Raw genomic sequence first — 72,089 nt, forward strand, 5'->3', positions numbered from 1 at the left:
GTTGGTTGTTGGTGATGCATTTATTGCTGATGTTGATCACATAGATTTGGTTTTCGCTGGCTACCATTTGTAATTTTATGCTTGTTTTTATTTATTGTGGTTTCAGAGATGGGGTTTGGAGCAGGAATTTCGAATGTTTGCCGTGGAAAACCTGCCAACCAGAGTGTGCTCTTAATAAAGTATAAGGCAACCCTTTCTGGATTGCAAGAAGCAGAAAGACTTCACAAGCACTTTGATGGTAGCAATCATGGAAGGCAGGAACTTTTGCGGATCACAGCCAACAAAAGCAGCAGCGAGATTGGAGAAGCCTTGGTTCGGAAGGTTGAGGACATCCTATATGGTTATATGGCAGTTTTAGAAGACTTGGATAAGCTTGACCCAGAAACAAAGAAAAGATGCGTAATTAAGAGTAAGAAAGATATTGAAGCCATTGCTGATGCCCCACTGAATGCAGATTGACAGAGTTATCACTGTCCCAGTAGAATCTTGACTGGTTACTGGTTATATGCCAACAGGTTTGCTTACTCTTTTTCCTTTATTTTCGTTCTCCCTCTGTGGGTCAGATACTGAAAGAGTGATGAAATGTTTTGTTTATGAATGATATGTGGAAATCCATGGTCAACCATGCCCGTAAGACACTTATTGTGTATTACACTTCTTCTTCCCCACCCCCACCCCCACCCCCGCCCCCGCCCCCGCCCCCGGCCCCCCGCTGATGAAAACTAGATAGTGTAGTGTTTAGCTTCATTTATCATCGCTCTTGGGAGCGAACTGGATTTTAAGAGTGAACAGTGATATACTGAGGGAACAGATGACCAGATAGAGGGTTGTCTTCTTCGTGTATGTTTCAAGTGACCTGGCTGTAAGATCTCCCGTTTCAATCTTGTTATCTGAAGAGGGTCATTGTTATCTGCGAGGTCGTATTTCTTGGGCCCAAATAACCTGTAGTTATACATTGAGTTCAAAGTCCCGAACCTGAGGGTTATGGTTTATTTTCTAGTTTTTTTTGAGTATGGCCCACCTACGAATGTGGATGTGTATCCTGCCCTTGCTACGTGGGAACTATCAGCAGCAGCTTGCACGGCACTGCTAGATAGGAGCAAAAATTGATTGGTCCTAAACTAATGCTGCACGGGCAAGAAAGGATTCTTTGTACACCGCATGCAGTGAAAACGTACTGTCTCATCTGATTTGGTCATGAAATCATTATTTTTAAATATATATTTAATATCTATAATTTTATTTTAAAAAATTATAATATTTTGTGATGATATTATAAATTTTTATGGTGAAATTATGATTTTCTATATAAAATATTATAATTTTTCATAAAATATCATAATTTTGTTAAAGATATTTTTGTTATTTAAAAATTTTATAATTTTTTAATAATAAAAATATCTTTTTTTCTTTATGATATTATGTGAAAAAATTATAACATCTTATGTAGGAAGTTATAATTTATAATTTGATCGTAGGATGTTATAATATCCTTACAGGATGTTATAATTTTTTAAAAATATTTTTATCATTCAAAATTTCAAACGAAAGAGTAAAACTATAGGTATTAAATATACGTTGGAAAGCAATGACTATGTGGTTCAATCAGGTAGAACGGTGTATTTTTTTTACATCACATGAGGTGTACAAGGAATTTTTGTGGGCAAGAAATAGCCCATGACCAGATTGGGCTAAACAGTTGGAACTGAGCCTGACCTCGGTACCCTGGCTTAGGTCAGATCTTACTCATCAACATTTTTTTTTTTTTGGTACAAACAGATGTTTACACCAATCTAGTATGAGTATATTTCGAAAGATCAAAAAATAAAATATCTTAGGTGGTTCAAAAAGCAAGTTTGATCTTGTCATTAAGTCTAGTTACAAGTATACTCAACCATATAGGAGATGATCTAATCAGTGGTGCGGTTCATCTTTCGAAAGATATGCTAAGCAGACATCGCAATAAAGTCATGAAGACAGATCCAAATGTCGTGAAAGAGCGGATGAGCCTTCAACCATGTCGTGTCGTCCTAAATCCAATCTATTATGATGGCAAAGTCTTTCTCAATGATGATCCCTTTGCTCGCAGCTCTTGTCGGGCATAGATAATACCAACCCAAGTCGGACATAACTCAGCTCCTCGGATGGAAGGCTCAAAGAGATGCGAGTTATCCATCATCGGTAATTTAACATCCAGTTTCCAAATGACAAAGCCAGCACTATCCCTGCCATCTTTGATGTTACCATCAAAATTTATCTTGACAAATCCCAAAGAAGGGGGCCCCTCAGAAATGAAGATAACCTTCTGGATCGTTGCAAGATCAATATGGGTGCCCCAAACATCATAGGCATCAAAGAGCGAACCAACAGTGTCGAGCAACTTCAATATGGGTGCCCCAAACATCATAGGCATCAAAGAGCGAACCAACAGTGTCGAGCAACTGTACTTCACGATCAAGCACAAGGTTCTCTCCAGCACTCGATGAGCAAATACCACCTCAGCTTTGAAGACCAAACTATTCTTGAAGAGCCAGATCTAATAGGTGACATGCGCCATCTTACCTCCCCAAGCATCGATCGACCTCTTAGCAGTATTCTGATAGATCGCATCCAAGAAAGAGTCCAGCCAAGGATCACTATTCGTCTTCCATGGCTGACCACCCATCCTCCTCCAAATCAGCTTCGCTTTCAGACATTGGAGAATGACATGCTTCCTTGACTCATTTTCCAGCCCGCAAACTGGATGGAAAACTGCAAACTCCATACTCCTATTTCTAAGTAAAGTATGCATCGAAAGTCAGTTCCAGACAACCTTTTAGAAAAATAGCCTCACCTTGGAATGAGCAGCCACTCTTCAAATCCTAGCTAACTCAATTCTGAAAGTTGCCATTGGCTTGCATATCTCGGATAGATCTCTCGTGGGAGATCAAGGATAGTAAGAATAGCTCCACACCCTCAAGTCCAGGCTATAATGGATAGAAATTGGGATATAAAAATCCGATCCGCAAGTGGGCTATCAAAAAGACAAGTGATGTCCTGTGCTCTCCAACCCCTACAGTGGGCAGTAAGCAGGTCATAGACTTGAAACTGATCATTCACCTTCGTGCTGACGTAGGTCAGCCATCGGACAAGAGGCAAACTAGAAATCCAGGCATCCTAGCTCAGATCCACCAACTTTTCATCCCCAATCAATCATCTAACCTGAGATAAAGCTGCAAGGGGCGAGCACAAATCTCCTTTGAGATGAAAGAGCAGCCTTGAGTAGTTTGTACCTTGAACCTTTGAATCCATGCCCCATATCGGGCCCTGATCACCTTGCTCCACAAATAATCCGATTGGATAAGGAATCCGATGGCATGCTTGGTGATCGAAGTCTTCCTCCCGATGAAAAGAGACTGAATTCCAAGTCCTCCATCCTTCATAGGCCGGCAAACCATGTCCCAAGATAACAAGTGGAGCCTATGACCATCACACCTTGAGCCCCACAAGAAATTTCAGAATAGCTACTCCAACCACCTAAGGCGAGAGCTCAATACAATCGTATTTGTCAAGAGATAAAGTGGTGTGGAACTCAGGACCGATCTCATGAGCATCGTCCATCCCATTATGGAGAGGGCATTGGTTTACTAGCACTTGAGGCGATCCCGAATCCACTGCTCTATGGGCCTAAAATCAGCCCTCCGAAGATGCCGACCAGTAATAGGAACCCCTAGATAGATCAGCACCTTGGTATGCTCCTAGATCCCTAGGCTGTCTCGAATTGTTTGCTTCATTTGGATCTTCGTCTTGGGGTTAAAGATGACCATGAACTTTTGCAAGTTCACCAGCTAGCCCAAAGCCCGATAGTAGGCCTCGATGATAGATACAAAGCCCCTTGCATTTCAGATCGAGGTCTAGCCAATCAGAAGGCAGTCATCTGCAAAAAGAAGATATAAGAGAGACTGGACTCCATAGGCAGGCAGGTAGAGCTCCAGCTTCAATTACTGAATTGCTATCCTCAACATCCGAGACAGAACATCAGCACATAAGATGAATAGGTAAGGAGAAAGAGGACAATTTTGGAATAGCCCAACCATCGAGTAAAAGAACTCTGTCGAAGCACCATTGATCAAAATGGCAAAACTTGAATTCTCCACACAATCCATGATCCAATCGATCCATTTATCCTAAAAATCAAACTCCTGAAGCGTCTGACGCAAGAAGCACCAGCTTATCCGATCATATGCACACTCCATGTCCAGCTTGATCGTCATAAGATTTTGTCAGATGGAGGCTCACCACAAATCGTACATAAACTCCTGGGCAAGCAAGATATTATTGATGATGCATCAGTTGCTAACAAAAACATCCTACTCCAGACTGATTAGATGAGGAACAATCGGCTTCAGCCATCCGATCAAAAAATCTTGGAACATATTTTGTAAAGAGTAGTGTAGAGGCTGATTGATCTGAAGTACCCTATAATAGATGCATCAAAATGCTTCGTGATGAGAGTGATCCAAGTCTTCTTCCACTCTTTTGGGATACCTTTGGATCGAAGACCATCGCACAGCCTCTACCACCTCCCTTTGGATAATAGATCAATATCGACAGAAGAAGTGGGGGAAACCCATTCAGCCCTAGGGCCTTATCCCTTCCAAGAGATCAGAGGACCCTCCACATCTCCTCAGCAGACACCGAATGAGTCAGAGTCTCATTTTCTTGATCAAAGATATGGTTCATATGCTGAGCCCCATAAAAGGGGGTATCCTTGCCTAAAGGCACCGTCTATCACAATCTAAAGAACTAGAAGATCCACCTCTTGATCTCCTAATTATCATCTATCACTCTACCATTGCTCTTCCTTAACTGTGTAATACGATTGGCAGACCTCTGGATCATAGTGGACTGGTGAAAGAATCTGATATTTCTATTACCCTTCCTAACCCACTACACCCTCGACTTTTGCCTCCACACTGTCTCCTACTATCTCAGTAAAGAATGGTGCATCGAGAGTTTACTATAAAGCTCCCTCAAGTCAGGCTCTTGAAGGCTCCCCTCATAATCCTCTCCTCTGAAGCTCTGCAATATCCACATCTACCCCCTCAATCTATCTAAAAATGTCACCAACCTTAAGCGTGTTCCACTGGAAGAGCATGTGTCTGGCAAGTTCCAATCTCTATAACATTTGGTACCATGCATCCTCACGGATCGACATTCTCCATACCTCCCTAATCAGATCCCACAACCTCGGGTAGAAGGTCCAGAACTTTTTAAACCTGAATGGGCCCCTAGGAATGAGCAGGCCATTAGTAGTGATAAGAATCGGACAATGATCTAACACAATCTTAAGGAGGTGCTGGACCTAGTGCACCAGAAAGCACTAGAGTCAATCGGCGGTGGTAAAAGCTTGATCAATTCTCTCCCAAATCCTAGTCGTCCCCTCATGATTGTTGTACTATATGAATCTGGATCCAGAGTAGCCAAGATCAATCAAGCCCGCATTACCGATGAACTTCCTGAACTCTTGAGTTAATGTCGTCCATTTGCTGCCTATCGCCCATCTTCTCGTGGGGTCCCATAATGTAGTCGAAGTCCTCAGTGACAAAGGAAGGCAAGTCCTGTGACATCAATTTGGAGATCTCGAACCACAGCTCCCTCCACTCTTTGTGCTCGGTGCTTACATACACCTTGAATAAAAGTCAAGATCCTCCGGTCTGCTCCGAGATGACTAAAGCCACCTACTACTCACATCTGTAGAAGGTATCCATCCTGACCAAATCATGCCTTTACATCATCAAGATCCCTCCTGATAGACTCATAGATTCTACCACATAAATGCTCCATGCCACTGGAATCCGCCGTTTGGCACAAGCAAGACTCACCCTTGAGAGCTGTGTCTCGAGCAAGACACATACTTTAGGGCCATACTGTTAGACCAATCTACCGAAGATCGATCGGGATGAGGGCTTTCCTACCCCTTGAGTGTTCTAAATCAGTATCTTTATTGGACAGCTAGTGGAGAAGGGGGTTCACACCAAACCCCTCTCAGCTTAAGCATCTACCTCCACCCCAGTTGTTGCTAAGTCCATCACAAACAAACTCTCTCCCTCTTCCTTGATGGTTTGTCTCAGCCGGACAACAACGTCCTCGTGGTCTCGGAGCAAGCTTCACCCACCACATCCATACCCACCAAAATCTCTCCTCTTTGAGGCATCAAGTCATGCTCCACCCCTTGAGTGTTCCAGATCAGTATCTTTATCGGACAGCTAGTGGGGAAGGGGGTTCACACTAGAACCCCTCTCAGCCTAAGCATCTACCTCCACCCCAGTTGTTGCTAAGTCCATCACAAACAAACTCTCTCCCTCTTCTTTGATGGCTTGTCTCAGTCGGACAACAGTGTCCTCGTGGTCTCGGAGCAAGCTTCACCCACCACATCCATACCCACCAAAATCTCTCCTCTTTGAGGCATCAAGTCATGCTCCATCAAAGGCTCTAGCCCTTGCTCCGAATGCCCCTCCTCAGCTAGGGCCCTCGGATCAGATGCCACCTCCTCCGATTGGACCACGGCCCTCCCCTCCTCCCCTAGGGTCATAGCTGAGAAAATGAAGACATCAGGATCTCCAACACCATCTATCGAAGCCTTATCTTTGGTCTTGTTGGAGTTGACAAACCCTCTTCTAGATCCATTGGGTCCTGAACTCCGCCCATTGGGCTTCACAAGCCCCCAGCCCACATCGAATTCAGGGGGCCACATCCTCTTGGACTGGAAAGAGCCCGCCCCAAAAACTCCCACAAGCCCGCCCCGAGACGGGCCCCTGCCCGTGCCACAGCCCAACACCAGCGAGCCAAAGCAGTTCACAGACCGACTTGCGTGAGGGCTAATGCCCGAGTAGCCCACACACATCTTGATGCCCATCCCGATCGATCCAACTATTGATCCAGGTCTGGTACAGTTGGGCGATCACCGCCATGCAATCTTGACCAGTTTGATCCAACCATCCATTCCCTTCCTCGAGTCAACCTAGTCCGAGTCTGCCCGATTCACCTTCAGAACAAGCTCAGCCCTTCGGTTCCGACTGCCACCGGTGAACGTCCACCAGCCACGACCACCGTCAATAGCCACTTTCAACCTCTCCCTTTTGATTGGAGCACCCGTCTCCGAGCTCAGACCAGCCATCGAGGCATCTCCACCCCCACTGGCCAGGCACACCTCTGGCAGATGCAGCCATCTGCATCAACAGCAGAGACCATCAAGGTTTTTGTAGATGAGCCTTTGCTAGAAGGGGCCCTTCAGGCCCATGATCTACGCTCCCGATCTCAACGATCGAAAGAAATCAACCTTCACATAGGTCTGGGCAAACTCGAGCCTCTGCCTCTCTGTCGTGCAACCATCCACCGAGAACTCCCTGGCCAGATGTAGGAGTCTTTGGATCGCCGCCTCTCTCTAGACCTCCAATAGGAGCCACAACAATCAAACTCATACCAGGGCCGATCTGATAGCCCCCTCCAATAGAAAAAATCCTGATCGCTAGGGCTCCATCGCCACTACATATCCGACAACCACCCACGATCGGTTAAGGACCAAATATTTCTTTCCGACCTCCTTAAACCTAAAGAAGAAACCCTTCTCCAGGCTATACCCCACCACTACTCTTAGCCCCACCCATAGCCGGAATTCCCTCACCACTGCTTTCGCTGCCACCCTCTAGCCAAAACTCCTTGCCGCCACCACTGAGGCCGCCCAGCATGTTGATTTCTCCCTTAACTCCTCTAAAAACTAGATCATCTTCAAAAACCACGTAATGAGATCCTCCACCTCCTTCGGTGACGGCTCCAGTAAAATCCACATGACGCATCCTTACACCGCCCATGTCCAACTCGAGTCCAGCCTAGCTCCCACCTTCAAGATCCCCGAGCGATTCCCAAGAATGCTCGCCATTCTCCTCCAACGACAACACTCACTGTGACCGATCAGAAAGCCGGCGAACAACAAAAAAAAAAAAAAAAAAAAACCATAGCAGTAATCTCAAAGCACAATAGGAAAAATAACGGTCACTATTCCTCCCTTGAACACCTACTTTTCATGGTAGACGCACAAACGCTGCATTGCCCCGCACCCATGAGATTTCTAGGTTCGGTTTTGTTAAACCTTCTAGCTTAATCTCTTCGGTGAATGTTGTCTAAGGAGTTTCAATGTTCCTCTTCTGGCAATCATGCCTATTTAGAAATTCAATCACAAACGCATGCCTCACAAAAAATTTACTGAAACCAACTTTTCTATGAAACAAACAATTACAATAATGTGTCTACCACAAGATCCAAACCCAGTACTTTTCAGTGTCTGACTAGCCAAATTTCAGTATTTAATCTGCCATGCATCATCTGCTTATCATCATGATTTTCTGACTCTCCTGGTTTGAATGGACATAATTTATTCATAACTAATATAACAAAGTGAGAGTTCTATGAATTTGAAGTAAAAATTTTGATAGGACACAATGACAATGCCAAGGCATTTGCAGTAGGGATCCAAAGCCGCTGGAAGCCATCTCTTGAATGAGCTGAAGGTTGCTGATGATACTACTTTCAGAGGAGACTAGAAAAGCATGCTTGCTCGTGGAATCTTAACTAAACTTTTACTCCATGAAGCTCTACAATGGACGAAGAAAAAGATCAGCAGCATCTGCTGCAATGCATGCTCTACTGCATTCATGATGCTTTGATATAGCATAAACCATATGCTTCTCATGCACCTTACAACACTCGGTGACTTTGCAATCTCAAATCAGTCTTCAAACAGAGCATACACGACAGCTGTTCTACTTGGGGCATATACCGAGAATGAACGGGGCCTATTACCATAAAAACCTTCCTGCAGGAGCACCATAGAACATGGTCAATCATAATCTAAAGGAAAGCACAACTGCTGAGTTCTAAAACCTATAGCAAATTCTTACATTGCTGAAGTATTCTGCAGTGTGATCGATTCGGTTGAATCCACCAAAAAGTTTGTCATCAGAATCTAAAACCACCTGAAACCAACAGGAGAATTAAACATTATAGGTTGCTGCATTCTCTCTGCCTCTCTCTCTCTCTCTCAACACACACACACACACACATTCTGTTGGGTGGTGTTGGGAGCAAAGCTTGCTCATTCAGTGGTCGTGTGTTCACTCCAACACCATCCCCAGTTTTGACAAAGGACAGAAGCTTCGAGAACAAATTAACAAATATTATTTATACTCTCAATATTTAACTTGGTCATGTGCTGCTTAATCACAGTGCTGCGGTTTCTTGAAGACAGACACACTGTGACTACTTAATAAAATTTAATTAACATTTACTAAGGTCACTCTCCATATAATATCATATGAAATTCATCATGACCGTATAACCATTTATAAGCATTTTCATTTAGATCCACCTATAGATCAGTGTAGCTTTAAATTAAATGATTGGCAAAGGATTCATGAAGCCAACAAAGAATAGCTCAAAAAAAGCTTGCTCTATTTGCAAACTGAATTTGAAGTTGAATGGGCTGATTACGGAGCTGAAGGTGTATAGCCATTAGAAAAGGGGTAGCATAGATGAGAAGAATATTTCAGATCAAATTTAGCCATCTCGTGTGGAAGGGGCACAGACCTTGTATTTTCCAGGCTTTAGGCAACCAACTCGGTAGTCAAAGTAGCTATTAGTCCAATGAAAATTGAAAACAAACAGCAAATCTCCTCTCTCAAATACAATCACCCTATCCCCTTCATCTTTTCGTGATATATATTGATGCTCTGATGTCATGAACTGAAAGAACAACAGACAATGGTTAACACCCATATTTACCAAAAGCATTATGTCAAACAAAATTTTCTTGCATCATTTACCAGAACAGAGCTAGGTAGTGAATAAAGATGAAATTTATATTTCTGCAATATAAATGGTTGAGCACAATTTTTTTGATGATGAACGTCAACCACAAAATGTCAAAGGAATTACACTGGAGAAATATAATATCCCAGAAATGAGAAAGATCAAAGGCAGCATAGTTTGAATATTTAAATGATGAAGCATAGTTCACAACATTCTAATATGTCAAAGGAATTGCAAACAGCAGAATATAATATCCTAGAAATAAGAAAGATCAAAGGCAGCACAATTTGAATATTTAATTGATGAAACATGGTTCACAACATTGCTTTCTAATAAAGAGAGTGCAATCAAAGGGTGATTTGCACGTCTGTTATCTTTAGACATGAAGCGTCTTTGTTTTTCTACAAAAATTGAAGTCCACTTGCTGTGCAAGTCTATTGATCATTCATGCTTAAATTTTTTCTCTGAACCAAAATGCACATCCAAGAAATTTTACTTCACGGAAAGTGCAGCTTGCAATTAGAACATGAAGTGGTTAGTAGACGCTTGGTAACTATAACTTTTGTTGTCCCATTTGAAGTTCTCATTGTCCTTGTTTTTGAAGTTTCCTCAAATTATTGTACCTTGATGATTGCATCCCTGTTATTCTCAAAATTCACTAATTTTGTACAAGAATATTCAATGCTGCCCTTAACCAATTTTAATTTAAGGCATCTAGTGAAATCAACCAGCATCTGGTCAAAGATCAAAAACTCAATTTTGGTTTCAGCTATTTGGCAATTTTAGTGGATCCAAGTCCAATTTAAGCAGTTTCAGTAGAAAATCATTAAAAAAAAAGGACCTCAAATCTGAAAATTATAAAGAAAGAAGAACTAAGACAGCAAAGTAAATTAGAAATTACTATAAAGTATAATATATTGCTTTAGACATTTTGATATTTGCTGGTTTTGCAATTAAATGGTACGAAATTACTTCTTAAAAAAATAATATTGGGTAAAGTCACAGTAAATGGAACTCCTCAGACAATTCTAGTTTTAAATGGGATTTTTGTAGAATAGAAATGTTCGAGATTTGGTTTCAGAGACGAAGCAAAACTTCAAACCATAAATCTGATCAAAACCAATATTACCTAATGGAAAATGAAAAAAAAAAAAAAAACCCATTTTGTAATATTTAACAATAAGTCAACAATCACAAAGAATCATTGAATGGTTCTTTTCCTTAAACTACCTAAAAGCAGCTTAGTTTTCCTTTTTTTTTTTTTTTTAAATTTCATTACTCAGATTATTCTATTAAACATTTCAAATATTTCCATATTAACTTTAATTTAATTTCGTTTTGCAATGAAGTGATAAGAAGCTACTTAAAAATAATATTGAACAAAGCCACACCAAATGAAACTCTTAAGTCAATTCTCTTTTGGAATGGGATTTTCATCGAAGCAAAATATTCCAGATTTGGTTTTGAAGTCCAAAGCAAAACTTCAAACCATAAATCTGATCAAAACCAGCATTACCTAATTGAAAATGAGAAAACTGAGTCTGAAACCCATGTTGTAATATTTAACCATAAGTCAATGATCACAAAGAATCATTGCATGGTTCTTTCCCTTAAACTACATAAAAGCAGCTTAGTTTTCCAATTTTCTTTTCATAACCCCGCTCAGATTATTCTACTAAAAATATTAAATATCTCCATATTAATTTTAGTGTAATTTCTTTCTAAAAAAGGTTTAAAATATGCTGGACTAGAAGATATGATTGTAACATTGATGGACTTTGAGAGAATCTGATTTGGTAGGAAACAAAGATCAAAAACTACTAAATAAGATATTTTAATATATTCTGGCTCGGAGGAGGAATAAAATACTTATAAACTAAGAGATGAAAGTGAGAGACAACCTATTAGAAAAAAATTTAATCTTTTAGATCTAATATTTTAGTTAAATTATCCCAAATCTAAAATTTTAAACATCACATGTATCTATATGTGCATTATAACTGGTACATTAAAAAGTATAAAGGTGTTAGGCAATGATTGCTAAGTAATACTCACACCATATTTCTCTTCAAGATGCTGCATTGCTTGATCAAATTCTTGCATTCCACGATATCTGAGATAATCTGCATCTCCCTAACATTAAAAAGCAATGGTTAAGAACTATGTTACACTATGAGATAGATATGGCAATATTGATCTGGATTTATATTATTAGTATGTATCTCACTGAAGAAAGGTGAAAACAATCAGTCAGTTACAAGAAAGTGCATACATAAATTCTCATGAATAACTAGAATGAGGGCTCAAAGCAAATTCATTGACAATGTTTGCAATGAATATTACAAAGAAATAGATGGTAAAACTGCTCAAACCTGAATCACAAACAGAATGCAAATCAAGGTCGGCAGTACCAGGCCATACTGGAGACAGACTGGGATGGTTCCAGCCTTCACATTGGGAAACCGACAAGGGTGGGGGAGGGGGAGAGGGAGGAGGAGGAGGAGGAGGAGGAGGAGAAGAAGAAGAGAAGAGAGAGAGGAGAGAGGGGAAGAAGGCCGACGGAGGGCCGCGAAGGGCTCGAAAGGGACACGAAGGGGCAGAGGAATGGCTGTCTTTCAGTTCCCTTATTTTGTTTGAAACAGGGTCCTGAAGGAGACCCTTTTCTATTTTGAAAAAATTATGTGAAGTCGGTATGGAGGTTCCCGACTTCACTTAAATTTCAGCCATTTTTTCTGAAAATTTTAAGTGAAGTCAGGAGGTTGCCGACTTCACTTGATTTTTTCAAAATAAAAAAGGATCCCCCTCCAAGACCACTGTTTCAAACAAAATAAGAGAACAAGAGGGCAAAGCCCTCTCTCCACCCCTCCCTGGTCCTCCATGGCCGTCCATCGGTCTCCCCCCTCTCTCTCCCTCCCCCCTCTCTCTCTTCCTATCTCCCGTTCTCCCTCTACCCCGCCCTCCCGTAGCTCTGTTGTATCAGTACAAGCCCGACACAGTACCATATCGAATCGTGCCACCGGGCAACCAGTATGGACGCTGGTACCAGTGCAACGATCTTTGATGCAAATCAAATGATTCCAAATAAACATCTTTATTCAACATAGAGAATCTAGACAACATTTAGACCAGTAACAGTTTATCTGTTTGTTATCATGTTTTGAGAGAAATCTCTGTTATAATTGGTTCCTCACAATTTACGCCTTAGAAACTGAGCAAAGAAATTAAAATGCACAGATGTATATAGAAATCTGCTTGCAACATATGCACCTTTAAAAGGACATCTTTGGATTGGTCCATGGGTTCACGATGTGCATGCATATAAAAGGTGTGAAATTTACATCAAAGGGATGTGATATATACATTAAATGGAGCTTGGAGCTTGTCAGTCCTATCTATGATAGCTTAATGTAATAAAAAATTGTCTTGTGGATAGTTTCAAAATACAAAGCAAATCAAAGCTAAACTTGCTTACCCATGTATCAAGTTTTTTCGGCCCATTTCCTTGCAAAGCTTATACCTATTGTTTGTCAATAAAATGCTTCTAAATGATTTGACCAAGACAAATAAACACTTTCACTTTGTCATAAATTATAGTGCTTTGTTACTTCCTTGCTCTTGACGCCCTCTGCTATTATCTGATCATTTGTAACTAAATAATCTACCACAAACCAAATGATACAATAATAAACAAGATCATCCTTCAAACTTACTATATCAAACATACGGCGGCATTTATCAAAACTATTATTATTCCCTGGTATCACAACTCCACCAGCAAGATGTTGGTCACCTCTAGGAAAATCTATCCATTCTGTAATATGAGAAAGAATGAAGAGAATCACTTGAGAAGCCTTCAAATATAGAATTTTAGAAAGGTAAAGTGACGTATCCTTACCTGGATGCCCAAATTCATTTCCCATAAAATTAAGATATCCTTCTCCACCTAATCCCATCGTGATCAGTCTAATCATCTTGTGTAGAGCTATTCCACGATCTATCCGGGGTGTTGATGGTCTATCCAGAGCCATAAAATCATACATATCCTGCACAAGTAAGATCTGGCCAATCAGTATCTGAAACATACCTGCTGCATCAATCAAAAAAGATAACATCAAACATGTAACCATTAACACATTAGGAAAAGAACCAATGCACCATTTTCCCTTAACATTACTTTAATACTGTATGTTCCATATAAAATTCTCCATGACAAATTTCTGATTTGACAGTAACCAGTAAGTACCTTAGTGCCACATCAGGGAATGAAGTTACATGGAGGGTGATCCATATGTTATTTGGATTCTTCTGCTTGGTTGAGGTATCAGAAACATTTCAGGAATTCTTTGATGAGTTTTGATTTCACAAGAAAGTTTCCAAGAATCTCCAAAAGCATATCTCAAGAATTCAGTATTTTTTTTCTATTCTATTTCAACCTCCAGCATTATTCAATTTAAAAACATATACAAGATTATTTTAATTAAATAATTAGACTGATAGACAAAGTTGGGACCCCATGTTTTTTATTGTAAGTTTAGTGAATCAATTAACTCTATGAATCATGCTTATATGGGTTAGCTATGACATTTTGCTTGATTCATTATGGGTGTTTCCCATTGATCATATGTTATGTCACAATTATTATTAATTCAAAAAAAAGCCAATGCTTCAATTAGTTGGGTTAATTCTCAGATGATCAGAAAAAGAAAAATATGCATGTTGTTCTGGTCATAATCCTACTACTTGGAATTTAAAAATTAAGACCGTGCAAAAGCATCTGACATGAACAACCAATGATGATCCAAGCAACATATTAAAAACTTACCTTTTCCTACAACAACTAAGACCATTCAGTTGGACGCTCTCCTGGATGCTTAGCAATTGATAAGACCAAAAATACAAAGGGTGAATGTGGATCCTCTCTGATTCATTCCCTCTAAAGCGAGGAAGACCCACCCAGAGAATTACCTAATTCAAATGGTTGGGGAAACACCCCCTAAGATTTAAACACAGAATCTCAAACTGAAGGAAGGTTGCAATTCCTGGGTTGTTGACAATTTGCATATGTCAATCTTTAACTAGTCATCTTTTGGTTAAGCTGTAGTAATTCAGTCCAGTAAATAACCATGCCATTTGTCACTAACACTCTTTTTAATCAAGAGGCAATAGGGCAGCAATTTGGACAGGTTCTTGTTGGTTGCATGCAACTGTATAGCTTCTATGTCCAGCTACTGCAACTGGGCACTGTTTTTGGTGTTTCTTATCCTGAAAGTGCAGATTCCAGTGCAACTAAAAATTCAAGAAACATCCTACACACTCAAATTCAAGCAACTCCAGTTGCATAGCATCTTTAGTAACTAGCAAATATAGATGCCAGAAATCAAAGAGCAAAATGAATGACATTCTTAAGGATTGATAAGTTTCACAATTTGACTGAAGCCAAGATACTGCTAAAATTAATATTATAAAAACCTTGTCCATTAGCCAGAATGCAATAGTCTTGTCACCAACAAGAGCTTGATCATGGCTTTCTGCATAAGCAACACATTTCTCTAACCATCTCCTATTTGTGAGAGTGTGAACAATGTCTCCCATTTTCCAATGCTCATCATTTAACCTGTGTCAAACATAAAGGAAAAGAAAATGTAGTTCTTTTAGCCCTCAATATGACAGTATAACTCATGGTACTCTTAGCCTTACAAGTCTATTTTGTGCACAGCTAGTCACCTCATATATGGTAGACTCTCTATGAATTAATTCTCAGATAATGGAAGTTGCTTGATTATTGGTCAGACATGGTAAGGTATTTTGAACAATAATAAAAAATCTTCAATTGTGAAGGCTTATGGAAATAAAACAAAAATCTGTACAGAGAAGATAGTGCTTTGTAACAAAGAACAAGAAGTGACCATACATGCTGAATGCATGTAGATGATATATCATTGGTAGCTAAATTTTATTTTTTGTTAGCTGTTGCTGCTACATCTTTTAGTATGCATGAAGATTTGTAAACATAGAATAATCCCAAATTGTGATATGCAAAAATATGGATTCAAATGAAGACAGTTTCAGACAAATCACAGCAAATTGAATGGAAACGCAAGGCTTCAGAAACCTTTACAATAATAATTAATAAGTAAAACACCAAGCATTGATTGTATAATACAACATCCCCTATACCTTCTTTCTAGTAGGTTAAGTTCTAAATGGCATTTTGTCATTATTCTTGCCTAATTATGGCCAGCCTTCTGATCAGTCATCAATGTAGAACAAAGAGGGACAGGCGAGTGGATATGTATCATCGACGCAAAAGTCTACAACTGTACAAGACAATAGCTACCATCAAATCATCCATACCATATATCACAATAAATGTCACACGAGGTGCACATAATTCCAAAATGATGCTTCCACAACTCGTTATACTCTTGGCATTTTCTCAGTGACTAACATGTGTACACCCATGGATTTTTTGTTATCAAGTGCATGTAATAAATGGCTTCAGTTGTGTGGATTGCCAGTTGTCCTCTTCTTAAAAAGGAAAATGGCTTCAATGATCTGAAAAACAATAAAAATTCCAGATAGAACTTACTTGAGTAGTTCAATCCATTTATCAGCAATAGCCATATGAAGGCGATAATCAAATCCTACACCACCATCTTGAACAGGGATGCAGAATGCTGGCATTCCACTGACCTGTATAAATAACAAGATATGAAATGTTAATATAAATTTATGCAATACTTAAATAAAACATTAAAAATACTTGGAAGGATTCAGTACAGACTATTAAAAATTAAACTATGATTGGCAATACTTGAATCACTAATATGACCTTGCAGAAATGCATTATATGAACAGCACATTTAATGTAGATATTACATTACATGTTGATTAGTGTGAAACAATTGCCCTTATACAGCTTATATAATCTGCTTTAGCATTTAGACCATGCATACCAACTACAAAGACTTTTCTTTAGAACATGTATAGAACTGGGTAGCAACCTAATGATAGCAACCTAAAGCAACTAGCTAGCTTGCACCGGAGATATCACATGACATTATTGTGCCTTATCTCAAACCATTTGCAGTAAAATTTCAAATAAGTCAAAAGTAATAATATCCCTAATATTAACTCTATGAAAATGAACAACAGCAGTGTATATGCAAAAATAAGTGCACATTCTTCTTCTTTTTAACAAAAATTGTAGATCACATTATATGTGGTCCCTTGATTCCTATTATTCCACGATGCATAGTTTAGTTTTGCTAATGTGCAGCATCATTTGATAAGCGCTCACATTGAGCATAGGCCATCACGAAATCAGATCAGGTATGAGCCCTTTGGTTTTATACTTGCTGTTTTAAGGCCTGAATATGTCATGTCTCAGGCTGCAAATGAGCTGGTCTTGACCCAAACCAAGCCCACCCTGAAGCCTGAAACCATTAAAAATAATGCATAATAACATTATCTCAGTTCCCAGCCCAAATCTGACCTTACCTATGATTTTTCAGAAAAAAGTGCACAGAGAAGCTAAAATGACAAGTCATTAATTTTTCCCGTGCACCATGTCTATCACCAACATATGGATTAAATATTATTCTTAAAATAGGACATATCATATCACATCCTAAAATGACTATCACTTTCAAACTAAAATAATATCATTGATTCAAGGTTTTTTCCCCTCAAGTATTCAGAATAAACAAAGAAAACTTTCAAAAAGTACTGCATCTCACCACCCCTTATTGTAGGCACATGTAATGAAACACATGATCCATCTATAAATAGAATAAGGAATATTACTACAAATTTTACTTAGCATATTTTAAGTTCTGTGAGTAATTCCTTCAAGAAATAGGATTTTAGATATTCGATCATTAAAACAAAAAAGTCCAATCTATTAATGAAAATTAATTAATTGTACTTTTGTGCAACGATAAAAATCAATTCCAATTCTTAGTAGAATCTAGAGTAGCCGCCTGACTGGCATTGTACACTTGAGATCCAAGAATACATAATAGCTAGAAAATGCAAGAGCTACGCCATTCAGAATAGCCCCATCCTTTAGCCATGAGTAGTGTAACACCCGGCCCATTGGGCCTTAAACCCAAAAGCTCAAAAAATAAAAAATAAAAACTAAAAGGAGAAAAAAAAATTGAAGAAGACTCCCTGCGGGAGTCTTCTTCCACCGACGACTCCTAATCGGAGTCGGAAAGGCCGTCGGGGAGGAGTCAAACTCCTCCCCTCTGACTCTATTTAAGGGGGGGACCTTTCCCCCTTCCTCCCACCGTGAAAACTCGGAGCGAAACAGCGAAGATCGTCAGAAATCGCCCGTGAAAATCATCACCGTGCTTGCCACGATTCCCCACCGGAGAGGTCGCCGGAGCTCGAGGTAAGCATATGGTTCTCTTCCTCTCCTCTCTCCCTTCCTTCCCGTGCCAACGTGCATGCTTGCCGGCGACCGGGGTCGCCGGATTTTGTCAAAATAAAGGTTTGATTTTTTTTCTAGTTTTTGGGATGCCGGTGGTCACCGCCAGCCACAGTTTCGGGTTCCTTTTGATGACGGTGCGCTCTCCTCCGACTGCCGACCATTCCCATGCCGACCGACCGTCGGTCAGCCAACCTTATGAGGGGACCTCACGGTCCCCTGTTTCACCCATGGGAGGCCACGGGAAGAAGGAAGAAAAAGAAAAAGAAAAAAGAAAAAGAAAAGAAAAAGAAAAAAAAGAAAAAAAAATAAAAAATAACAAAATAAAAAATGAGAGAGTTTCTCTCTCTTCCTTCAGTCTGAACCCTTACTTTCTCTCTCTAAAATTGAACTTTCTCTCTCTAAATTGTTTCTCTCTCTTGATAGATGTTTCTCTTTCGAAGTTATCTTTCTAAGATTAGCATAGTGAAAGACTTCCTTTTGATGATTCTGATCGAGTTTAGTGAAGAGTCCAATCCTAAGTAGGGTTTTGATTTGTGATTTGTTAGATTTAATTTTAAAATAAAATTAATACAAGAATATAATTCTGGATAATAGGCACTGAACAATCTCCTAAAGATTAATCGATCTATTCGTTCAGTGGTCTGTGAAAGGTAAGTAATGAATCATCTTCTCGAGATATTTCATATTTATTCTGAAGTTAAATAATTATTCTTTGAAATTATGCATAATTTATGAATTGTGTTTTGAACGAAAAATGATTCTGAAATACTATGATTTATTGATTATGCATATGTTCAGTGGAAATAATGATATGTTATGACACAAAAATGTTTTGATGCAGATCGGATTTATGCTCTCAGCCTAACTATGTTTCAGTGGGCTCCATCAATGGGGATTATACGTTGGTACTCAGTGGACCCTGCCAGTGGGAGTTGTGCACTGGTATTTAGTGATCCTGCCAGTGGGGGTTGTGCGCGGATATTCAGTGGACCCCGTCAATGGGGGTTAAACGTTGGTCATAGTCACGACTATTGAGTTATGAGTGTTTTGATTTGAATCGAATTTATGATTATCTTATATATAAATATTTGAAAAAATTGGATTTACATTAAATCAGCATGAAATATATTTTTATGTTTATTTGCAGCATTATTTTTGAAAATTATATAATATCTGAAATATCTAGTTGAGATATTTGTTACTTACTGGGCTGTCTAGCTCATTACCTTTCTTTCTATTTTTCAGATTCAGATAATTAATTGCGAGCGTGGAGAATAATGTTGGGACAGAACTTTTAGAGGCGAGATTTAGCATTGTCAACTTCATTGAACTTAGATCTATTGTTTTATTTTTAGTGAAACTTTATTGGATGTAAAATATTTGATTTAATTACTTGAATTAAAGTTGAATAATAATTATTTAAATTTATTCCGCTGTGATGCATTGATAGCGTGATGAGATGCCTTGCATGCTTATGGAGAGAATTCTTCATAAGTATACGGCGGTTGCCGCGACCTCCTGCTCGCGATTTTGGGTCGGGGGTGTGACAAGTAGTTTATTCAGGTCAAGCACATCTCTGAACCTCTGAGTATATTGAAAGTACAAGATGCTATCAGAGGTAAAGTATGCAAAACCACAGTAGCTATGTAAAACCAATGGTTAGCCTATAAATTTACCTAGCATGTTACTCAAGCTCTGATCTACCTGCCACTTTCTAAACTTCCACCACGTATAATTTAAGTATCTTTTATTGCTACAAGCCCATAAGGCTATAACCAAGGTTTGCAATACCGGTACTGCACCCCATACTATTTGTCGGCCGGTACGGTATGGTATCATACCATACTGTACCATATCGACCCGTACCGACAATAAAAAAATCAAAAAAAATCCACCTAACGGCCAAAAAAAAATAAAAAACCGACCCCTATCGACCCGTACCGGTGCTGTGCCGACCCATACCGGCCCATACCGCACCATACCATGCGGTTGGTGACCGAACCGTACTAAACCGACCGATACGGTCCGATTTACGTCATTTATCCAAAAATCGGCCTGAACCATGCCGGTTCCCTACCAGTACGGTATGGGATGTACCGGTCGATTCAGGCCGGTACGGAATACCATGGCTATAACTATCATTTTTATCAAAGATAACCTAAAATGGATCTTTCTTTCATCCTTAAATATGCAATTAACATTTGACTAAGTAAAAAATGCAATAAGCAAGTGGATCCCTATGAGTTTAACTAAATGTAATACTATTTTATACAGATGTTCCCACACCAGCCCCAGTTTAAATAAACAGAAGTCACACTTGCACCTCCACTGAGTATACAAGCAGGAACATACTAACAATACTACCATGCATGGGTTACAAAACTTATGCATATAATGCCTTGTGCCTCTAGAAATATTAAAATTAATGTGCTTGTTATATTGGGATAATTATACACAGACAATATTGATTGCAATAACACAAAATTCAAAAACTAAGAGACCAGCTCAAGGACAGAAATCATATTAAACCCAATGAAATATGTAAAGCACATCCACTTACATCTTCACCAATGGTAACAGCCTTAGGATAAAGTCCATGAATCATATCATTTACCAGCATCAGATAGATCATTGCATCCACATCAGTAGCATATCCAAAGTACTCATTGTAATTCCCAGTAAATGCTACCTAGAAGAAGACAAATAAATAAAATGAGAACAAAATAAGCAATACTGACATCCATCACTAATGCTCATTCAGGTAGTGTCAATAACTAAATTCGTATCACTTAGTTTTAAATTTGTTATGGAGAAAGAACATGCTCTTAGCCTAAGAGATTAAATAAAAGAAGAACTATTTTATGTTAAAAATACAAGGATGGAAAGCGCGCGCACAAACGCGCACGCGCACGCACATACGCACGCGGGCGCATGCCACGCACATATATATGCTCAAACTACCATATACTGTGAACTCCTGCGATATGTCCGTGTGTGTTTGGCATGTCTGACCATCTATGTTTTTCCATCACGCTTTTTCTCATTTGACACATTTCGCCCTCCCCTATTTTTTCATTTTAACCACAAGAGCAAAGATCCAAGTGCTTCTAGCATTTATTTATTATTTATTTACATAATTTTTGAATTAAAAAATAAAATGAAAGAAAAATGAGTCCCTTTCAGTATTTATTTATTATTTAATTATATAAATTTTATTTTTAAGTAAAATAAAATAACACATGCATTGCATATGCCACATTCGAGAGAGAGAGTGTGTGTGTGTAGAGAGAGAGAGAGGATAGAGAAGAATTTTAGTCAATAATGCAGCTGAGATTTGCTTACTTGTAACCCATGGTGAGTATACATCATTGATGTTACACCATCAAATCTGAACCCATCAAACTTGTACTCCTCTAGCCACCATCTTGCATTTGATAGTAGAAACCTTAGCACCTAAAGGGACAAAAGAAATTGATAATTATCTATGATTGAAACACCAAAACAAAAAATATAACTAGATATAATATATGACTAGAAATTGTAATTTCGCTCCTTACTTCCCAACTTCCATAGTTGAAAAGGCGAGAATCCCACATCCAATGATATCCCCGTGAACCAGAATGGAAGTAATGTGTGTCAGTTCCATCAAACTGATTTAACCCATCCAGGACGTTATTTGATGCATGGCTGGATATTAAACATGACAAAAATAAGACATATATATGAAAATAAAAGAGTCAGTTCTTTGAGAAAAATAGGTTATGTACAAGATAAATGAAGCAGGAAGATATGAACAAAGACCAACACTATACACCATAATGGTCTGTACCGGTGCGTACTAGGCTTACCATACCATATCAATATCGAATTGGTAAAACATGGTACGAGGGATGTACTAAGTATTGGTAATGCTAAAACGACCCCCTATACCAAGCATATTATCAATGTCTTAAGATGGTATCGGTATAGGGTCCGATACTAAGATTGTGAACCTTGATTCATGCTATGCACCAAGGTTTTAAATCCCATTGAAAAAAGGTGTCCCAGTTTCTCCAGGCCCCGTTATATGGTTCCATCCTTATAGCAATCTCGGTTATGCATTCCGGTGGATATCCTCCACCTTTCTCCCCTTCTTCTATACTTTCTTTCTTTCTTTTTTTTTTTTTTGCTTTCTTCTTTCTTTTCTTTCTTTTCCTCTATTTTCCTTTCTTTTTTCATTTTTTCTTCTCCCTTCCTTTTTTTTTTCATTTTTCTTCTTCTTTCCTTTCATTTTTTTTTCTTTTCTTCATATTTCCTTCCTTTCCTCCTTTTCTCTTCCTTCTTCTCTCCCTACATAGATGGATTTCGGAGTCTCGAGCCCGTCCCGGTCCCGTTTTCTCACAGAAACGAGATGGGACGGCCAAGACGCCCCCCGTTGCATTGGGATGTAAAACCTTACTATGTACCTTTCAACACATCCATATATAAAGTTAATCTTCTACCTAACGAGTTTGTCATCAAACTTTTGCACTACAAGATCTTTTTCATATTTAAGCAGATTCCTAGAGTACCAAGAACTGGCCCAAGCACTTGATGTAAAAAAGCAACCGCATACAAATATTATGGCTCTTCAAATAAAAGAGAAACTTTAAAGGATTTTAAAATAATGCATTTGAATAGACATGCACTATAGTAGCATCAAATATGTCATGTATGTTCTTATCTTTATGGCATTTATATATCCTTTACTATGCATGTCTTCAATCCTTTAAACTGGCAGCATTATAAATCTTTTGTGCAACCACCAATTATTTCATTATGTTTTTTAATATTAGTAATAGTACCTTTTTGTTGCCTAACCAAGCCACCACTTTCTGAACTTTATCTCCTTTTTTTTTTTTGAAGAGAGAGAGGGAAGAAGGGAGACCCACCCATACTATAATTACCAAGATCCAGATTTTTCAGGATGCACCATCCAAGAAATGAACCAAAATCTCTAACTGCCAAGCAGAGGGGTGTGACCATTAGGGCAAGCCCCAATTCACATTCCTTGAACCTTCGATTTACCTTGGTATTGTAAAATTTTTACCAAAAGAAATTTAGAATGCAAATAGCTGTCAAAACACTGTAACCTCCATGTATTCATCTCTATGCTATCTTTTTGAGATATAACCATTTTAAAAAATATATATACGGTAGATAATGTATCACTGGTTTCTGGAAATCCCAACACAAGAACTTAAAAAAGTGGCAAGGAAGAAAAATAAAAGAAAATGTGTATGCATGTGATATAAAAAATGAGGCAAATACATAAGTGGAAATGATAGCACGAGTCATTAATAAAATAACCCAAAACATCGATCAATCACATAATATCTTTTATCAAGAAAATGTTGATAGCAATTTTAATTGCAACACATACAGTACATATCACATCTAAGAAATTTCAAACGTCACCTGTGAACAATATCCATGAGAACAAGCAGACCAAGCTCATGAGCTCTATCGATCAAAGACTTGAGTTCATCTGGCGTTCCAAAACGGCTACTAGGTGCAAAAAAATTAGTAACATGATACCTACATCATGTGGTACAATTGTAAGTTTGAATGTACTAAGGAAGAAAAAACGGAATTGCCTGCAAGAATTCATGTTGCCACATCAAGATGTTACAATCTTCAATAATAAGCACCTGGAAATTAACATGTAATATCCGAGAGGCATTTGAACCTTGTGACAAGAACAAACATATATGCATGTTTGCACATGCGCATGTAATGGATGCACGTCTGTGTTACACGTCTGTTATGTGCAATTTACATGAAGGCAAGAGTGAAGTTTTAGAGGAGCAAAGAGTTGAACGAAAAGTAATAAAGTGATCGGGATTTTTTAGTTTCTTCCTTTTCCTTATGCATGCATCTGTTTCTGTACGCATGGGCAGGTTGGTTTTCCAGAAAAGTTTATAAACTTATGATCTTTAAATATGACTATGCTTTTCCTCCCTGATGTAAAAGATGGGAGATCTAACTAACCATCAATGTAAATATGGTTCAGCTTAATAAAACATTCACGATCTACATATGGTACCGTAAAAAAAATCATAATAAGATAAAACTGCATCTAGAAGTACTAAATTAACAAAATAATTGTCTCTTAGCTCAACAGCAAATACGTGCAAAGACTGGCTAAAGGGCCAATTAGTGCTGCTCCTCAAAGCCCAAGTTTACAATATCCCAAAAAGTAAACCTAGCATACACATGAAACCAGAAATACGTAGAAGGCCCGCAAGTTCTTGAAAATTTCATCAATAACTCACAGGATCAGCTAGTTTGAAAAGGCTGTGAAGTATAACTCAAACAAAGGAAAATGCTTGTTACTATTTTCATCACCATCATTCGTGCATATTTAGTTCATCCAAGAAACAGTACAATTAAAAGAATCAAGAGTGTACCCAAAGCTCGCATAATATGAATGCTCCTGAATGGCCATTATCTGAACAGCATTGTATCCAAGCCTTTTGATTCGAGGCAGCACATCATCCCTAAAGCTAACATATGTGTTAATCTTGGGCTCCTGCTTATGAGAACCCCTGAATTAGTGAAGGAGAAGGTATTGCATTTGAATATCACCATAGACTAAAACATGAGGAAACCACAATAGCTGTTAAACAAAACAACCCATCACGATGGGCATAATATAAACACATGACAAATATGACTTCAGGAAAGTGAATGCCTTTAAACCTTGGGAGTGAAGGTTCCTTTCAGCAAATTCAGATGAGAGAATTTTAACATTCAAAGAACACACCACGTTTACCATTCAATAAAGATATTAGGAATAAATGGAAAGAGAAGCATTAGAAACATTGAGATTGAATCTTATATGGGATTCCGCAACCCTTTAGAATGTGAAGGTATAAAATAAAGTCAAGTTCTTGAGTGCCAACACATACCAGGCAGTACAGGGTGTATATCATACTGGCTCAACTGGGTACTGGTATAGTACAAAGGTTCTTATGCCCCCATACTGACACATAGTACAGTTGCTGTGCCAACTCCAACAGTGTGCCATGTTTCATTTTGGGGGTGCGCCATCTGGTAAGGTACCAGCACGGGGCACAATTAGACTTAAAACACTGAAAGAAATCACAATTTTCAATAACTGCAACAATCGATGTTTTAAATTCAATAAATGTGATAATTTTTGTTTAGGCTCCCATCAAAATTGGCATCAATAGACAGCTAAGAGGCTTCCTTATCTTCACAATACAGAACAGGAGATAGATAAACACAGTTGGTTAGAATATATGCATGCATGTCCATGTGCATGTCCTTGAGTTTATGTATGTATACATAAACATGCATATGCACACATATGTTTATATGCCTGTATGCATGTATCGCATGGGCATAGGCTGGGACATGTGCATGTTATAGAGGAGAATGCCAAAATTGGAGAGATATAATCACAACAAAGGAAGCATAGTAGTTGCCCTGACATATCGTATTAGTGATGCCAAAAAATGAGTACACGGGATATGCAACAAAGATAACAGAAGCCACAGGGAAAAAAAAATCTATGTTGTTCTTAAGGGCTGCAGATAAAAGAAAAGACTAGAGAAAACACATGGAAAATTTCAACATGTTGACAAGAAGGATTGATCCTTCACATCACTGCAATGGCATAAAATAATTCCAAAAGTCAACCCCATATAAATGAGATAAGACTACCTTGTTGTGATTTTAGCTAATCAATTAATTCCTTTTGCATGGTCATTTGATATATATATATGTAAGAAAGGCAAGTGTTATTTGGTTCTCAACTAATTTAACTACGTGACACCAACGTCTAGCAGTGCTACAAATAACTTTCAATTTTAACATTTGTATCCCCAACAAACCAGAATATAATTAGCTTGAAAGTTGGAACTACAAATAGCTAAGAACATGTAAGCCAACTAGAAATTGCATGCACAGGACTTTAAGGATCACCTGAACCTGTAGCACAGAAGTTGAAAAAACAAACAGCGAAATTATAACTTCCATCATCCGAAAGAAAAAGCAAGTGCATCTTAATAAACCATATGCTATCATATGTTAATCTGTTCTTATTCAATCAGTAAACGGAACCAGATTAAGACCTGAAAATGTTACTTATCACTGCTATCATGCCAAAGTAACAAATAAAGAAGAAGGTAAAGAATCCACCACTAAGAATATGAAGAAAGTGAACATACTGGACTACTCATCCCAACATGTGATTCATAAATGCGCAATGACTTTGGAGCTTTTGGTTGAGGATGTTGAAAAACATATTTTTCCTGCAGATACATGTAAAGAGCTTTTAATGTAAAATTAAGATTGATGATTGGATGAGAAAGACCTATGTGATTAGAGCTCAAAGTGAATACATCAACCCCATGAGATTGATAAATAATAAATTAAGCTCGTAATCATATCAAAAATTTATAAATGTTATTCAAATGATTAGAAGGTAGAAGATAAAAACCATACCTCCTCAGGGGGATCATAATATATTCCATTGTATGGTATTTCACCTGGGGCCTGTACAGAAAACTTTATCCATGCAGGAATCGAATCTTTAATGCCGGATGGAGTATCCATGTGTATCTACCATTCCAACATCAGTACAGGGTTACCAAGGAGATTATTCTACTACTAATATGTTTCAACTATGCAGTGAAGCTTGGTAAATGCTCCAATACGTGTCTTCATATTAAGAAAACTCCAATCCTATCATTTATTAAACAATCCATGTTATAAATATGATGAACAAGCAAGAAGAAAACAAATTGATGGAAAATTTAATTAAGTGATGCAAATCTCTTGAACATCTGAGTGTTGAAATGAGCAGCACTGCTTCAAACCTCATGGAGGAAGCCACCTGGCGTCACTGTGGCAATTATTATTTAGCCCTCGTGTCTTTATGGAAGAGAGGAAAAAATGGAGGCAGGGGGGCGAGAGAGAGAGAGCAAGAGAGAGAGAGAGAGTTGTGTGGGCCCCTCTTAAGAAATAAGGATGTAGGACTGCTTTTTCTATCTTTGATGGTGCTCTTTGCGCAACCATTACTGGGGCTCGGCATCCAGCTTCATGTGCCCAACACGAAGCATTATCTTTATATATAGTAGATCATCAGCAGACGTATTTATGAAGCTGGAACAAGGCTTTCATTTATGAGAATAACATTGCCAATATGGACTCTAAGCTTGTACTGATTAAGCATCTACAAACCAGAGTTAAATGTGATAACAATTATGGTCCAGGCTATGTTTGTGGGTCATATCCAAGTTGAATCCATTTATGATTCAAGAGCAGAAATTAGTAATAAAACAGTGTAGGTCAACTGCAGTTGGATCAGATCAACTTGCTTTAGTTTCTCTACCTGGCTATTCTCCATATTTCTGATGGGAGTTTAGCATCTTCCTATTCCAAGGCCAAAAAAAAAAAAAAAGAGAAGGCAATGGGGTTTCTTTCTGTTTCGAGACAAAAGCAGTGGAGCAGAAGAGTATGTAATAAAAGGGGAATGGAGAAGAGGAAGGAAGAAAGAAAGGGTGAAAAGCTTCTCTTCTCAGGTCTAGAAGAGAGGACCTGATGAAGATGAGCTTCCCTCCAAAGGATCCAGCAACAATGGGCTCCTCCACCATAGATCCAGAAACATGGAGGACATCCACAACAGATCAGGCAACAACGAGATAATTTGATAGAGATCCAGTGACAAACAAGGTCATCCACAATCAGGGTGGGCAACAACAAGATCATCTGCTACAGACTTGGTGATGAACAAGGTTGTCCGCAACAGATTTGATGATTTGAGAGTCCTTCACACTGATCTGGTGATTAGGAAGCTGTTCAGCATGAATCTGGCATCAGCATGCTTCACCAACAACATGGATCTGGCAACATCTGGACCGCCTCTATAGATCTGGCAACGAATTCCCCTCCCTTTCTCTGGAGATCGTTAACTCAAAGATTTTTTTAATAAATATTTTAATCCAATTGGGCCGGTAGAAACTGGTTCGACCTTGCCAGGTTGAGCAATTCAATCGTATTCGAACAGATTTTTCAGAAACATGGGTCTCGGGATGGCATGACTGGACAGAGATCTTGGGTGACAGTTCGGGCGGGTTGCCCTAGTAGACCTGCCCAGGTCTCAGATCATTGGTCTAGATTAGCGAGGTTCAGATTCATCACTGCAAAGTCAAACATACTTGCACATTGAAGAATTTCTCTAAAAATGTGCACTGTAAATCAGTTGATGGGAGCAACCTACATCCTTCACAATCAAGCCAAACAATGCTTTGGACTTTTCTATCATTATCATCTAGCAAAAGGTGGTTAAGAACTACTTTGCCTTGCATTAGCATTAAAATCGCCAAGTTCAACTCTGAAGCAAATGTTCAGTCATACATTAAGTTGGCTGATCTTTTAGTAGATCTTCTACTTCAGAAACTGAAGTGTCCCTGAACGTATGAGATGCATCCACATTATTAACGGCAAGAGGAACTGACTTGCAGGCACAGAATATCAGTTTCCTTGGACTAATAATAGCATATCTTATTAGATACATTGTGTCCTTAGAATTGGAGAGCAGGAAATGCAAGCATGATGCATGACATAATTTTATATATCCCAAGAAAAGGAAACCACTGGGATATCTTTTGCAGTGATTACTGCAAACAAGTATAATAAAGATTCAGAACATGAAATCAGAAGGAATACCCAACCAACAGCTCAGTGAACATCCAAGAAGAAAAATACCTTGACACGAGAACCATGGGGTATAGGGGGTGAGCCATCAGCATTATTGGGCAGAAAAATCTCCCATACACCAAACTCATTCTGAAAATAATTAATCACCAACTTTCAGCATGTATATAAAATCAATTGGTGCAGGGATCTGTTAATAAAAATTGGAAGTTTTTATGCATTATAACAAATTTCCAGATTGTGCAAATGTGTTCTCAGGCACAAGAAAAATGTTAGTACATATACAAGATGTTAACAAGCAAAATATCATAAAAGATATCTATAAAGGACACTCTAAAACCTCCTTTAATGGAAGGAATCCATCAAGGAACCATTTCAGACCCACACCAGTGAAGCATGACAATCACTAGTACATCTATGGATAATGATCTATAATTACATAACTCCACAGCTGCCAGGTCATACTGTTTACCATTTTCAGGCTGATTTTTCATTCAACATGATAATGTCTTCCATCATGAAACATACAGTATATTTTAGTATATTTCAGGCTTTCTTCCGTAACATAGGATGAGTTTCTCAATAATGACAAAAACTAGCTTTTAAGCAAAAAAAATGACTCAGGAAAAGACTGAGTTCAACTTTGTGAATCACAAAAATTAATCTACAGAAAAATAGCAAATAAAGCACCTGCTAATATGAAGAGTTATTTGAGTTGCAAGGACATACATGATTCAAGAGACCCAGATTGAGAGAGTTTAAGTTTGAGATTCATAAATTAATCTACAGAAAATAGCAAACAATCGTGCATGCAAGGGTGAATAGTTACTAGAGATGCAAGGACATACCCGATTCATGACATCTGCATTGGGATTCCAATTGTTAAAGTCTCCAATGAGTGCTGCTGACTGAAAACCAAGATCAATAAGTTATTCTTTTTTAATCTAAGGTACACAGAAAATATATGACAAGCCAAAGTGTCGAGTAAAACTTCTTAGCTTGTAGGAAGCTATATTAATTGTTAGCAGCACACATTATATCCACATTAAAAATATAATGAATCTTGCAAGCACCATATATTAAATGTATCAGAAGTTGGAGTACACCAACAACTTCTCAACCAAGTGATCTTCATTTGTTCTGGTGTCACAGCTAAAAGTATAGTATTAAAAGGACAATTTAGAAAAGGATGGGGAGGAAGGTTAAAGGAGAGGTGATACTATAGATGGAAGATAAACTAAAGTGTAAAGAGAGCTAAAAATAAAGACAAAGAAAGCACAAACTTCATTAAAATCATAAGCAGCATTCCTATATAAAGCCCCCCTTAGTGTCCATATGTTCTTCCTGAGAATCTATTCTCAGGAGTGCATTAATGTTAGAAATAGAAGTATATGCCGATGCAACACATATATAAATAGGTTCAAGGTTCTATGAACCAGACTGAACCTCGGCATACCATACCATACCGGTAGACAACAGGTGTGTTGCAGGGGCATGATATACCGACACATGCTATAGGTGCTGTTCCAACTTAGCACCCTACCATGTATCAACATGGAAGCACACCATACCATGCCATGCTGCAACACACCAGTGAGACACCAATTCAGGACCTGATGTCAAGATGTAAAACTTTGAATAGATTGATTAAACCAGCAAAGCTACTTGTCACATTTATCCACGTGATTGTATCATAGACACAAGTAGCAAAACTCAGAAGTTAGATCCAGATGAAAATTACCAAAAGAACAAACCTTTGCTCCAGGGGCCCACTCCCGATAAGTAACACCATCAGCACTGGTGAAAAAGTGAGAAAACAAACAATTAGAGTCCTCAAATCAGTAAAAGCAATTATTTCTTAAATTTTAGTTAGATTACCATTGCTCAGACCCTGAAAAATATTACAAGCAGAATACAGAATAAGAATGATCATGCTTAATTAATAAACTGGTATCCTTCTCAAACAGTTAGAAAAAAAAACATTAAATTGTCATAAAGGTGTACATAAATATATGAATAAAAACTAGCATACAGCTATAAATATACTGCACTACAATGCAATGTTTTACGTCCCGATGGGACAAGGGGCAGCCCCAATCGTCCTATCCCATTTCTATAAGAAAACGAGACCAGGACGGGCTCAAAACTCCGAAACCCATCCTTGTAGGAAGAGAAGAAGAAAGAGGAGGAAATGAAGGAAAGATGAAAAAAGGGGAAAAAAGGAAGAAAAGAAGAAAAAGAAAAGAAAGGAGAAGAAAAAGGAAAGAAAAGAAAGGAAAGTAGAGATAAAGATTTAAAAGGAAGAAAGAAAAATAGGAAAAAGAAAAAAAAAAGAAAGGAAAGAATAAAGGGAGAGACAGAAGATATCCACTGGGATGCATAATTGGGACCGCAGTCGGGACAGAACAGGACAGCGGGACATCCCGTTCCATGGAGAAACCGAACACCTTTGTCCTACAGGATTTAAAACCTTGCTACAATGTAATGAGGGGAGCAAACGGGATATAGCCAACTCAAAAATCTCTCTCCTTTTAGAAGTTCTTCTCCAAAGATTCTATTTTGCAGGTTTTATACCATCATATTTCTGTTTCAGAATTAAAGCCAAGACAACAATGTAGCACTTATAATTATAAATGTGCAGGCGCACACATGCACATGCCTGAATTCACTTATGCACAAGCACAGTGATATTGACTTCTTTGTTTCTCTTACCTGCTTTTCACTATTGAAATTCCAGAATAGATACATAAAAATGAGGTGGAGATTGAATGCATGATTTTGTGACAGAAAGAAGGATATATGCATGTACAATATTATAGTTCTTGCACAACATATCTGGACATAAAGATTGATTTTCTTCAACCTGAATTAGAAATAAAAAGAATCAGCTGAAAGAAGATTTAAATCAAGTGAATGTGTCTTCATGATGATTTTCAGAATTTCGCAATGGAAGAAGAAATTGGCAACAAAAGGTTGTACAATTTGTATGTTCACATGTCTATCATGAAAATTGTAATAGCTGCTGAGGAGGTCTCCATGATGGCTCATATGCAACAAGAAAGAGATTATAGAAAGAAAATGGACGAACTTGTGATCTATTCATGTTCCTATATGTTTCAGCGGAATCTTAATTATATTCTCATAAATCAACTACCATTGTGGCACAAGTGATCTTTAACTAATTACATAGCACAACATTATTGAAAGAGATGAAGATTGGCACTGCTGAATGTAGTGAAATGCAACACGATTAAAGGCAAGAAGTATCGAATGCTTATGAGGAAAATATATATATATATAGGTTTTGAAAATTGATGGGGCTAAAGTGTATTTCAGAAGAAGGGAAAGAGATCCATGGTTGAACAGACAAAAGACAGAAAATTTACCTGCGGACAAAACCAAATTTCTCATAGCCACGGGAGAATGCATCCAAGCCACCTTCATACTGATCAATCAGCCCTCGCATATTCTTGTACTGGCTATATCTGTAGTTGAAGAATTAAACATAATGCAGTTCAAAATTCCAAATTCAATGTTAACAGCATTTTGGATAAGGAAGAAGATGAAGAATAAAAAGTTTTAAAAATAAATGAGTAATTCTTTAGGAGGGAAAAAGATAAGATGATGGATCACCACCTAACACATATTAGCTAGAGAAAACATAAACAAATCTTAAGTGATAATCTGACATATAATATGATGCATGTAATTCATCAGATTTAAACTTTCCATACACCATTTAGGTCACAAAAAAAAAAACAATAATATCATCCATAAATGTAAGACTCAAGATAGGTTAAACCGGTACTAGTACCCATACCAATAAGCCACCGGTTTAGTATGGTACTGACTCGGTACCGTACCACACTCTGCACAGCCCAGTATGCTGCTTCCAAACCAGCATTTTTTTGTTTTTTCAATTTTTTTGATATTTCATGATGTTTTATGAAGTTTTTTCATATTGAATAATGTTTGCTAAAGATTTTGAGTGATTTAAACATTAATTTGACATTTTTTGAGGTATTTTAACGTTCTTTCACGTGTCATTTCTTTTTTTCGTGCTTTTTGTTTATAAAATGCCTATAATTCAATGACAAATGTAATTAAAGAACATAAATCATTATATTCATAAAAAAGCAATAAGTTATAGAATATAAAGTTAATTTAAATATATAACGATGTCTAAAATCTTGTGGAGTGGTGATCTCTCCCATAAATATTAGGGTCTCTATCCACATGGCCCTTCAGTCATGTAAGCTCGTCGGGCTACTATAAAGCCTGGACAGTCCCTGTATGTGCTATGGCCTATGGGTGACGATGTCACTCTAGGAGTGATTTGCCCGATATCATGACCATGGAGCAATTCATCCGAATATGCCGATAGCAAATTCCGACCAGTTAGGTACTTCAGGCTCCATGAAATAGTAGCCGCTGGATGATGACATGTCTAAAGATCATGACCATAAGGAAAGCAATCGACCTATGAGTAAGAAGATCCCATATACGATTCTAAATCGGATACATCAAGGATCCTACCCCATGTGCTATGTCATTTGCAGCAGCTCATATCCACCATAACCTCAAGGATCCCATCTCATATATGCAATAATATCCTCGCAGTCTCTCAGTCATGCACCGTTTTCTTTATACTGCATGGCATGAGTGAACTAGAATTTTCCAGTAAATTGAAGACCATCCTAAGGCTATGAATGATGCGCCATTGTCTGACATCCTCCCTGGCCACCAGATGCATCATAGCAGCTACTCTCACATGACTCTAAGGGCTCCTTGGTGTCTACAATCTAACTCCACGCTCTCAACAAGGCCTTTCCTTTACCTTTCTTCCTAGCTGTTTTCTTTCCCGTCTTGCCCCGCTCTACCTAGCTCTACTGCAAGGATCAACCTTTTCCTCCTAACTAAATGAACCAGGTAGCATGCAAGCCTTGTTTGAGCATCTCTTGATCCAAGTGCAAGAAGGATGTCTCAGACATGGAATCATATCATGATCCACTCCTCACTGACCCCTCTCTGATCTACTAGATGTAAGCATAAGATGTTACGTTTTTCCCATCGCTCTGCATCTACCCTAGCCTCACCAGCTACAATATCAGCAGGTCATGGAGACAAGCCTAGCTCATTGAGCTCTAGCTCCCACTACCGGCCCTCAAGCCAACCAATCATCAGATCCTCATCATCCCAGACAAAATCTTTATGGAGTGGATCATTATACTTTAGCTCCACTTCCTCCTCAATGCTCCACATAGACGAGATCATTGAGGCATTTTTGCTTGAGATAGTCCCTCTATTTGAAGTGAATCATGATGGACCAGTCGTGCTCACAACCAATGGAGGACATGGTCTGTGAGAGGATCCAAATAGCAAGCCGCCTAAAGTTTCAAGCTAACCCCCTGAAATGAAACCACCACTTGATTGCAAAAGGCATTGAACAAAATTACATATAAGATGGTGGAAATCATAAAATGTCAACCTATCAACTAATAGCTATTGTTCATATGTAATATACCTAGATTGATCATGATGCTGCCCTCATTAAGCATAGCTTCTCATTCATCGAAGCTATGGAAGCCCTTCCTAAATAGTTTTGTCTATGCAAAAGAGACATGGCACACAACATTTGTAACAGCCCATGTTCTTGGGCCTGTAAACCCTTGACGGCCCATACAAAAAAAAACAAAACAAAACAAAAATAAAAGAAGAAAGCCGATGGGAGGAGGAAGACTCCTCATCGGAGTCTTCTTCCTCTCCTCTAGGAGTCCGAGTAAGGGTAGGAAATCTCCCTTATAAAACCCTCATTCCCTCCCTTAGGTATCTACAAAAGGTATTTTGAAGAGATTTTAAGAAATTTGAGGAATTTTTTTCAAGAGGATCCGTGAGTTCTTAGATGGGGAAAAAGGAGGTCGTCGGAGTTCTTCTCGACCGTCGGAGCAAGGTAAGCTCCTTTCCTACTCTTCTTCCTTCCTAAGCATCCTTCTTTTGCTGGCAACTGACGGCAAGCCGTTGAATTGGAGAAGAACAAGGCCATTCCTGTTTTTCTTATTTTTTCTCCCCTGTGTGCCACCGGCAACAGCCACCGTTGAGGCTATCACCGGGGCTGTGGATGCGTCGCCATCGGCTGCTGTCGGAGGGTGGCTGGAGTCGGCCCTCCTTGGCCGCATGAGGGTGAGAGGAGATGGAGGGGGACGATGCCCCTGTTTTGGACGAGGAAAAGGAAAAAGAAAGAAGAAGAAAGAAGAAAAAGAAAAGAAGAAAAAGAAAAAAAGAAAAAGAAAAGAAAAGAAAAAGAAAAAAAAGAAAAAAAAAGAGAAAGAAAAAAAAATAAAAAAAAAAGAGAAAATCTCCTCTCTCTCCTTTCTCTCTCTTTCCTCTCTCTATCTTCTCTCTATATTTTCTCTCTCTATATTCTCTCTCTATTTTCTCTCTCTAGACCTTTCTCTCTCTTTATGAATTTTGTCTCTCTAGAATCTTTCTCTTTCTCTCTCTAACTGCATCACAGACTCTAGGATAAACTTGAGATGAAAATAAGATGATTTGAGATTGCTCCAAAATTCGTGCAGTAGATCTTATCCCAGTCCGATCCTATTCGAAATTTATAACATTTGATTCATATTAAGTCATCCTGATAGGACCTCTGATAATCTCGACCATGATTGCCTCATCTGAAGGATACAAAAATTTTCTCTCTCTATTTTCTCTCTCCACTTTCTCTCTCTACTTTCTTTCTCTAAAATTTTCTCTCTCTTCATGAATTTTCTCTCTCTAGAAGTCTTATGGATCAGTGGAGGATCCAGATACTTGGATAAATCCTAAATTTGGTTAATCCTGAGAGAGGTCCTAGATTTGTGTTATTAGGATCGATTATCAGATAATTTTTTTTATATATGATTTTTATATTTGATCAGGATTATGAAGAGATGATTGTCTGCATATGATATCGAGTGGAATATTTTGTTAGAGACATTCATAAATCAAAGAAGAACATTGATTTTTGATGCTTGGATCAGTCACCGGTAAAGGTAAGAATCCATGTACATGATCATCATTATGTATGTTATTTTACTGTTGGTTTTATCTCATTGATTTTGCATCATTGGATTTGAGATCGATGAATTTTTTATACCTGAGAAACTGTTATCTATTTATGTGATTTTGAGCATGAATATGTTATATCAATACATATGTATCAGCGATTAATGGCATGATTATATGGGCATGACATATTTATTATACTGCAAAATTTGAATTGATTGATGAAGTCAAATATTATAATTTCATGAAAATGAAAAGAAAGAGAAATATGGTTTGGACTGGCCTTGTCATGTGAAATAGCCTGCCAGGAGCTTATACCTGGGACAGCCCCCACAGACTTATGTGTGGAAGAATCTGATCCGAGAAAGATCATGAATGATTTGATCCGAGAAAGATCATGGCCACTTTGATTCGAGAAAGATCATGAATATTTCGATCCGAGAAAGATCACAGAAATCGATCCGAATAAAAGATCGTCGCATGATCCTGGTAGTCCAAAGCCAAAGCCAAAAAGAAAAAGATTAAAGACGATGTGATAATAGAAGAAAAGAGAAAGATAAGACATAAAACAATCGTTGAATAAAATTGTTTCACTTATTAACATATGATAATGCATCTCTTTTGATAAAACAGATAATCTATAAATGTTTACAATATTATGGACAGTGAACATCGGCTTTTATGTATTATTGCTTATCTTTATTTTCAGATTATATTATTATATTGGTGTGATATGGGAATTCTTACTGGGCTGTAAAGCTCACACCCCTTCATCTTTCTTTTCTTTTCAGAGTTACAAGATGTCCATGGTTGGCTATGGTATGGATTTGTGAGTGAGCGGATGCATAGATAGGTACCGTTGATACCTGATCAGAGGATTGAAGGAATGTTAATTGTAATTATGCAAGTTTTATGAATTATTATTGAAATTAAATATTATGGTTGATAAGATTGTAATGATTTAATTTGGCCTTGCATATTCTTTAGGGCTTGCTCTAAGGAGTGTGCGGCCATCACGTATCCGATCCGGATATTGGGTTCGGGGCGTGACAACATTATAATACATTGAATAAATTGTTAATGATTGAAGACAAACCCCATCTAAATTAACTAACTTCCTCAAGATGCTACGCCATAACATCTAGATCAAGCTCCATCTTGTATATGATACCATACAGGGCAGACAAAAGTTTGTTGTCAATTGCAATACCAAGGATGTTATACTGGACTATGGGTTCAAGTAGCAAGCAACATAATGACAACTGTTTTAGTACAACATGATCAACTAGAAGACTAGACAATGAACAACCATTTTAATATATATTCTTACGTGCTAGATGCAACTCCCTATCCATTTGATAGTCTCACCTCTATTCGATGATGTCTATATACTCATAATCATAAGCATTCATTGGATCTGTCTACCTGATATATTCCTTGGCAACCATAATCATAAGCATTCATTGGATCTGTCTGCCTGATATATTCCTTGGCAACCATCATCATATGATAAAGGAAGCTCATCTACAAGTACCTCTCACGACCCACGTCCCGATGCACGGCATATAAAGGCTTGATAGCCTTCACAATCCTCTCAACCCACTTTCAAAACTGCTAGCTCATCACCAAGCCCTCCCTTGCATATCTACTCTCCTACCACTTGGTACTAACAAACATCGAACGCAGACTTATCTTCTACTCAAGAAGGCTATCAAGTGCAAATAATTAATGGCAAACCCTGTAACATCTGACCTCAATATTTCTCCCACAGTAAACTTCCTCGTCATAACCATGACCCATGTGTAATTGTAGATAGACCTAATGATGGACTGAGCCATCTCCACAATCTACCTGATCTTGTGAATCTTCTCGATGTCCATCAGTATGAGGTCGATGTAGTGTGCAGCACATGATATTTAGAAAATGTGGGTAGCATCTCCATCAATGTCACAGGCAGTATTATACTATGGCTTATTATCAGTACGTACATGACATTTTGCTCTTCCACTTGATCCATGACATCTTCCATTAGTTTAAGAATGCACCGTATATTGTGTACTTTATTTGAAGCATCAATTAACTTATGAAAAAAAGATTTTTATATCACAATAAGTCAGGAAGTTGATGATGCTTCGTCTGTTGGAACTCATCCACCCATCATACATCATCAATCCATAGGTACCCCACCTGCTCCAACATGGTGCCATCCAGTTCTAAAGATCCTCCTTGTTGTCAAAGAGCTCATCATAGATATCTTTTGGTCCTGCAAGATCCACACCTTATCCTGCTCTCTGCATCAAGGTGATCACAGATCAGTAGTATGTATTGCCTACCGCATCCGTTGGAATGTAGTAGAAATGGAACCAGGACGCAATAGCTCTCTGCATATCTTCTTCTTATCCTTACCAACATGGTACCAATATTTTGCTAAGTCACATCCCCACTAAAGAAGGCATGTGGATCAAAAGTGTGGATGGTGCTCCGTGGTGGTTATCTCCCTGGAGGATTTCTTGCGGCCCCTAATGCCAAACACTCCAAAGTCCCAATACCTCCCACATCTACTAACAATCTTCCTGATTAAGAAGGCCCTCCTAAACTTTGGCCCTACCAAGTCGGCCCTGGAACCAAAGCTTGACTTATACTGTAAGGGTCCGAATCAAGCCCTCTATCTAGCGACCTCATCCTGCTGCCACTAATCATCCAGACTCATCTAGATGGTAGCCTCGATCTGTACCTCATCATCTAGAATAAAGCCCTCCTGACATCCTAAAGTGATAGGAAAGTGGTCCTACTACTCGACGATCCACCTCCACTCTCTTCTAGGCAGCCCTCTCCTTCAATGCTTTAGAATCATTGAAGTACTTCATCAGTTGTCGGACCTCTTGAGGGCAGTTCCAGTATATTAATACATCAAGATAACCACCCGCAAGATGTTGCTTCGACCAAGCTATGCCATCCCCTCTGAACTCAATGCCGTACCACTTGCACCTTTAATGGTGCCGCTCTGAGAGCATGACATTATGATCCCAGCCAACGTCATGCTCCAACTTGTCCCTAGATGGATCCATTCCTAACAGAACTAAAAACATATCAAATATTTTTATTTTAGCTAATGTTTAGATAATTAACACATGTAGTACTAAATTCTTAAAATTTTTCACCTAATTAAATAATTTTAATTATTTTTTAAGTAATTCAATATTTAACTAAAAATATCTAGATATTCTATTTTAATTAAAAAAAAGCAAAACCATAATAGGATGCTACATTTATTATTATCTCAGTGTATCGTTATTTACTTATTTTTTCAAAAATAATGAAATTTCAATATGCAATGAAAAATATATTTTCTATTTCACAATTTATCTATAAAAAGTACTATTTTTATAATTTTTGTATTATTTTTATTTTTTATTAAATTTTTGATAAAAAATATAATTATTAAATATATATATAATTTAGAAATTTATTTTGAGCTTCCATATAGAATCCTGTCCTAGATGCTATATATATTTTTTTGGGCATGCATGGAAGGCCACTTAATTAAAATTTGGACCTATGTCACTACTCACGTGATTATGCCCAAACTTGAATAAATAACATAAAATTTTTATCGAGAGTAGAATTCATACCCCCGAAGATTTTGTAGTGATTTTTTAAATTTTTTATTCCAAAAATATTTTTGATTTAAAAAATTATAGATTCAATATAAAAAACTATGATCTTGGAGTCATAGTGTATATCTTCCCTAGATCCACAACATATTGTTAAATGAAACCAAAATACAAATATGTAATATGACCTCCCCCTATTTTTTCAATTTACAGATAATTCTTAAGCTCAAAATAAAGAAAAAAAAATATGTAAAACCAAGTGAGAAGAAGCTGCATTACCTGATTTCAGCAAGATCCCAGGCTGAAATCCACTAAGATGGCTTAGATTTGGGCTATTTCAATTTTCTTAGAAAAAGATTGTGTGCAAGGCAAGATGGGGGTGCTGCAGGGGGGTGTTGCTGAGAACCTCTCATTGGGGTTCTCGGTGGCCTCTATTATTGACCCCTTACTTCATTGGCAAGAGGGGGTTGTCATGCATGCGGCATGCGACGAGGATGCACACCAGACATGCGCAGGGTGCGAATGTGGGCGAATTGGTTCAATACCATGTCCGAACCAGTGCAAACCATCCTGTTATTGGTACCGCTCCGAACCAACCGATTCAAAGCGGTTCGAGTGACTTTCCGATTCGAGAGGCCAAATCAGAATCAAAGGCCAAATCGTCCCGGTTTGGCCCCAAAATGGTTTAGTATGCCCCATACCACCTGGTTGGGGACGGCACGACATATCTTACCATGAATACTTAAGGCTATGTGTGTCTAGTTTTATATCAAGTTTTGTTAATTGTTGCTATCACATGCATGCATGTTTACCTTGGTGCACTTGAATGTACACACGACAAATTGCAGCATTTTATGGCTTCCGACATATTAATTTAAACTTCCATCCATAAATGGGTAAAAGTATAGCCTTTTTGATTTTTTTTTTTAAATCTTGATGATTTAGATTACCTACTGTTGGGCATAAAATACCCTCAGCCGAAGTTCTTGGTGGGATCGACCCTCGCGAGTCTCTTCCATTTTTCGACAACTGTTGGTGAACCCCCGTCACTTCGCCCGGACTCCTACGGGAGCCGAGCTCCGTCTGCGAGTTCTACAGCAAGGAAGACTTCGCCCGGACTCCTACGGGAGCCGGGCTCCGTCCGCGATTTCGGCAGCAAGGAAGACCTCTCCCGGACTCCTACGGGGGCCGGGCTCCGTCCGCGATTTCGGCAGCAAGGAAGACCTCTCCCGGACTCCTACGGGAGCCGGGCTCCGTCCGCGATTTCGGCAGCAAGGAAGACTTCGCCCGGACTCCTACGGGAGCCGGGCTCCGTCCGCGATTTCGGCAGCAAGGAAGACTTCGTCCGGACTCCTACGGGGCCGAGCTCCGTCCGCGATTTCGGCAACAAGGAAGATTTTGCCCGAACTCCTACGGAAGCCGGGCTCCGTCCGCGATTTCTGCAGCAAGGAAGACCTCGTCCGGACTCCTACGGGAGCCGGACTCCGTCCGCAATTTTGGCAGCAAGGAAGACTTCGCCCGGACTCCTACAGGAGCGGGCTCCGTCCACGACTTCTGCCGCTGGTAAGCCTTGTCCAGACTCCTACGGGAGCCGGACTTCATTTTTGATTTCAATTGCAGGAAGTCTCCGCCCGGACTCCTACGGGAGCCGAACTCCGCCTACGACCCCCAACGGCAAGAAGACCTCGTCCAAACTCCTACGGGTGTCGGGCCTCGCTACTGACTCCAACCGAACTTCGGCCAACAAGTCTGGATCCCCTGACAAGCCACAATAACGGACACCACTGCTCCACTCTCTGCGGCGGACCCTGCGTAGCCCCATTACTCCCTGACAGGCTGTATTAACGGCCATGACCCTGCTCCACTCCCTGCGGCGGATTCTGTGCGAGTCCCCCACTCCCTGACGAGTCACGACAGCGGACGCCGCTCCAGTCTCCGTAACTGATTCCACGTGGCGAGCCACGGCGATAGCCACGACCCGACTCCACTACCCTCCGCAATAAATTCCTCCTAACTCTGGGCGGCCCACTACCAGACGGTTACAGGCGTCGCTATCAATCTGTTGCCCCCTCCGTCTATAAAAGGGAAACCCCAGATACGTTATTCTATAAGCTCTCATTTTTACCTCAAAACTCTGCTAAATTCTCCGTTCGAGCACTCCATTCTTGTTGAGGCAGAGAACTGATTTGAGCATCGGAGGATCTTGCCGGAGCAACCCCACCTTCGGTTTAGACTTCCTTTGCAGGTCCCGACGGCGACCGCGACTCCCTCGACACCAGCTTCTCCGGCGCAAGCGGATTTTTGCACCAACAGGATTGACGCTAGAGGAAGGGGTCCTGTCTTCGCAGTACCCTTGTTCTTAAAGGAGCGCTCAACGGAGCCGCCTCCGATCGTCTCCTCCGACACCCACTCCTTTCCCCCACGGGATCCTCGCCTGATGCCTTCTCGCGAAGCATCTGCACAGCTACCCACGGCCTCCGCAGCCATATCCCAGACCCCGATCTCGCCTTTGGTTTCCCAGGCCCCGCATTCTCCGGCTATGGTCGCCAGCATGGAGTGGCCGGACGATCGGCCTCCGACGGATTCCGCCAATACCATCTCGGGAGGATCCCGACAGGAAACGACCAATATACCGGCTGTATCCCCCAAGCGACAAAAGACTGAAGAGCCCATAACCTTTACCGAAGAAGACACTCAGGAAGTCCAATTCCCTCATAACGATGCGGTCGTAGTTTCCTTGAATATAGCAAATTATGACATCCGTCGCATTCTTGTCGACAATGGAAGTTCGGCCGACATCTTGTTCTACGACGCCTTTTCAAGAATGTCCACTCTTGACGGTCATCTGAGGCCGATCAGCTCCCCCTTGGTAGGGTTTACCGGCGACGCCGTTCCGACGGAAGGAATAATAACTTTGACTGTGGCCGCAGGTCAATATCCAAGGCAATCCAGGGCTCTAGTGAATTTCTTGGTGGTGAAGGCGCCATCCGCCTATAATGCGATCCTCGGCCGACCTGGCCTCAATGCTCTCCGAGCCGTCGTATCGACCTACCACTTGAAGTTGAAGTTCCCCACCAGCCAGGGGACCGGAGAGGTCGGGGAGACCAAGCCCTGGCCAGACACTGCTACAATATAACCTTGCAAAGAGGCGATCAATCTGACTCCTGCCCCGTCGATGGACTGGACGCTCGCGATGACCTCACCGAAGAGAGGGGTGCCCCAATCGAAGATCTGGTACCAATCCCTTTGAACGACGGGAACGCGGAGCATGTGGCAATGATCGGCTCCAACCTAGGGGAGGAGGTGCGGACGCGTCTCATTGATTTTCTACAAAAGAATGCGGACATTTTCGCTTGGGTTCCAGCAGACATGCCGGGGATCGACACAGAAGTCATGGAGCATCATCTGGCCATCGATCCAAAGCATCGACCGACGAAAGAGAAAATCCGAAGTCATGCTCCGGAGAGGCAGAAGGCGATAGCCGAGGAAGTGGATAAGCTCCTCAAGGCCGGATTCATTAAGGAAGTCAATTATCCTGATTGGATTTCTAACGTTGTCCTGGTCAAAAAGGCAAACGACAAGTGGAGGATGTGCATAGACTTCAAAAAGCTGAATAAGGCCTGTCCGAAGGACAGCTACCCCCTTCTCAGAATCGATCAACTGGTGGACGCGACCTCGGGCCATGAGCTCCTCACCTTCATGGACGCGTTCTCCGGCTATAATCAAATTAGAATGGCGCCGAAAGATGAAGAAAAGACAACTTTCATCACTAATCGTGGCCTTTACTGTTACAGGGTCATGCCTTTCGGCCTCAAGAATGCGGGCGCAACCTACCAGTGGTTGGTGAACAAAATCTTCAAGGAGCAGATCGGCCGTAACATGAAGGTCTACGTGGACGACATGCTCGTAAAAAGCAAATCTTTCAGAGATCATGTCGCCGACCTCGAGGAGACCTTCGACGCTCTCCGAAAATATAGAATGAAGCTGAACCCAACTAAATACACTTTCGGCGTAACCTCAGGAAAGTTCCTGGGTTTCATGGTATCAGGGCGCGGGATCGAGGCCAATCCAGAGAAAATTCGCGCCATCCAAGAGATGGCCGCCCCAAAGTCGATAAAAGAGGTTCAGCGCCTCACGGGGAGGATAGCGGCCCTTAATCGCTTCGTCGCAAGGTCAGTCGAACGGTGCTTGCCCTTCTTTCAAACCCTCAAGCAGCCAAAGAACTTCTGTTGGACCTCTGAGTGCCAACAGGCGTTCGAAGAATTAAGGAGCTACCTTGGATCACCCCCGCTGTTGGCAAAGCCTGAACCTGGGGAGGAACTAATTTTATACCTGGCGGTCTCTCCCATGGCCCTCGCGGCCGTCCTTGTCAAAGAAGAAACGAAAGTCCAGCGGCCGATCTACTATGTTAGCCGCGTGTTGAGGGACGCCGAGACCAGGTACACCAAACTAGAAAAATTGACTTACACCTTGTTGATTGCAGCCCGGAGACTCCGACCCTACTTTCAAGGACACACCGTGACACTACTCACCAACCAACCAATCAAGGCGGTTTTGCATCGGGCGGACACCTCCGGGAGGATGGCGAAATGGGCGATCGAGCTCACGGAATTCGACATCCACTATCAACCCAGGCTAGCAGTAAAGGCCCAAATACTGGCAGATTTCATAGTAGAGTGTATCATCCCAGAAGAGGCTGAACCTGAACAAAGCGAAGTTGACGACCTGAAGTCCCAACCGAACTCCCCCGAAGAAGAGGCCGATCCCGCTAATCGCTTTTGGGCCCTTTATGTGGACGGATCTTCCAACATGTCAGGCGCAGGTGCGGGCCTGATCTTGGTCAGTCCGGAGGGAGTCATCGCGGAATACACTCTACGTTTCGAGTTCCCCGCAACAAATAATGGAGCGGAATACGAAGCTCTGATCGCAGGACTAAGGATCGCCAGAGAACTGGAAATAAGTCAGCTCCGGGTGCACAGTGACTCTCAGCTGGTGGTGGGGCAGGTCAGCGGGAGTTACGAAGCGCGGGAGAACAGTATGGCCAAATACCTTGAGAAGGTAAAGGAGCTCACCCCCACCTTTAGCAGCTTCAACATTAGACAGATCCCAAGATTGGAAAATACCAGGGCTGACCTTCTCTCCAAGCTGGCGACATCGGCTCCAACCGAATTGCCCAAAGGCGTACTCTTTGAAGTTCTAAAACACCCGAGTACAGAAGAACCGCGGCCCGTGATGGAGATTGACCGCGAGCCCAGCTGGGTCGACCCGCTGATAATCTATCTCAGAGATGGAGTTCTCCCCCAGGATGCGAAGGAAGCTCGGAAGCTCCGAAATCAAGCCTCCCGGTACATCCTTTATGAGGGCAAATTGTACAAGAGATCATACTCCTTGCCCCTCTTGAAATGTCTCCGGCCCTCGGAAGCTGACTACGCCTTGTGGGAAGTACATGAAGGAATTTGCGGAAACCATTTGGGGGCTAGATCTTTATCCCACAAGTTGCTCCGCCAAGGATATTACTGGCCAACGATGCATCATGATTCGATTGAATATGTCAAAAAGTGTGATCGGTGCCAGAGATACGCCAACGTCCAGAGACAGCCCGCCACCGAGCTCACACCCTTGAGTGCCCCATGGCCTTTTGCGCAATGGGGGATGGACATACTTGGCCCCTTCCCCATGGCGTCTGGGCAAAGGAAGTTCCTCTTTGTAGCGATCGACTACTTCACCAAATGGGTTGAAGCCGAACCACTAACGAAAATCACAGAAGCAAAAGTGCAAGATTTCGTCTGGAAGTCGATCGTGTGTAGGTTCGGTCTGCCTAGAACCCTAATCACTGATAATGGACGGCAATTTGCGGGAGCAAAATTCGTCGAATTCTGTGAAGATCTAAACATCTCCCATAACTTCACATCAGTAGCCCATCCCCAGGCGAACGGCGAAGCTGAGGTGACCAACAGAACCCTTTTGCAGGGGATTAAAACAAGGCTTGAAAAAGCGAAGGGAACTTGAGCGGACGAACTTTATCATGTGTTGTGGGCGTATCGAACTACCCAGAGGCTACCTACGGGGAGACCCCTTTTGCTTTAGCCTTCGGTGCGGAAGCCGTCATCCCGATCGAGCTTAAACTCCCATCGGCACGAGTCGTGGCGTTCGACGAACATCAAAATTCGCAAAGTCTTAGAGCCAACCTCGACCTGCTGGAAGAAAGACGGGAGATAGCTCAGGTTCGAATGGCAGCCTACAGACAGAAAGTCGCTCGATATTACAACGCCCGGGTCAAGAACAAAGCCTTTAGAGCGGGAGATCTAGTGCTTCGACGAGCCGCTGTCTCGCAACCTCAGGACCGAGGGAAACTCGCCCCAAATTGGGAAGGACCGTATGAAGTCAAAGAAGTAGTCCGGCCCGGAACTTATGATCTTAAGGAACTCGGAGGAGCCGACCTCCCACGACCGTGGAGCTCGAAAAACTTACGGATGTACTACCAGTAACTTCGTTTTAATTGAAAATTGCATACCTATATGTCTTTGGACAATTCAAACAAACTGTATCAAAAACGAAAGGGAAACCTCGTCCCGACAAAGCGAAGGCCCGGTTCCATCTAGACCGGATGGGGGGAGAGACCCTGCAACACCCATATGTGCCCCCACAGCCCTGTTAGGGACAGGAGGAGAACCTCGCCCTAACTTGAGCAAAGTCGAAGGCCCGATTCCATCTAGACCGGATGGGGGAGAGGCCCTGCAACGCCCATATGTGCCCCCACAGCCCTGTTAGGGACAGGAGGAGAACCTCGCCCTAACTTGAGCAAAGTCGAAGGCTCGGTTCCATCTAGACCGGATGGGAGGAGAGGCCCTACAATGCCCATATGCGCCCCCACAGCCCTGTTAGGGACAGGAGGAGAACCTCGCCTAACTTGAGCAAAGTCGAAGGCCCGGTTCCATCTAGACCGGATGGGGGGAGAGGCCCTACAACGCCCATATGCGCCCCCACAGCCCTGTTAGGGACAGGAGGAGAACCTCGCCCTAACTTGAGCAAAGTCGAAGGCTCGATTCCATCTAGACCGGATGGGGGGAGAGACCCTGCAACGCCCATATGCGCCCCCACAGCCCTGTTAGGGACAGGAGGAGAACCTTGCCCTAACTTGAGCAAAATCGAAGGCCCGATTCCATCTAGACCGGATGGGGAGAGAGGCCCTGCAACGCCCATATGCACCTCCACAGCCCTGTTAGGGACAGGAGGAGAACCTCGTCCTAACTTGAGCAAAGTCGAAGCCCGGTTCCATCTAGACCGGATGGGGGGAGAGGCCCTGCAACGCCCATATGCGCCCCCACAGCCCCGTTAGGGACAGGAGGAGAACCTCGCCCTAACTTGAGCAAAGTCGAAGGTCCGGTTCCATTTAGATCGGATGGGGGAAGAGGCCCTGCAACGCCCATACATGCCCCCACAGCCTTGCTAAGGACAGGAGGAAAACCTCGCCCTAGATTGAGCGAAGTCGAAGGCCCGGACTCCTACGGGAGCCGAGCTCCGTCCGCAACTTCTACCGCAAGGAGGACTTCGTCCGGACTCCTACGAGAGCCGGACTTCGCACCTTACTTTAATTGCAGGAAGACTCCGCCCGGACTCCTACGGGAGCCGGGCTCTGTCCGCGACTCCAATCACAGGGAGGATTCCATCCGGACTCCTACGGGAGCCGGGCTTCGTCACCAACTTCAACTGCTGGTGATCTTCGTCCAGACTCCCATAAGAGCCGAACTTCGCCCTGACTTCGCCTACGGGAGCCGAACTCCCGTAGCCTCGCTGAGAGCGGAGAAAAATTCCAAGCGAAAAAAAAAAGGAAGGCGATGGACCACATCAGCGACGATTGGAAAACAAACAGCGTCCAAGGTGCAGAGAACCCTATCACAGCAAGGATTGGGACTCCCATCAGGAGTCCCAGCTTTCAAGAAAACTTTCGACGCAAAATAGGACAACTTCCTCAGGGTGACAGAAGCTCGGACCTCCGAGCTCAAGCCCTGAGGGGGACACCAAACCCGAATGGCCCCAGGCGAGCCTGCGGCCACCGACGGAAAAGATGGGTTGATACGATGGCAACCGGGTATCTTCGAATGACGTAAAAGTCGAAAAGGAGCTCGACAAACGACAATTCAACACGGATAAAAGGGCACCGGTGACCTTAGGACGATGTCAAAAAAAAAAAGGGGGGAAGAGAGAAGAAAGAAGAAGAAGGAAGTTCGACAGACAACAATTCGATGCAAGGTGCGGACGAGGTAACAAAATCTCTTTCTTATTTTTCAACTAACAAGATGTACGTTACAAAACCCGGAGGGCCAGAAAAGAATACATTATTACAAGGCTTGAGAACACGGCTTGGAAAGGACACACCGGAGGCCGCTTCAAGCTGCAAACTTCTCTTCCCGTTTCTGTCCTTCCCAGCCGCATTTTCCAGTGCGTGTAGCAGGCCTATCGGCTCTCGCCCCGCCTCGTTTCGCTCCATCTCCGAAGTCCCAACCCCAGGGGGAAAAGGATGGGATATATTCCAGGGGGCAGTAAGGGCAACGGCAGTGGCGACGAAGACCTGTTTCAAGAAGAACCGGAGTCACTCTAGAGGCAGCGGTGGTGCCAGAGATATGCGCCATCACCGAATGCTCCGCGACAGCCCCCGTCCAAAATGCTTCGGCAAGGTCGGCATGCGCTACTTCCACCGCCCCCGCAACGAGCTTTACTGCCCCACCGTCGATGCCGACCGCTTCTGGTCCCTCGGCCCCGACGGCATCAAGGATCCCGCCACAACTCGTGACGACAGCTCTGCCCTCCTGACCAGTTTCACCCCGCCTTGCTACTCCGAAATTCTCGAGCAGAATACCTTTACCGGCGGTCCCCGTTATTAAACCCCTGTTGTTGAAGGAATTCTTCCTCGAGCCCCCTTTGAAACGACGGGGAGCTTCAGCGGCCGCTCGATGACCGGAGAACTCACGGACCGCTGTTCTCCTCCTTGCCTTCCTCCAAGCCCTCGACATCCCCTTGAGGATGGCCTCCGGGGTGGAGGACATGGCGGGGAAACCCCTTAGAGAGGAATCGGGGGGCTGAAGACGGCAAAGACCGGCGCAGAGGACGCTCGGAGGTGGCAGGGACACCGAGGGAGTGGCTGAGTAGCTAGGCTCTCAGACAGAAGAAAGGTGCCGTCCTTTTGGCGGAATAAAGCCCGAGAGAGGGGTAGGAGGTTTAAATAGGCAGCGGATCTTAGCGCAATTATGATGGCGGGCATCTTTAGTCCAACCGGTGCTTGCCACGTGTCCCGCGTGTCCCACTCACCGCTATCGAGGATTGACTGTTCGCAAATTTTCATGGCGCGACGCTTGGGATCACATCTCGGTGGGAGTTCCGAAAAGACTCTTCGGATCGCCATAATCGGAAAAAGGGCTCTGGCATGCGCGCATTAAATGCCGACATATCCGAGGACGGTTGCGCCCGGACGTCAGGGGGAGAACTTCGGCTGCGACAACTTCTCCGTACTTCCTTCATTCGAAATTCAAACTCGAAAGTGGGGGGACTGGTGTTGGGCATAAAATATCCTCGGCCGAAGTTCTTGGTGGGGTCGACCCTCGCGAGTCTCTTCCGTTTTTCGACAACTGTTGGTGAACCCCCGTCACTTCGCCCGAACTCCTACGGGAGCCGGGCTCCGTCTGCGAGTTCTACAGCAAGGAAGACTTCGCCCGGACTCCTACGGGAGTCGGGCTCCGTCCGCGATTTCGGCAGCAAGGAAGACTTCGCCCGGACTCCTACGGGGGCCGGGCTCCGTCCGCGATTTCTGCAGCAAGGAAGACCTCGCCCGGACTCCTATGGGAGCCGGGCTCCGTCTGCGATTTCGGCAGCAAGGAAGACTTCGCCCGGACTCCTACGGGAGCCGGGCTCCGTCCGCGATTTCGGCAGCAAGGAAGACTTCGCCCGGACTCCTACGGGGGCCGGGCTCCGTCCGCGATTTCGGCAGCAAGGAAGACTTCGCCCGGACTCCTACGGAAGCCGGGCTCCGTCCGCGATTTCTGCAGCAAGGAAGACCTCGCCCGGACTCCTACAGGAGCCGGACTCCGTCCGCGATTTCGGCAGCAAAGAAGACTTCGCCCGGACTCCTACAGGAGCCGGGCTCCGTCCACGACTTCTGCCGCTGGTAAGCCTTGTCCAGACTCCTACGGGAGCCGGACTTCATTTTTTATTTCAATTGCAGGAAGTCTCCGCCCGGACTCCTACGGGAGCCGAACTCCGCATACGACCCCCAACGGCAAGAAGACCTCGTCCAAACTCCTACGGGTGTCGGGCCTCGCTACCGACTCCAACCAAACTTCGGCCAACAAGTCTGGATCCCCTGACAAGCCACAGTAACGGACACCACTGCTCCACTCTCTGCGGCGGACCCTGCGTAGCCCCATTACTCCCTGACAGGCTGTATTAACGGTCATGACCCTGCTCCACTCCCTGCGGCGGATTCTGTGCGAGTCCCCCACTCCCTGACGAGTCACGACAGCGGACGCCGCTCCAATCCCCGTAACTGATTCCACGTGGCGAGCCACGGCGATAGCCATGACCCCACTCCACTACCCTCCGCAATAAATTCCTCCTAACTCTGGACGGCCCACTACCAGACGGTTACAGGCGTCGCTATCAATCTGTTGCCCCCTCCGTCTATAAAAGGGAAACCCCAGATACGTTATTCTATAAGCTCTCATTTTTACCTCAAAACTTTGCTAAATTCTCCGTTCGAGTACTCCATTCTTGTTGAGGCAGAGAACTGACTTGAGCGTCGGAGGGTCTTGCCGGAGCAACCCCACCTCCGATTTAGACTTCCTTTGCAGGTCCCGGCGGCGACCGCGACTCCCTCGACTCCAGCTTCTCCGGCGCAAGCGGATTTTTGCACCAACACCTACCAAGCTCCATCTCTTCTATTATGAAGACTTCATTATGCAACATCAGGCTCATTCAGAAAGGTTTGCTGGAATCACAAAAGAATACCTTGATCTTTTTGTAGACCAACAAAACCTTAGTTTCTTTCAAGATATTGGCCCAATAAGCTCATTCCAAGTGGCCCAGTAACATATTGTATGGCCTGCTGTTTTAGTCAAAAGCATATGACTAAGTTTGTTTTTTGTACTCTGCAACAACCTTAGGAGCAGAGAAAACTTAAAGAGTGTTTTTGTACTCTTGCAACAAAATAGTGGGCATAAAGTGACATATTTAAGTGATGAACTGAAAAATGTACTGAATAAATGTTCTTTCTGCAGCATCAATATTGATGACTTAAGACTCATGATTTACCACATATATGCCAATGACCAATTCTTTCTTCCTTTTTTTTGGCCTACTTTACCAGAATATTTCCGCAAAATTATCAAACTCACATCACCATGATGGAACAAAACATCTTGTAAAACATGTCACAGCAAAAGAAGCTTACCGATAATCAAGATGTTCACGATGGCCTTCCAAATATGGGTCAACTTCATAAATTCTTTGTCCACCACCAGGTGGAGGAATAAATCTTGATTTCTCTTCAACTTTTTCAATAGTTTGATTGGCTTGAGAATGTACAGACTGTTTAGCAGCTTCATTCATGATTTCATCATCCATGACTTCTGAAGACATGGGTGTTTGCCCAGCTTCTACCTTACCATCATCTTTAATGGATAGACCTGTTGATTCTTGTAATACCTACCGAAAGAATCACATGTAGATCAGTCATAAAAAAGGACATAGTCAGGATGCAGACTTGCATGAAATCATAAATGGAAGTTTGACAGGCAAATATTTTCAAAGAGTTTTGAGGGGCAAGAAGAGTGACATCAAAACATTAAGAAGAAACAAAGTGATATCTGAATCAGCTTCCCTGAAAATACGGTGAGCAAAACCTGCTTTGGTGACCAAAGCATATGGAGGAGAAGTACATTTGCATGATTAAGAACTGGATGAAGAAAAACATATGTTATCTTTTTAATTCCTTGTCATCCTTTCAATAATCAATACCATACATCAAAAAAAGAGAGGAGGTCGGAGCTAGGTGGAGGTGGGATGGCAGGTTTTGGGGAGGAAGTGCTAAGATTTGAAGATAAAATACAATTCAGGGTTCGCAATAAAACCAAATGAGGCCTAAATAGGCTAAAGATCCACATGGAAGCAAAAATTTACAGGCAAAATTAATCAAGGAACTTATAAGAACTCAGTAGATTCTTTAAAAAAGATTGTAAACATCACTTTCTCTTCCATTTTTCCTTTATTGAGCTCGGACAATAATAGGAAATACACTAAATAACATTGCAAGACCATGTAAAAATAAAAGGAATTTTCCTATCCTATAAACACCTGCAGGTCATCAGGAGAAACTTCAGGGTTCCCAATTGAATCTGTAGAAGATGACAAGCCATCACTTTCGCCACCTGGAAGCAGCACCTTTCCAGATGCAGCAACAGTTGTGGATGCAGAATCAGGTTCATAAGAAGAATTTCCAGCAAGTAGTTTCCCTAAAAAAGAAATCTAGTAAGCATTACACTAACAGGAATACATATGTGTTAAAGGAAGAAGACGAAATAGAGAACACACCAAAGCAAATTACTTCTACTCTTCTACAACACTTCTATAGCTAATGTGTCGTCTTCAATCTTTACTAAAATGTTATCTTTCATCTGAAGTTGATTCCATAACCATGACCCAGTCTCATCCCTTACATCCACATGAGGCAAGTTCTTAAGTTTAAAGTGCATTCCTGAGCATTAGCATAAGATTGTTCATTCCCCCTATTTTCTCTTTTCCCAAAGCCTCTCTCTTATATACCTTTATCTCAGGGGTTTTCCCTCATAATGCCAACTGGAGCGTCAATGCTTCCCAAAACTTCTATGCTACAGGGTTCTACACAACTTGAGCACAAATAGTTTTACTTGATTTTGAGAGCTTGAACACATGATAACACTAGAATTTATTGGTTACTATTCAACTTCATAGTTATATATGTTCCCAATAATCACTGTTCACAAATTTTGCATCACAGAGTTATCTAACCTTCAGAATCATCAGTATTTTCAGATCATTTTTTGTAATCTAAGTAATGCATCTCCAAGTGGTCTCCCTACTTTTTCTCCATCCAAATATACAAAATTAGCATGTCATACTCACGAGGAAAACTTTCAATCATTTTCCAAAGCATTCCTCAAGCGTTAATACACCAAGTCCAGTGTCCCTAAAGAAACTAGCACTCCAAAATGTTGCCCAGATATAAAGAACTCCATGCTCCCTGCTCCAATCTCATGACCATTTCCTAATTTCCAGATTCTTAAAATCACATAATGCCTAGTGTAAAGCCAACAAGAAGAACCTATTGAAATGTCATTATGTACCTAACGATCTGAATATGCTATCTATAAGAGAACAATGCCTATGATTTGGCAGCTCCACTTCCCACTCACCCCTTTTCTTCCAAACACTATCTTCATATCATATGTACCATGCTCACAACCGATAGACTCTCCTATTTCATGATTTTTGACATGAAATGGATTAAATAGTGGCTAAAGGCAACCAAAAAGACAGATCATGTGAACTCTTCTGTTGAAGAGCTAAACTGACAAAAAGGCCATAGCTCCACTGAACAGGTTTTGTCAAGCTAGAAAGCTTATTGATATGCTAGATGTTGTCATGGGATGCCTGGTTACGCTCCACTGAACAGGTTTTGTCAAGCTAGAAAGCTTATTGATATGCTAGATGTTGTCATGGGATGCATCATGCAAGTGCCAAACATGATTGTGTCAGAAGTACACCCTCAATTTTTCAAGCATCTTGGAAAACATTAACATCTATAAGGATTCTTTTCTAAAGCATGAATGTATCTATTATCAGGCCACCAACATAAATATCCTCAAACTCTTTGAGCAAATACATAAAGAAAAAGGCTTGCACATATCAATACCCACAACTATTCAAATCCCTTTGTCTTGGTTATTTGCATAATATAATTTCATTCAAGCTCATATCTTGTCTCTGCTTGGTTAGATAAAGTCAATTTGTATTCCCGTGATATCGTCGTAGTCAGGAATAGGGGCTTTGAGAAATCAAAATATACATCTCCACAAGATGCAAAACCCGTCAATCTCCAAGTTCAAGGAACCCTCTATTTAATGCAAAGCTTACAAGTGAAAACATTGTACAATTTTGTTCTATTTTCTCCTCAGCTCCGGCTCCAAAGGGACACGTTTTTCTAGGTCCAGACCTAATAATAACCTAGTACCCCCATACACTAACACCCACTCCTTCCTCAATGTCACAAACGAACCTCCTTAACAAAAACACAAGAACAGCTCAATCAAAAAAAGAGATCACAGGTTACATTTTTCCATGTCGTTTTTTCTTTCTTTTACTCCGATTTATAATCTCAAAGTATCTTAACACCATACACAAAGAAAACTTAAATTCAAACAGATGGCATAGCATAGCACATAAAACATACATGTATGGGTATCTTCTCCTTAAATTTGCGCCCCCTCCCCACAAAGAGAAAGAGATATTTTGATATATGTACAACACATCAACATCCCATAATTAGAAGAAACTGAACAAAAGAACATTAGAACAATTGGCAAGGTCCAAGAAAGGGAACACAGATCACAGGACAGCGTATAAAAAATATTAGCAAGTTGAAAGAACAGGAGAAGAATCGAACCAGAGTACAAGAAACAGGTAACAGTAAAGGTTTGACCATCCAAAAAGCAAAACAAGTACGCACTACCTCAGATTTCCGAACAGAAGCATCAAACCGATATCCAAGAAACTCTAGCAGAACAGAGTCAAGAACATGACAACAAACAAGGTCCGGACGAGAAAAGCATAAAGAGCTTACAAGGGAAAGAGTCCTTCTTCAAGAAGGCGAGAGATGCATTTCCGCCATTCTTGCGATCGCCACGCATCACAGAGCGAAGTGATAGCCCCGGAGCTTGCGCAGCGGTGAAGCGAATCCCCGCGAACGCGAAGGCCATCGATCAAGAATCAGGATCGAGTTCTAGGGCTCCAACAATATATCTCCAGGGTTTCTGCAACGAGAAGAAGACGGAGTTCCGGTTCTTGCTGCAGATCCAAGTGGAATGGCATTTAAGAGTGAAGGGGGAGGCAGAGGGCGTGACGGATCCCAAGCGGAGCGCCTTGGCTCTCTCTCGAACGACTCACTGTGGCGTTGCTACGTGTGCGGCGGGGAGTTGCATGGAGATAGGAGTGGGGCCCAGCACAGCTGTCCCCTTGTAACGGAGCAGGCGATCAGAAAGGAGGAGAGGAGATCGGGAGCGAAAGGCGTTGGGAAAGGCGGTTTACTTTTTACTCTTTAAAAAGCCACCTGAAACTGGGTGTTAGTGTTAATAATAACAATAGAGATTCCGGGATTTAAGTGCACCAATCGGAGCCTATCTGATCAGAAAACGAATTTCTTCAACTTACACAGTGAATCCGAGTTCATTCCTCGAGTCGGAGCACGAAATCGTATGATCTGACATCAAATAACTACAATTGCGATCGTTCAGATTTCTTTTTTATAGTTTCATTTAAGTTAAAAATTAGACGCTTGCGTGCCAAAAACTGAACATGTAAAAATCATTCGTTAATAGATTGATGAAGTGATAGATCCGATCCAGCCTATTTGTGTCCTCTAACGTGTTAATTATTGTTTATTAAGGAGAACCAATACGGAGTTTTGCTTTGAATTCCTTTCCATAATCACCTAATATGGAAACTTATTCTCGTTTTTTTTTTTTTTTTTTTTTTTTTTTTTTAATGCAGATGATCATCTGATACTGTAAAAATGAGGAATTGTACGTGAGATAGTCCTGACAAATGGAAGATGAACGAAATTTGCTGCTAAACACATTCACACTGTGTTTGATACTGCAAAAAAATTGTTACAATGCATATATCTTTGATTTCACCTGCTGGTCATCCACCAGATATTCTAATCACAAGCTGGCATTCGAGAAATGGATTTCACTTAAAGCCGATCTGTTTAACAAACAACTGAAATGAGATAAGCCTGTACGAACTAAAAAGGCAGTGCCTGTTTTTATTACCAAAAAAAAAAACACACGAGTAAAGAAAATGGGCCGCTGAGGCGAAGTTTAAAAGATAATGCGTACAACCTAACTTGGACTCCATGAAACGGAATATTCCCACCAGCAAACCTTAACGGGGAGCACCTTCCTCCGTATCGATCCACACCCTTATCAGAGCTAAATTTCAATGTATCAGTTCTATCTCATTAAAATCCAAGCAGCAATTGCTAAACAGTCGTAGCCACACAAGTAGGCCGACATGATCGAAGCCCGCACCACTGTGCCTCAGAACCATCCCCATCAATCATCGGCATCCCTGACAAGTATCCAAGCTGTTCCTTGGCTCGTCCATGGCCTCTAATCAGCACCGGTCTCTGCTAGGTCCGCTCCTTTAAAGACAGCGACGATAGACCGTCACTTTATACTTTTTTTTTTTTTTTGACAAATATGGATCGAATTGACCGTTTAAGCACTAGCTATTCCGGAAGAAAAGATCATGACACCGCAAGGAACAAAAGATGGCCTGGCCGAAAGCAATAGCCGCGAGTGAGGTAAGGTGTCAAATAGATTTTTTTTTTTTTTTTTTTTTTTTTTTTTTAAAGAAAAGGAGACTAATGGCTTAAGAACCATTAGTCACCGAAGTTTTATTCATTGGAGAAAATAATTACAAGAAAAGGAGAGAAGCAAAAGGTACAGAGTCTCAGATAAGATAACAAAGCAAAAAACAGGAAAATAATGGAGAAATCCCGCTTTTTAAATATCAGAATGTCCATGTCAAAAACAAGGCAGCCTTCAAGTCCGTAAGATAATCAACGAGAAAGATTCAGTGGAGTAACATCAGCTTAAAACTTCCGAACAAACACAGTATCATCAGTAGAGACATCAAAAATCGGCAACAGCACGCATATGGTGACCAATACAAAGCCAGCAAAACTTTCGATGGATGCCAGATGGCAACAACGTCCTCCAAGTTGAAATAAAAATCTAACTCAGACCAAAACAGCAAAAAGGAAAAAGAATGATGACTACTCTAGCTCTCAACTTCTTCTCCCCTGTCCGCATCAATTCAACCAAAACAAACCTTCATCAGTAAAAATAAGGATTCTACAGCTGCTCATCATTCATCATCAAACAAAATTCTAATGCCACCCAATTTTATCAAATCAAGAAATGATTATATATATGATTCCGATAAGTAGTAACAGAAAACCTTTCTAAACAGGGTGAAGAGGATAGCTAATGCAGATTGACAATTATATAAGCAATTGGAAAATCCAAGCTTTCCAAGCACTATTAGAGAACACAGCTAAGGCCTCGATGGTGCAGATGATTAATACCGTCAAGGCTTTAAAGGTGGGGCAGAAGACCACCACCAACAGCTGACAGACCACACGTGAATGGGACATGGACGGACCACTGCGAAGCTTTTGCTTAAAGTTGCTGAAGCATGGATGGACCATCAGTGCTTTTATTTTACTGCCTCACTGAGAATAGATGCTTTAAGTCCTATCTGAAGACTAAAACCCTCATTGAATAAAACAAAAGTAGAATGATTTCGACAGCAGCATCCCTCTTGTCCTCATGCTTTGGAACTTATGAAGCAGGCTTGAGATCATAAGCGAGATTGTTGCTTTTTTTAAGTGTAACATACTTGTGGACCTGATACTCGATTCCACTAACACAGCTGCCATCTTGTCTTATATTTGGTGCTCGGTACACATGGAAGTGATTCATTTCTCTCAGAGTAACAAGGATAGGCTATGGTGAACCCGGTAACCTGCTTGCGATAAATTAGTGCAGGGCTGCAATTTTATCTGCAATCATCTTGTTAAGGAAATATTACAGCAGCAACTGGTAAGTGTTCTAGGTCACCACATTCGTTAATTAATGCTGAACCGAAGGCCAATACTAAAAAGATATACAAAACCTCTTATCTATTGTCAATTTGAACTATGAGATACAAGAAGATTAGCTACTCAGACATTCTCACGATATCAGAGAGACATCAGAATATCAAATTTCAATGCATAATTTCATAAGCTTAAAGAAATATCAAAGTACTGACTAAATTCCACTATAGAAATATAGCCACGCCTCTTACATCATCACTTTAATTTTTCTTTTTTTAATTTTTAAAAAAAAAAAAGAAAAGAAAAAAAAGCAGCTAACCCAAGCCCTTCTCTACCAAAGCATGTGAAAGGAACGCAAGAGACTCATCCATAGGTTGGAAGACTAACACATTTATATGCATATTTATTAGGGAAGCTTTTAGGATGAACACGAAATTTGGGAATGTCCACAAGTCAAGCTGGACCAGATAACATCTGAAATCATAGACACATCACCCATACAGAGGATAATTAAATGAAGATTTCTATAACCACGACTAAAATAGGCCTGTCAATTTTTCAGATAAAATTAACAAACAAATCAATCATGTTAGCCAGCAAGAAATTTTCTGAACCGTGCATCCCTCTGAGGTCGACTAGTCCCAAACATCAATATTTTATGCACAGTATTCAACCAATGGTTCTATAAAAAATAAGTGATCAATTTCTTTCAAGTTCTTCCACATAGCAAACTGTAGTTCATGTGATTACAGTTCCATGACACGTACGTCTCAGAATATAAGAAAATTGTGGAGAATGATATCTTAGGAAAGTTGAGCAAAAGTAAAACTGTACAGGATGTCAAAATAGATGGAACAGATATGATAAATTTGATTGTGAAAAGAAGTCCTCCAAGAAATTTTTTTAAAAGAAAAAATAATTCACAATGTCATGGACTTCGCCCTACAAAATATCAAACCATATCCTCGAAAGGTATACTAGGGTTGAGAATACGACTGCATGAAAAATCACCAACTATGATGTTCCGTGGGTCCTTGGTCATCGGTACAGTATCATAACTCAAGCTTTGCTTCACTGGTGCCGAATGCTGAATGGAAGACCAATTCTTTGTTCACCGCGGTCAAAGTTTGACATCATGCCTCAAATTACTAGACCCTGCATCTTGCTCACCATTGGATGGGACCTCAATCCCATTGGATGGATAAAACGATCATATTTTGTTGTTTCTTTCTAAAACCTTGTCCCGCACATGTGAGACCATTCTCTTCCATTACTTGGCTGAACATTGAAACAAGAAAAATATTAGAAATCATCTCATGACAAGGAGGTGTATCTTCACCTTTTGTTAGGTAAAGAACATGACACAGCATTCTGAAAGCGAACTAATTCCCTATCACTCTTGCTTATCCATCATTACCTGAAGAAGTTCCCTAAAGGGGTTTTATCAGAAAAAGAACAGGAAGTCTAACGTGCAGATCAACTTTATGAAATGCCAAGATAAGACACCATCAAAATATGTAAGACGGGATGATTAGAAGGAAACATCAAGAATGAGGATTCCACCACCAGTATGAAATTTGAGGAATAAACTTTGAGGAACACATGTTCTGCTTGTTAATACATCCTAATATCTATTGCCCACAGATTCCTTGGGGAAGATCTGACATGCAAATCCAAATCCCTCTGCCATCTCTGAGGTTGCAGGATATGCATAGCCTGTCATGGCCCGAACCCAACAGTCAGTTCGGATACGTGACAGAATGGTATCAGAGCTTAGGTTATGATCATTTGGAAACTAGGATATAAGTGATTAGGATATGATAGAGTAATATCAGAGCTTAGGTTTAAGATCACTAAGATTATGAAGTGATATCAAAATTTTATGTATGATCAATAGGATGTGATAGAGCGATATTAGAGAATATGATTTATGTGGTATCAAAACTTTAAGGTCACTAGGGATCGTGACATAAGTGATATCAAAATTTTGGGATTATAATCAATAGAGTATAATATATAACATCAGAGCTTAAGATTATGATCATTAAGCATATGATAGAATGATATTAGAGTTTAAATTATGATCATTAAAAAATATGATTTAAGTAGTATTTGAGCTTAAGGTTATAATTATTCAGGATTGTGACCTTAGTGATATTTGAACTTGAGGCTATGATCATGAGGAACATGATAGACATAAAAGAAAGGATTCAATATTTGGATTTCGAATCAATAGATACTATGATGAAGTTTATGCATAAATGGTATATGATGTCTATAATAGAATTGACGAGTTATATCTTGGATTCAATTAGTAGAGTTGACCTAAGTATGAGAAGTATTAATCCTGAAATGAAGAGGGAGATATTGATGTATTGTGTTGAGTATACTCAATGATTTTTGAATGCGAAACTTATATGGGTGAAAATCATGGTAACTTTTCTAATTTTAATGATAATTGTCTGAGCATTATAAATTTTAAATTTATCAAAAAAAAGTTAATTAGGATATAGTCTAAAAAAAATTATATCATATGAGAGAAAAATATTTTTAAGCATTGAACCTATAAGAGGTCATATATGAAACTCAATTTTAGATAAAAAATATATTTGGATCTTATTATGAGAATATAAGATATACGTCTTAGTGAAATCTTTGGTTATTCAAAATATCATATTTGGATATGATTTCTTGATCTTTCAAGTTGCATTGAATTTCAAGTCAAAAGTTGGCTTTTCTAAATGGATCAAAGGCATTTTGATATTGTTGTTAAATTGAAAAAAAAAATTATTTTGTTAGAGTATGATATATAGGTTATGATGAAATTTTTAATAATTTATATTTTTATCTTTGGATTAGATTTTTTATTTTTTTATGATTATTAAAGATTGTAGACTATAATTCAAGTCAGAATTTAGATTTCTAAGCTGATATAAGATATCTTATTATTGTTAAATTTTGAATGACTTATATAAGAGACAAGATTTTGTATGGATTTATCTATTAATGCTAAAGGTTGTGATGAAGGGAGCTTTACAAGAAATAACCAAGTTGATTCTACTTACAAAGATATTGACTTGAGTTCTTCTAGCTTCTTCAAGTTAGAGTTAATTCTTTTAAAAAAAAAGTTGGTTTGAAAATTGTCTAAATGATTGTAAAGTAAATCTAAGGTTAACTCCAATTGATTCTAGATATGTTGGATTCTTGAAGAGTGATGAAATTTATGCAATGATTTCAAACATAGGAAGTGGATCAAGATTTAATATTGATGTGCTATGCCCAAGGGGTAGTAAAGATAAAGAAACTTAAAGTTTTACTCTAAATTTTATATGAAATTTGAAAGTTGGATCTATCTTTGATTGATCTAACATACAAAGATATTTTTATCTTTGATAGACTTATATAATTTGGTAAGTTAAGATCAGAGTGCGCGGCAAAAGCATAGTAGTTTAAATTGATTAGAAATATTAATCTTTTAAATCAAAAGATATTATGGAATACATTAGTTGCAAATAAGGAAGGATTTTATGGATAATGAAAGGATGCTACAAATTTTGACCTAATCTGATCTTAGCCAGATAATTTTTGCCAGTAGGTTATTTCATTACAGATAATGCTAAAAAAAATCTTAGACATCTCAAGCTTATTGTTAATAGCTTGATAGTTCTTTTATTAGTTCAAACTTAGAATGTCTTGACACAAATTTTATTTTTCAAAATTTAACATTGTTGCTCGAACTAACATAGAAGCTTGAGATTTTCTTAAGATGAAAGTCTACCTACTAAATTTGTTGAAAGGTCAAGAGAAGAAAGAAATCGATGATTGTGAAGAGTACCTGATGTTTGGTCTTTCTTTATTTTCTATCATAGATAGTCTGAGATAATTATGAATTTAGAGTAGAATGTATTGGACAAATAACTATAATATGTTAATACAAGGTCAAAATATTACTGTTCTTCGAAAAAAATTAAAAAATCAATATAAAAAAAAATAAATTAAGATTTTATATAATTTTGTTAAATCAAGATCATGAGAAATAAATAATATGTAAGACATTATCGAAAACGTGAGAATGACATGATGAGTGTATATTTTTAAGTACGTATCTCAACAACATAACTTAATTTCGAGAAAAAAATTATTTTAAGGGGGGGAGAATGTAATAACCCAGCCTATTGGGCCCTGGATCAAGCCCATCTAGATTTAGGTCAACTAAGCCCGCCTAAAAAAAAAATGGAACGAGAAGACTCCCGTTGGGAGTCTTCTTCTTCCTCCTCTTGCCGACTAGAATAAGGACTCCTAGGGCCACTAAGAACCCTAGAAAGGCCTCTATAAAATCCTCCTTCCCTCCTCCATGACTAGCCACGACGAGCACCGAATTTTTCTTCTTATTTTTCTCAAATTTTTTCATTGAAGCTGTGGATGTCCTCATCATGTTTGTCTCAAATTTTCACAGGAGACCTCACCGGAGTCGGAGGTAAGCCCCAGCCCTGCTTTCTCTCTTCCTTCCCCTCCTTCTCATGGCTTTGTCTACTCTCGTCGGCCGTCGGGTTCGTCGAGAAACCCACAAAACCATAAGGCCCTATTTTGCTCTGTTCGGTCAGGCCATCTTCCTCTCTTTTCTGACCACCGATGCCGTCGTCTGCGGCGTCTCACCCGTAGGATAGGACTTCATTTCTCTATCCCTCTTCCTTGAGGGTCTTGACTGCTGGTGATCGATCAATAATCAGAAAATAAAAAAAAATGATGGTACCTTATTTTTTTGATTTTTCTTGATTTCTTGCCGGTCAAACCTTGCCGCCGGCCATCCCTTGCCTCACTACCATCGACCATCACTGTCGAACATCCGGTCAAGCCGCCGCCCCTCGTTGGAGCCAAGCCACCGAGTTCCCCTTGGTCCATCCTCTTTTCGATCGGGAAGAGAAACAAGAAAAGAAAAAGAAAGAAAGAAGAAGAAGAAGAAAAGCAAAAAAAAAAAGAGAAGAAGAAAGAGAAAAGAAAAGAAAAAGAAGAAAAAGGAAAAGGAAAAGAAAAGGAAAGAAAAGAAAAAAAAATGAGAGTGAGTTTTCCTCTCTCCTCTCTCTATCTTTTCTCTCCATCTTCTCTCTCTAGATTCTGTCTCTATTTTTTCTCTCTAGACCTTTCTCTCTCTTTATGGATTTTGTCTCTCTAGGGTCATTCTCTCTCTTTGATTGTATCACGGATCTTAGGATAAACTTGAGATAAAAATATGATGACCTGAAATTGCTTCGAAATTTGTGAAGTAGATTAAATCCCAGCTTGGTCCTTATTTGAAATTTATAACATCGATCATAGTTAATCCATATTGAGTCACCTTGATATGATCTCTGATAATCTCGATCATGATTGCCTCGTTTGAAGGATATAAATATTTTCTTTCTTCATTTTCTCTCTCTACTTTCTCTCTCTAAAATTTTTTCTCTCTAGAATACATGATAGCCACATACTCCTTAGAGCAAGCCCTAAAGAATATGCAAAGCCAAAAATAATTCCTTACAACCCCAACATCTATAATATCTAATTTCAATAATAACTAGTAAAACTTGCATAATTACAATTGAAATTCTTTCAATCCTCTGATCAAATATTATGATATTCTATTTATTCATCTACTCACCCGTAAATTCAAACCACAGTCAATCATGAGCATCCTGTAACTCTGAGAAGAAAAAGAAAAATGTAGTCAATCATGAGCATCCTGTAACTCTGAGAAGAAAAAGAGAAATGGAGAGGTGTGAGCTTTACAGCCCAATAAAAATTTTCATATCACATCAATATAATAATATAATCTAAAAATAAGGATAAGCAATAAAACATAAAATCACATGTTAAATATCCAGAATACTGTAAATATCTATAAATTATCTATCTTATCAAAAGAAATGCATCATCATATATTAACAGGTGAAATATTTTTGTTCAATAATTATTTCATGTCTTATCTTTCATTTCTCTTTTCATAATCACATGATTTTTAACCTTTTCTTTCTGGCTCTAGACTAACTAAATCTATACCTCAGTCATCATTCGAATCAATTTTCACTTAAAAACCTTTCAAGGCTGTCCCAAGATGAGCTCTTGGCTGGCTGTCCCACATTCGAAAGTCCGTGAGAGGCTGTCCCAGGCATAAGCTCTTGACGGACTGTCCCAGACATAAGCTCCTGGCTGGCTGATCCACCTATAAGCCAGTGGAGGCTATCCCAAGCATAAGCTCCTGGCTGGCTGTCCCAGGCATAAGTTCCTAGTGGGTTGTTCCACATGACAAGGCTAGTCCATACCATATCTCTCTTTTTCATTTAATCATTATGTATTGATTTCATCAAATCAATTCCGACTTACATTATGATCAATTTAGATATATCATATCTATATAATAATACTATCAATCTCTGATACATATATATTGACATAACATACTTATGCTCAAAATCAAATAACAGTATCTCAGATATAATAAATTCATCGATCTCAAATCTGATGATGCAAAACCAATGATGCAAGATCAATAATAAAATAGCATATATATAATGGTGATCATGTACAGAGATTCTTATCTTTACCGATGACTGATCCAAATATAGAAATCAATGTTCTTCTTTGATTTATGAATTTTGAAAATAAGATATTCCATTCGACATCTTATGCAAACAATCATATCTCTTCATGATCCTGATCAAATATAAAAATCATATATGGAGAAATTATCGATAATCGATCCTAATAACATAAATCCAGGACTTCTCCTAGAATTATCCAAAATCTGGATTTGTCTGAGTATCTGGACCCTCCATTGGTCCACAAGACTTCTAGAGAGAGAAAATCTATGAAGAAAGAAAAAATTTTAGAGACAGAAAATTTTAGAGAGAGAAAATCTTATATCCTTCAACCGAGGCAATCATGATCGAGATTATCAAAGATCATATAAAGGTGACTCAATATGGATTAACTATGATCGATGTTATAAATTTCAAACAATGACCAAACTGGGATCCAATCTACTGTACGAATTTCGGAGCAATCTCAGGTCATCATATTTTCATCTCAAATTTATTCTAGGATCCGTGATGCAATCAAAAAGAGAGAATGATCCTAGAGAGACAAAATCCATAAAGAGAGAAAGGTCTAGAGAGAGAAAATAAAGAGAAAATTTAAAGAGAAAAGATGGAGAGAGAAGATAGAGAGAGGAGAGAGGAAAATTCACTTTCATTTTCTTTCCTTTTCTTTTCTTTTCTTTTTTTTTCTTTTCTTTCTTTTTCTTTTCCTTTTTCTTTTTTTTCTTTTTCTTTTCTTTTCTTTTCTTTTCCTTCTTCTTCTTTTTTTTTTTTTTTCTTTTCTTCTTCTTTCTTTCTTTTTCTTCTCTTCTTTCTCTTCTCGACCGAACTGAGGATGGATCAAAAGAAACTCGATGGCTTAGCTCTGACGAGGGGCGGCGGCTTGATCGGATATCCGACAGTGACAGTCGACGACGGTGAGGCAAGGGATGATCGGCGGCAAGATTCGGCCAGCAAGAAATCAAGAAAAATCAAAAAAATAGGGTACCACCATTTTTCTTTTATTTTCTGATCATTGACCGGTCACCGACGGCCAAGACCCTCAAAGAAGAGGGATAGAGAGATGAAATCCTATCCTACGGGTGAGACGTCGTAGACGACGGCGTCGGTGGTCGGAAAAGAGAGGAAGATGGCCCAACTGAAAAGAGCAAAACAGGGCCTTATGGTTTTGTGGGTTTCCCGACGAACCTGATGGCCGACGAGGGTGAACAAAGCCATGGGGAGGAGGGGAAGGAAGAGAGGAAGAAAGGCCGGAGCTTACCTCTGACTCCGGTAAGGTCTCCTGCGAGAATTTGAAACGAACATGATGAGGATATCCGCAGCTTCAACGGAAAAATTCGAGAAAAATAAGAAGAAAAATCCGTTGCTCGTCGTGGCTAGCCATGGAGGGAAGGGGATTTTATAGAGGTCTTCCTAGGGTTCCTAGTGGCCGTAAGAGTCCTTATTGTAGTCGGCAAGAGGAGGAAGAAGAAGACTCCAGGAGTCTTCTGGTTCCTTTTTTTTTTTTTTTTTTTTTTTTTAGGCGGGCTTAGTGCACCTAAATCTAGATGGGCTTGATCCAGGGCCTAATAGGTTGGATTATTACATAGCCTGCAAAGCTTCCTGCAGGCTCTTTACAGCACCATCGTAGTTTCCAAAATGGATGAACCAAAATTCTTTGTTGTCAGTGGAGACGACCTGAATGTATTCTTCTGCAGAATTCAGTTTGCTTACTGAAGGATTAGCTGATGCAAAAGAATTACCACCAGTTTATTTTCCAAGAAGAAGACATTAAAAGGTGCACAAGTTGACATTTTTTCCTTGGTCACACATACAACACCACAACAAAGAAAAATAAATATAATTAGCAAAATCGTTATTAATTATACTCGTAAAAGACCAAGAATCAGCCCTTCCTAAGCCTTTCTGTCATTCACCTAGGAGCACTGCTACCATTCAGTTTATGACTATCCTATCATCTACAACAAAAGTTAATAACAAATCCAATCTCAAAAAAGGTTCTAGAAGTTTTTTACTAGTTACGTGCATGTCAGATTTTGATTGGTTAGGACATGGGGCATTTACCGTAATCGAAATTTGCCGCAAATTCCTGTAGCAGAAATTTGCCACTCATGTACAATAAATTATTGATTAGAACAGTATTGATTTGTTATTGGATGATGTAAGATACACGTGATAGGCTTATTCTAATCAATAATTTCTCCTCATGTACCAAGGTCCAAGGATCGGTGCCGTGGTTTGAAAGAGTATTTGGATAGGAGAAATGGCTGTTTAGATCCCAGAAGGAAATCATAGATGAATCTGAGGATGTAGAAAGGTAATTAGCGCATCTGAGTTCAAATCCTTTTGAGCCGGAACATTAGTGAAGCCAATTGAAAATTTTTGGATCGACTTCACCCTTGAATCTGTCTTTGCAATCCATCGAGATATCTTGACAGATAGGGAAAGAGGCGTTAGATAGGAAGGAGAACATTAGGAATATTGAAATAGCAATTTGGGGATGAAGAAATAGTAAGCTATCATCCTCCAGTTTATTTTATTGAACCTATATTTTGTTGTACAACCCGTATTATAATGCTTGAAGTACCAGTGTCCTGTAGGAATCTGAAAAATATGGCACCTTAATTTCCCTTTTTTTCTAAGTGATTGTGAAAGCCCAAAAGGTGTTCTTATAATTTCCGGTACAGCTAAATTCTTTCTCTAACGTACACCTTTATATAGCATCATGTGTCTCAACAGCCCCGGATTCCCATCGGAGCAGTCGCACCCTACTGTTTCTTACAAAACTGAGGATGGGGTATAGCTTTGGGGAATATCTATCTGTTGTCTGTGAGCCCCAGACCCTGTTTTGCATTTGTCCCCACGCTATATTCTTTCTTTCACCATTGTTGTCCGCAGTTCCGTGCTATTCCACTCTAAAACAATAGTTTCGTTATGCACTGGCTTGAATGTCTCCACCGTCTGAAACTCAAATGTGCATCTCTGTGACTTGCAGCGACTAATTTTCACAGTGCTGACAGAATACCTCTCAGCATGCTGCAATCAGGAAAATAAGGAAAGCATCTTTGGTATAAGCAATGAAATTTATGGTTATTTTGATATCCATTATGAATTTACTCACACTTGGGCTGACAAAACCTCCTTCACAAGCATCGCAGAGATCCAATGCAACCTTCCGGAGCACAGGCAACTGTAATTGACAGAGGCAGCTCAATGTCTTGTCAAACTTAACCCACGGTAGGAAGGAAAATAGAAGAAAAATGAAGGTGTACCTCTAAAGCAGCATCACATATGAAGTTCCTTCCAATACCTCGCCCCTACAATCCCGATTACAAAAAAATTAGTTTAACACAGACTGAAATATTCATCAAGAATATCATTACAATTGACATGGGATGATTGAGAATTCCTATATGACTTGTGCCATATGATGCCGATACAAGTTGTACAATAAACAAGGTTGTAAGCATGTAATCGTAACATAACCCTTCAGGACGAAGAAAGACACTTTTTTAATCCTTGTGAACCCGCATAAGATCATGTTATTTGCATAAATTTCAAGTTAACAAGGTAGTAAACTTCCATCATATGTGATGCAATCTTCCTTTATGCAACTTCATTCTCACATAATATTTTCAATGTAACCAAAAAAAAATCAGAAAAGAATGAAAAGTAGCAACCACACACTCAACAGACCACATGGGAACAAATGCAACAAGGTTCAAAATTGCATCGAGTAGAGATGCATAAAAAAGATAACCTGGAAACAGGTTGTCATTTTCAAATGCAATTAGAATAAAAAAGTGTACCGAAGTAGGTTGAGGCATTTTGGAAAATCAGCAACTTTCAAGTGGTCAAGCTGTAAAGTTGCTACCCTTTCATGGCAGAGCACTTAGCAAGAGCAAACCATCACACTGGTTTTTAATATGGATAAAAGTTGAGATTGCATCAAATTTTAAACTTTAGTGCTGTGCAAGCCTACACAAAATATAGGCAGTCTAATGGGATATAGGCAGTCTAATGGGTGAGAGAAATTCATCATGCTGTATCAAGGTAAATATCGATGCTTAGCCTATTCTGACATTTGACTTCTGAATGAAACTGCCTAGGTCGTGAATTTTACAAAAATGTCAATGACTTTAACATTTTTATCTCATCTGAGTTACTTTGCTTGAAATACAGAAAGTTTTTTTTATCCCAGCTGGTTAATTGGAATATAGAAAGTTCCTTAGAGTATTAAAACTCTCTTAAGCAAGAATCTCAGAATACAATACATAACTATAAATGAAAGTTGCCTCTAAGAGAAATTCATAATTCACATTGCCTCCTAAAGGCATTTATATTCCTTTCACATGACATGAAAATAGCATCTAGGTTGAGAATAAGCATCAGTTGGGCACTCACAATGTGGCGTAATAAGAGATCTTCAACAGCTTTGCAATTGAAAAGAAAAGAAACTCCATTAGATGTTATTTTGCCACAGTCCTGATGAATGAAATAAGAACATAATCAAGATGTAACAAACTACATGGGTGCATAAAAAAGTTAGATAAGATGGCCACTACTTGAATATATGATTCTTTACAAATACTGCCATTCCAGGGAAAACTTCTCCCTGAAAAATTAATAAAATTATTCCTACCATTTTATTCAGATGACGTAATATATTTCTACTCATGAGTGATATTTAGTAGAATAACAAGTCGATACAAACGACTCCCAAAAAGCATGGGAGCAACCAAAAATGGTGAATAATGAAAGAATGCCTGAGCAACTAGAGGTGCAAATGAGTCGAGCTACTCGGGCTCGACTCAACTCGGCTACTATCGAGCTGGAGTAGCTCGAATAATTTTTTGAATCGAGCTCAGTGAAATACTCAGCTTGAAAGCTCATGAACCTATTCAAATTTATATACATTTTTAATAATACTATTTTTATTAATACTATATACATTATGAATAAGCTAAGGCTCGCGTTCGAGTTCAAACTCAAGCTCGCATATGGTTTGGTTAATATTCGAGTCAAGTAGAGTCAATCTCAAGTATTATCTTTTTTTAATTGAATCGAGCTCAAGCTTGGAATATTAAGGCTCGATCAATCTCGAGTCAAGTTTCAAGCCCAAGTATTTTGAATCAAGTCGAGCTTGAGCCTCTAGCTACTCGACTCGATTACACCCCTATACCTAACCTACTAATCAAATAATGAATCATGAATATCCATAATCATATAACATCCTCTTTCCGGTATCGTTGTATTGTCAATAAGAGATGGAAAGGCATATAATTATTCAAAGAATGAAGATACAACAAGGACTTTCACATTTCTTCTATAATCAATATGATGACTTTTAAATACAAGAAGAGTAAAGGTGACATAACACGTAAGAAAACTATAAGACTTGTAAGATATTTCAGCCACTGTAACTCTTCTTATTAGGGAATACTATCATAGTTTGTTGCATAAGCATACTAATTAGCCATAGCTATTTATTATTTATTGACCTTTATGTATCATGACAATCATAAATTATTCATAATATCACATGGCTTTTACATCAATAGCTAGATGAACTAAAAAAACACACAAAAGTACAGAAGCTGGAGAATAGCCAACTAGCAAAGGTAGATGCACTAAAATGAGACCATCTCAAACAAACCTCCAAATGAATATATGTCAAGCCTGGCCATCCAGAACAAATGATTTCCTGTGAGTCTGCGAGAAAGCCAATAAATAAGTTTGTCAGCAACTGCATTGGAATAAAGGCAGTGGTGACATAAAAGCATGTACAGGAAAAGATCTCCCACATGCACTGCAACTTGTATACACCTACTAAATGCAGTGTATCCCACCCAAGAATTAAATGGGACCCGCACAGCAGTCAGACTGTGCAGCTCAAAGCACATGTTGGAATCCTTTGCCAACACATGCATCGATGTCCAGATAGCCTCTTAGAATTTGGAGTACACATAACCTGAATCAAGAAGTTTACACCCTGACAAAGAAAGTTCAACAATGTTTGGACAGATCTGGGTCAGGATTGCCAAATCATTATTTGTCATCCATGGAGTTACCCACTCTAGCCTCAGTGTCTTTAACATAGGCATGCTGATCCAAAAGCTAAACGAAGTCAGTTCACCAAGACAGCAGCATAATCCTAGCACCCGCAGATGTTTTAAGGATTCCAGGATACTTCTCAATATACTGTCAGAAATCACCTGGTAAACACGGAAATTTATTATTGAAAGAAATTATAGCAATTTGTATGATCTAATATAAATATGTAATAACCTGAAAAATGAGAATGACAGACTCTAGCAATGGACACATCTTTGGAAGTTCACAGAGCACATAATGGCCTGGTGATGCACCCATACCAAGAGTTACTCCCCTTAATTTTCTCACAGCAGGTTCTAGTTCTTTCATTGTTAAACAGGAAAATCCCCATCCAAAAGCCATTTCTTCCATGACACAACTCTTACTTAACTCGCAGAGAAGATCTTCAAAGCTGGCACCACCAGTGAGCATCCAATCATCACAATTGGGCTGATGCAAGTTTCTACAGCCAGTTGCTTTCAAAATCCTTACACCTGGATTTTGTCTAACAACAGAAGTTAAAGCTTTCATAGAAACCTGGATTTCACAAGCAGAACCATGTCAAAGACTAGAACATAAAATTATTATCTCAAGCTAATGACAATTGTCAACATGGCTAAGGACTTCATATGACTCCACCATGTATAAGTAAAGCAGTATAGTTACGTATAGAATCTTACGTTCAAAGGTTAGATTTAGAAAGTAAATATTAGCTATTCACCCTCATAATGAATCCAAGTCCCTGTAGTTCGGGAGATAAGTCTCCAGATTCTGAAGTGTTTATAGTTGCTCACCTTAAATAATCAAAGCAGAGATCAATAAAAAATGCAGTAGTAGCCTCTTGTCACGTCTAACAGTGTTGAAATGAGTCTGATTGTGAGTTTAAAATATAATAAATGTTGTCTGGTAGCAATATCATTATGAGGTTAACACCTAACATGTTTGTTCTCGATAGACAAACTTTCTTCTTTTATCTTCTTCATTTTTCAAGCAATAATTCTTCCATTTGAAGACAGTTGGGCTAGGTTTAGCACCATAACTAAGACAGAGGTAGTAAACACACACACCCCAGAGTAAAGCAAAAACGTGGCATATTCCATTTGTAACAAGGGACACCTAAGATAACATAAAGAAAGGAACACTATAGAGATGTGGTGCATTTCAACATGAACAATCATGAAAAATGGCAAATTAGAAAGCAGTGAAGACTGATCACCATGGTCTCAGAGACATCAATGCTCTCCAGAGAAGAACCCATGAAGTTGTAAAGAACATCATCGATAAGGGAAGTCTCCCTTAAACTCAGAAGCTTCAACATATATGTACAGCTCATAAGTTGTAACATAGAAATTTGGTCAGCACCTGTGGAAGAACAATAATCATATAAGACATACATTTATCAGAGTTCATCGTGGATTAATCAAAACCTGACATATTGGGCTATCACGTATAAAACCCAGGTCACCTAAATTTTTTATGATTCTAATCTTGAATGCATTTTTAATGAAACTTTAAGCTCAACAGTCAGGTTTCTGATTGAGTTGAGCTTAAAGCTAAAGACAGTTTCCTGATCTTCAAAAATAAAATAAAATCAAGTCACCTTTACAGCCGCCTATATCAAGCTGTTGGAGCCTAAATGCCATTGTGTTTGAATATTTGTGATCATGATGAATTTCGGGAAAGCTATCAGGCAATATACAACCAGAACAAAGCGTTAGAATTGAATTTATCCCAAAGGATGTGTAAGATAAAATCAGTGAAAGGATTTTGAAGCATTTGCATAGAAGCTTGGATATGCCTGCATCTGTTACAACAGTACACCCTTTAATGTTTAAGTAAGATAAAGAATCAGAGAGAGCAGAGATCTT

At 40.1% G+C, this 72,089-nt stretch overlaps 3 protein-coding genes across 6 annotated transcripts in view; 1 reads left to right on the top strand and 2 right to left on the bottom strand.

Moving 5' to 3' along the window:
• LOC105058946 (uncharacterized) overlaps window positions 1-634 on the top strand; it is an 8,875-nt gene extending 8,241 nt beyond the window's left edge. For 2 of the 3 annotated variants that reach the window (XM_073243123.1, XM_010942034.4), the window contains one exon: window positions 107-634. In XM_073243123.1, coding sequence (XP_073099224.1) covers window positions 107-459 — 353 coding nt within the window. In that variant the 3' untranslated portion in view covers window positions 460-634. The remainder of the gene's footprint in view (window positions 1-106) is intronic. The other variant, XM_073243124.1, reaches the window with a different exon arrangement.
• Window positions 635-8,240: 7,606 nt separating this feature from the next.
• On the bottom strand, window positions 8,241-54,809 carry LOC105058934 (1,4-alpha-glucan-branching enzyme 1, chloroplastic/amyloplastic). 2 transcript variants are annotated; one of them, XM_010942021.4, is made up of 22 exons: window positions 54,515-54,807; window positions 51,991-52,148; window positions 51,089-51,342; window positions 32,371-32,469; window positions 30,739-30,781; window positions 29,833-29,892; window positions 29,036-29,116; window positions 26,771-26,887; window positions 26,494-26,577; window positions 24,709-24,830; window positions 23,717-23,836; window positions 21,838-21,967; window positions 21,623-21,733; window positions 20,841-20,969; window positions 16,436-16,539; window positions 15,316-15,460; window positions 13,742-13,889; window positions 13,557-13,657; window positions 11,902-11,979; window positions 9,625-9,780; window positions 8,940-9,014; window positions 8,241-8,854 (listed from the first exon to the last, which is right to left on the bottom strand). In XM_010942021.4, the coding sequence occupies exons 1-22, from the start codon at window positions 54,648-54,650 to the stop codon at window positions 8,768-8,770; spliced, it is 2,538 nt and encodes an 845-aa protein (XP_010940323.1). In that variant the 5' UTR covers window positions 54,651-54,807; the 3' UTR covers window positions 8,241-8,767. The 2 variants fall into 2 exon arrangements, with proteins under 2 accessions (XP_010940323.1, XP_073099950.1); XM_073243849.1 differs by lacking the exon at window positions 9,625-9,780 and having other exon boundaries at window positions 8,585-8,854; window positions 54,515-54,809.
• An 11,800-nt stretch (window positions 54,810-66,609) lies between these two features.
• Window positions 66,610-72,089, bottom strand: part of LOC105058924 (BTB/POZ domain-containing protein FBL11) — a 10,320-nt gene continuing 4,840 nt past the window's right edge. The window contains exons 11-19 of the mRNA XM_010942011.4: window positions 71,822-72,089; window positions 71,438-71,583; window positions 70,417-70,758; window positions 70,100-70,343; window positions 69,785-69,840; window positions 68,533-68,613; window positions 67,401-67,445; window positions 67,250-67,318; window positions 66,610-67,164 (exon numbers count right to left, since the gene is read on the bottom strand). The exon at window positions 71,822-72,089 is cut by the window's right edge and continues 14 nt beyond it. Coding sequence (XP_010940313.2) covers window positions 66,994-67,164; window positions 67,250-67,318; window positions 67,401-67,445; window positions 68,533-68,613; window positions 69,785-69,840; window positions 70,100-70,343; window positions 70,417-70,758; window positions 71,438-71,583; window positions 71,822-72,089 — 1,422 coding nt within the window. The 3' untranslated portion in view covers window positions 66,610-66,993. The remainder of the gene's footprint in view (window positions 67,165-67,249; window positions 67,319-67,400; window positions 67,446-68,532; window positions 68,614-69,784; window positions 69,841-70,099; window positions 70,344-70,416; window positions 70,759-71,437; window positions 71,584-71,821) is intronic.

The sequence above is a fragment of the Elaeis guineensis genome, chromosome 9 (assembly GCF_000442705.2).
Source record: "Elaeis guineensis isolate ETL-2024a chromosome 9, EG11, whole genome shotgun sequence".
NCBI lineage: Eukaryota > Viridiplantae > Streptophyta > Magnoliopsida > Arecales > Arecaceae > Elaeis > Elaeis guineensis.

Bases quoted from the DNA above. Each gene is read 5' to 3' on its own strand.
- LOC105058934 (XM_010942021.4), bottom strand. From the start codon at position 54,650: ATGGCCTTCGCGTTCGCGGGGATTCGCTTCACCGCTGCGCAAGCTCCG. The intron at 30,782-32,370 runs GTAAATTTTCTG...CTTTTTCACCAG, and splicing joins AAATTTGGTTTTGTCCGCAG to TGCTGATGGTGTTACTTATC. The intron at 11,980-13,556 runs GTAAGTTTGAAG...TTTTAATGTTAG, and splicing joins GCCGCCGTATGTTTGATATA to GGAGATGCAGATTATCTCAG.